A 72,089-nucleotide genomic window follows, 5' to 3' on the forward strand; every position below is an offset into this window, starting at 1 on the left:
GGCAGACAGTTCCCTTTTTTACATCCCCAACCCTCAAGCTCTTTTAAGTTCTTACATAGAAATAGGATCAATTAACCAAAAGCTATAAGAAAACTATTACTCTAATTATCATATAAATCTTGGAAATACTCCTTCAGTCACTAAAGTCAGTCAATTTAGTACCCCCAACCTCATGATTCTGTCCTGAGTCCCCTGAGACCCCTGTGGTGCATCCTGTCGCCTGGAGTGAAAATAACACAGTAGTGATTCCTGGCCCCCACCAGTTCCTCAGCCATATGGCCTGTTTCTAGCCACTTTTCTGAGCATCATTACTTCTCCCACATCTAAGGACTCCTCTCAAATTGACTCTAAAGGAAAAAAATTAAGCCGCCCCAAAACAACTACTACTGAGAGCTGCCACTAAATTCTACCTTCTAGGACTCATTCACAAAATTTGGCTCTGTCTCTGACTGGTGGGTAGATTTTTGAATTCCCTATTATCACAATCAGTGGCAAATTAGAGACCAGCTCCACCTCAAAAGAGAGGAAAAAAAACAAATATTCGTCTGATATCTTGAACTCTTTTTCCTGAAAAAAATCATTTAGGTGTGGGTCATTTAGAAAATGTAAAGAGGAATAAGTAGAAAGAAAGACAATGAGAGGTGTTAGGAAAATACTTAGGTGAGTGTAACTCTTTTCAAGAGCATTTATATAAGACTGGAAAGAGTGTAAGCTAACTATCCTTTGCTTCTAGAAACTTCTTAACTATCAGTCACCAAATAGTATAAGGTCCCTGAGGCACCTAAGTAACCTAAGCCATGAGATAGAAGATAGTACGAAAGATATAAAATGAAATATAAGAACTGATAAACCTCAATGAAGGGACTACATTCCTGGTGAGGAAGAGATTGAAGGAGTGCAAATGGGGGAAGGTGACTACAAAGATAAGTCTTTCATGATCTCATTAATGAATAAAGGAAATTTCTATCAGGAGAAAAAGTAGCTGCAAAACTGATTATCTACTGACAGGATATTTTCTTTAATCAAGAGCTGAATTACACGATGGACATCTCATTCTCTTTCATTATTTCAAAGGCTATCTATATTTTTAGGACCTCCGAAAGTTCTACGTCTACATCAGAGATATGATCTGAACTCGAAACCTATATCTCTAACGTCTACTGGACATCCCCAAAGGAATGTCAAAAGGTAACTCACATTCAGCAGGTCCAAATAGTGAGCATATTTATTTTACTATTGGCCCTTCTTACTCCTTTAGGCAGTCAATCAGTTAGTCACTCAATCATTTATCCAATATTTTTTCAGTAGCCACTATGTGTTTGGCATTTTTCTAGAAGTTGGGGACACAATAGAGAATAGAACTTTCACAAATGCCTTCCCACAAGGAGTTTATATTCTAGCGGGGAAGTACAGACTAGGAAAAAATAAAATAGATATTGATAAGTTCTAAAAACAAACAGAGCAGTAAATGGAGAGGGGTTTTAGACAGGGGAGCTACCTCTTAGAATATGATCCTGCTTCTCTGTCTTTTGTCTTCAGAGAATGTCATCAACACACACTCAACTGCCAATCCAAAGACAAAGGTTGATTTTTGATGTTACTATTATTCTATATCCATAATAACTCTCCAATTCATTCAATTATTTCCTTCCCACTGCTATGACATTAGGTCAACCTGACATTATCTCTCTTGCCAAAGTAATTATAACAGATGTCTAAAAGGCATCCCTAGTTCCAGTTGTGCACAGCTTGAATCCATTTTCCATAGTAGAGCCAGAGAGATCTTAGTCAAGCAATCGTTAGTGCTGCTCAGGTTCCCCATGGCTAAAATCCAAAGAGCTATTTTCCTCTCTCACCCTTCTCCATCACCATCCCTCTCTATTTCACATTGTACTCTCAAGCCATACACTGAACTACTGACAATCCCGGACCCCTTCATAATTTTTCTTGTCTCTACATGTGCTATTTCCTTTCTCTGGAATACTTTTTATTTTCTCCCTTCCTCTCTCTCTCCCTCCCTCTTTTATTTTCAACTGGATAGATTCTACTAGTTTTTCGGTTTAGACATCACCTTTCGAAGGAAGCCCTGAGACCCCCAGAACTGATTCCCAGGCCTTCCCGTAGCACACTGTGCATATGCATATCAGAAACCTTACAACATTAGTTTGAAAACCCAATCACTTAGGTGGTAGAATGACACTTTATGATATTAACTTGTATTTTCTTCTCCCTCTCTTTTATTCAAATAAGTAGTTGGTGCTGTAAATGTTGCTTCAGGGCGAGATGCATCAGAGTAGAAAGGACAAATAGTCCATGAATTCTCCTACTTCCAAAGGATGCAGAAGATTTTCAGGTGTAGGCAAAATGACTAGGTTTACAACATGAAGGAAAATGGATTTCCCTGCTATTAGAGACTGTTCTGTCATGGGGGCAGGGAAGGGTAGAGAACAGAGATCTGTGGGTCCAAGAGCAAAGGGGACCTGGGCTTGGTTCCCAGAGCAGAGTCCTGCTCTGGGGGGAGTCCTGCTCAGAGTCCAGGGAGGAGAATGACTATATGGTGCATCTCTGCAAATGGATCCATAGGCAGCTTTCAAAGATGTCCTAGCCTCAAAAGTAACATATGAGGGCCAGCCCGGTGGCATAGTGGTTAAGTGTACGTGCTCTGCTTCAGCAGCCCGGGGTTTGCAGCTTCGGATCCCGGGCACACATTCATGTACCGCTTATCAAGCCATGCTGTGGTGGCATCCCACATAAAGTAGAGGAAGATGGGCACGGATGTTAGCCCAGGGCCAGTCTTCCTCAGCAAAAAGAGGAGGATTGGCATCAGATGTTAGCTCAGGGCTAGTCCTCCTCACACACACAAAAAAAGATAACATATGAGAAGCAGAATATGGCTGGACTTGAGGCAGCCGTGTGGACCAGGGTGGTGTGTGACTCAGTGATATCCTGGAGCACTGGGGACTGAGGACTTCATGCTTTGGCAGTGCATGAGAGCCCACATTTTTTGGCACAATCGAGGTGGAGAGATCATCAAAAGGACCAAGCATGAGTGTGGAAGACATGCTTGGCTGCCTACTCAGTGTCTATCTACACTTCCACCTTATTAACAAGATCCAATTTTCTTCAGGAGGTCAATGTGCCTGACAAAAAAAAAAAAAATCTATGATTCCCAGCCTTCCCCATAGCTAAGAGCAGTCAATAAGATCTAAGCCTAAATCCTTGGAGGGACTTCCTGGAAAGCTCTTGAAACTGCGCCAATTTGCTTGGCATGCGGATCTTGCCTTTCGCCTTTCCTCAATTTCCTGAAAGTTAACTGGTGACACTGAAGACTGTCTTTGTCACTGTATTATCCCCAACCAAGTACACAACTGTAGACTGATCATTTAATAACTATTATTCAATGAGTTAATAAACATATAGAAGAACGTTGCTTTCTATAAATGTAAATGATTACTACGTTTGAGCTCCGAGGTTCCCAAAGCACCTAAAATAAAAGAACGGCATTTAGGTCACATATTCCTTAAGAGTAAGGACCTATATATTATCAATATTAGGTACATTAGGTACACAGAGCCTGATGTCATTTTTTTAAATATAATTACCTCTAAAGCATTGAAAAATAATAAATGACAATTGTGAATAACTACTCTGAATCACCTTTTATTCTAATAGTATAAGGACTTCCCCTTAGCTCTCAGTGTAACGATCCCCTAAAATTGTCTGCTGGTTTTCCTATGACAAATAAGATACAAGTTAGAATAGGCTAGTTTATGCAAGAGTAGTAAACAGCCTTCAAGTCTCAGGAATTGACCACTAAACATTTTTTTCTAGCTCACGCCAGGTCTACTGCCAGTCCAGGTGGTTCTCCAGGGCAGCTCTCCTCCCAGCATTGGTTCAGTACCCCAGGCTGCTTTAATCTTTGGCGCCTTTGTGTCAATACATGCCTCTCTAGTCACAATAGCAGGAAAAGAGTGTTCTTAAAAATCTCATATCAGCCATCGAACATTCCGACAGACAGTGAAACGTGCCATTGCCACCCACAACGCGTTGCTACAACTAGTCACAGAGGTTGCTCACACGTAGAGATGTGAGGCAGTATACTCCTCCCATGCTTCCAAAAGGAGAAGAGAACTGGACATGGTGATCATTTGCAGTCTCTACCATAAACAGGCAATTTTTAGAAGAAACATTCTCATATCCCTGAAGTCAGAGGTTCTCAAACATGTAGTTTCAGGATCTCTCTATACTCTTAAAAATTATTGAGGGCCTAAGAGCTTTTGTTGATATTGATTTTGTCTTTCAATATTTATCATATTTGAAATTAAAGCTGAGAAATTTTTAAAATATTTATTAATTCCTCTTCAGAGAAAAGTAATAAACTCATCATATGTTAACATAAATAACATGGTTTTTTAGTGAAAAATAACTATATTTCCAAATGGAACAAAAAAAATAGCTAGAGGAGTGACATGGTTTTATAATTTTGGAAATCTCTTTAGTATCTTTAGTAAATGGAAGATAGGTACATTCACATATCTGCTTCTGCATTCAATCTGTTGTGATATCACACTTGACATAACCTCTGGAAAATTTTTATTGTGTATCCGTAAGAGAATAAAAGTGGCAAAGGCAAATGACATCTTAGTATTATTATGAAAACAGTTCTGACCCTACCACACTTTGAGAAAGACTACATAAGATGGCTAATGTAATTGCTCAATGGCCCTGCAAACTGTCCAAAGGTAAAATGCTTGCCACCTACGTCTTCTATTTTTCTTTACTTTTGCTCTGAAAACTTTTATTAAACTCATTGTGCTTTGATTGAAAAGTATTCAGTGCCTCAATCAGGGGATAAATTTGCTGCTGGCTTTTCCAGAAACGAGCTGTGACGAACGTCTCCATTATGATCTTAAGTAATAGTATTGTTTTCTTCTTCTGGTGTGCCTTTTCAACTTTCTCAGTGGATCCATCTGTCATTTTCTGATCAGCAGCTGAATAGGCACATTTGCTTTCACGTCCTCTTAAATCCGCTTTCTCTATCCGTCAGGACCCTAAATCTCATAGTACGAGGGTCGTTACCCTTAGCACACTCTTGCTTCCTACCTGTGGGGTTTATCATCTTACCCTTTTTTGGATAGCCCTTTGGTTTAAATCCTTTTATCAACAGGACTCAGGGATTCTCTAAAATAGTATGAAGACATTCTTTCCCATTTTCTTTCTATTTAAAATGTTCAAATTAACAGTTATTAAATACCCACTATATTCAAAAGACTCTAAGTACATACAAAAGATTCTCCATTTATTCAAATAAATACAGTTTAAACTACAGATTCTGGGTAGTGATTTAAAAGTTATCAAAATTAACTATATTGGAGGAGAAAATAAGATATAAAAAGTCAGAGGACAAAAACAATAATGTTTTGAGTCCCTTCCCCTCTTTTGAGCCTCAGTTTCCCAATCTGTGACACAGGACTAACAGAGAGGTCTCAGGGGTCTGGGAATTCATTTCTCAGTCGGGCAAGAAGTGTACCCACTTCTTATCCCTCCCTCGGCCCCCAGAAAGCTGGGGGGATCGCGGGTGTCCTGGGGCTAGTCCCTCGGGGCTAGTGAGACAAAGCAAGACCCCTGCCTGGTACCAGGGCGCTAACCAGGGGCTCAGGGTCTGCTTCTCTCGCCCCCAGCAGGACATTCTCGGTACTGCAGGGACCAGAGGCCAGAGGGCGCTCGCGGAGACCCACCGGGAATGGTGGCCCTGTCCCGGTTTGAAGAGGGGGCCTGGAGACGGCGTCCCACCAGCGTGAGTGAGATTCAGAGGCTGGGGGTGTGGGGCCTCCCACCTTCCACGCCCTCTGCAGACAGTTGTCTTCAGCCGCTTCACCTGCGCCCTGGGATCCCCTGGTCTCCCTGTCTTGGTACCCATCGTCATTGTGGTTGTGTCGTCGTCAGGGGCAGGCGACCCGATGTAGTGGGCGATGTCGGCCAGCAGCGGGTAACAGGCCTGCATCTTGGCCCTCTGAGCTGCGCCGTGGGAGCTGCTCTTGGCATGGATGTCATGCTGTCCGTGATGTGACGCAAACTGCAGGCTAGAGCATGCTACCCTGCGAACGCGCACGCCCTCCAGGAAGCCCTCCAAGTAGCCGATGGCCTCCGAGTTGAAGGCCCTCAGCGTTCAGCAACTTCCCCTCCCACAGAGGGGTCTCCCACTCCAGAGATCTGAATTCAAACCCTGCTGTTCCACTCCTGGCTCTGGGGCCTTGTGCAAGTTCCTCAACTCTCTGAGCAGGAGAACATAACATAATACTCCACACACAGTAAGAGCTCAAAACAAGTTAGCTTATTATTATTACTACTACTACTATTTTTATATTTCCATTTATAAACTGCGTGACCCTCATCAAATAACTGCTATCAGTCCTGTTTTCTTCACCTATAAAACTGAGATAATCGCACCTGTTCTCCCAGTAAAGATGTGAGAATTAAATAACAAAGTACTCCGGACACACAAAGTGTTCCATGAACATTAGCTGGTTTTACTGTCATCCCAACTCTCTAGCTATGTGACTTCCACATGTTGCTTCACTTCTCTAAGCCTTAGCTTCTTCATTTGCAAAGTGGGGACAAATAGTATCTACTTCCTAGAACTGTGAGCAGTCAATGAGATGATATTTGACACACATTAACTGCCAAACATGTGTTAGTATCATTACATCGTTACATGATCCATTAGTATCATTACAAAACAAGCTTATTAGTATCATTATTCCTGTTGTTATTATTAGCCCTCCTTACCAGCTGTGAGACCTTGAACAAGTTCTTTAGCCTCTTTGAACCTCAGCATCCTCACGGGGGTAAGATAGAATATCAACACGACTTCCAGTTTTGCTGGGAAATGGCTGCATCCAAGGCTATAGGATAGGAGGTAACACTCTCAGCCTGGTGCCTGACCGGGAATGGCATGGACCATGTATGGGCCTTGGCTGACTCCTGGGGGAAGAGAGGGACTCACCAAGGAGGAGGAACCTGCATCTGTCTGTGTAAGGCTTCAGCAAGCTTGCACAATAGTCCTGGACCGGCAGCCCCAGCCAGTAGTCCTGCAGCAGCAGCGCAAACTACTGGATAGGGCGTCAGCTGGTGGGGGGCACAGTGCATGCCAAAGCAGCCTACTCTGCAACTGTGGGGGACACCATGTGACTTCAATCCCAGGGAGCAACGCTCATCCAACCTCTGCCTAAAAGACCCAGCACTCTCTGGAAGGACATGTATGATCCAAACCTCCTCTAAAAACCCTTCTATGGTCTATTTGGAGGAGATCCAGATCCCTTGGGCTGCATGGATGGATAGGATGTGGACTCAAGCGGCCTGAGTTCAAATCATGGCCCCTTCACTGATCAGCTCTGTGGAGAAACAGGTTTTTGCCTTGGCTCTGCTATCAATTAATTATTCCTTTAGACTTCATTCTTCTCAACCAAAAGAAGAATATTTTACCTTTCAGACTCATTGGCCTCTATCCGTTCTATTATACAAATCAGGGTCAGATTAACACACCTATGTATTAGCAAATCTCTGGACATGTGTTCCTTTTTCACCATCTTTACCACATACCTTGTGGAAACTCTACAAATATTAATGATTATTTCATTGTCAATCATCATCTGAAATTCAGAATAAACTCTAAACTCTAAATGGCTCCTTGAGAGAAAGAGAGAAGTAACGAGGGCATCCCACAAGTAGCTATTCTCTTTCACTCCTTACCAGTGGTAGAAGTAAACGGAACAGTTAAATTGTTAGTAAAATATTTAAAATATTAATAACCATGTAAAATATGGTTGAAACTTGAGAACCTGAGGTTTTCTAATTGCTGTCCCCAAATACAATGGCTTATTGAGAGATAGTTGCATGTGATAGAGGAAAAACTTAAATTTTTAAATGCATGAATGGTGAGTCTCTGATCTCAAATTTTTGGTTTCAACCAAACTGTTTCTATAATTAAATCATTTTAAAAAGCAGTTGAAGAGGAAGAAAAATTTTGGTAATGGAAACCTTAAAATCTAAGATTCTGCATGCATCCTTGGGTTCACTACCAAAGAATCAAAAAACTTCTTTAGCATTATAGGTAAGGAAAGCAACCATGAAAGAAACTAACCCAATAATGCAGTGGATCACTGTCTTTGCAATCAGAAAGATTCAAATTTGACTCCTACTTCTGTCATTTTCAGAGGTGTAACACTAGGCAAGTTATTCAACCTTGCTGAGCACTCCTGTCCTCATCTGTACGGAGTCCTCCTCATCTGGATGATTGAAACGACATAGTACTTGTACCTGGCACATTTTAGGAATTCAAAATAATTGCTTGAAAACATCTTCCTTTTGATTAAGTTACGAAGCTGATATGGTTTGAAATCTAAATTGCATCAATAGGCAATTAAAAAATATCCAAACTTACATTTGCATGTGATTCACTGTGATCACTATAGAGACAGCTGGATCATCCAAACGAGAAGTCGGCAAATCAAAGCTCAGACTTCCACTTTGCTAATGGAACTGATTTCACGTAAAGGAAAGGGGACCTTGAAACACTGTTTTACTAAAGGGTTAACCACAAGATTTAGAAACATGATTTTTAAAGGATAAAGCTAACATAAACTAAATATCATTTTTAACCAGCTTTACAAATTAAGTTATTGAGGAAAAAATCACAACTAAATGTCTGCAATATTAATATCAACAGTAATAATAGTACTTTTGCCTATAATATCATTTACTATAGTCTCAACAAAATAGTACTGTTTTACAGTCTTAAGTTCATGTCGGAGTAGCAAAGTGTACTGCTAATAATAATTTAAGACTGGAAGAAAGGATTAGACATGCAAATGAGAATACATTGCCTTTTGAGTCCTTTTGAAAGGTACAATGAATAAGGACTGCCAACTTTCATCAAAATGATTGCAAATGATTTCAGAGGAATTGAAGAAAAAAGTACATCTACAGCTTACTAAAGTGGCTCCTATGGGCAGGGGTAAATGTGTATAAGGCAGGCGTGACCAAAAGGAGTGTCCTCAAGTGGGTTATCAAAATGCTCGAGTTGTATCTTTACATTGGAGACAATCTCATATTTGAATGGAAAATAAATCCAAAGGAATGAACTTATTAAGTGGTTCAAGAAACAAATCTAACCTTTCAAATCTGTGCAAACTTGGAGAAGTCTGCACATGAAGAATAACAGGAAGTCTTCATATGAAAAATAAAATAGATTTGAATATTCCCCCCATACATAATTAACTCTACCTAATAAAATGCAACAATCAATGTCTTACTTTACATATGCGCACACACACACACAGCTAAAATAAAATCTTCCCTGTGATAATTTCCCCAAGTGAATATTTCCGTAATCACAACCTAACATATCTCTAAATCTACATTTACAGATACAGAAATTATTCTGGTAATATCTCTATCTGGTAATATTTATATGCTATTTTCAAGCTGTCACATACTTGCCTCTAAACACTTCCATATTCACATTTATGGGAGTAAAATCTGTATTAGCAATACAGATATTAGCAAAAAGGTAAATATTCCTTTGTCATTTTCCAGTCTTAAAGATATCTTACAAATGGAGACAATGCCCAGGAAAGCTTTTCTGAACTTATTATATTTTGTCCCTGAAGATGGCCCTTCCCCAAAGAAGTCATTTGAGGAGTGGTGACAAGCTGTGACTATGCTCGTTGTTTGACTTAAATCAAATCATTTCTGACACAGTTCAAATCCTTAGGAACCTATCTATAGCCAATTCAAACAAATAAACACAAGAATAAGAAAAGTAAAATGAAGTCCTGTTGTCATACATTTCACTTAATAGTTGCTTTCCCGATGTATCCGAGAGGAGTGTTTGAAAGGACAGTATGTATTTTCCTGTGATGTCAAAATGTCAATTCAAAATCCATCTGTTTTAGCAGAAAAATAATACTTTGTCATAAATGCGAGCAAACAGCCAGTATTCTACCTGGCACCCAGAGGAGATTGAAAACATCCTCTATTGTCCTAGCACAATATTAGTTATTATTTATAAGCCCTTATGGAAAAAAATAGTTTTCTGACGTTCATATAGTTTTCTTAAGAGAAATATTTCCTTTTCTCAACAGTGTTTAAAACATACCTAGGCAGCCAGAGCTATGGTTATTTACTTTGATATTGAATTTTTTTCTAAAGTTTGTCATTTTAAAAGAGAAATGCTAAATATTGATATGGTTTTGGTTGGTTGCACAGCTTCCACACCAAGAAGCATAGAGAAAATCAGGAATAAAATAAAACTTTTCTCCCACTGTGCTGTAAATACATTTCATTCAAACCCGGTGTGAATGTCCCTCAAGTCTACAGTCCATACAATTTTAAGACTGGCAGCATATCAAAACTAAGATTGCCAAATTTGTACCAATTTACTGCAATTTAAAATTGTGTAATCTCATATAAGAGAAGACAAGCTGAGACTCTCTTATTTATCTAGAGATATTTATGGCTGTCTCATTGGTCTTTATTGCTTCACTGTTGTAGGTATAGCAAACATTTTTTCAAAATATCATGTGGCTTTCTGGCTAACGTGGGGAAAAAACACCTATGGAGGCCAATTGTTGGTCTGGTGGGTATTCATCTTTCAAAAAAACCCATGAAATTTAATGAGCTAGCCAAAGAGACGAATTTGCTTTTACTAAATAAAAAGGGTGATGTTCTAGCTATAATATTTTATCTGAGCAATAAAAATATGACCAATGATTCTTTTAAGAGTAGGTATTGCAAATAAACATAAACATAATATATACAAAAAAGGCTGGGACAGTAGGGGATGGGGTAATGATTTCTTAAACTAGAGGATATTCTTGAATCTATTTTGAGTATCTTTGAGGATTGGAGAAAATTTTCCTCCCATCCTCTCCTCAAGGTTTAATAAAACACCTTGGATTATAGTTAAGCCTCTCTGGAAAACTCAGTCTCATTTACACATCTTTTTGCATAAAATGAGAGTATCGAATCATACCATTCATTCATTTACTTGCTCACCCCTCAAGCATTAATGAGTCCCACATGTCAGACCTGTGTTATACACTGGGGCTACATCAGTGAATCAGATATGGTCTCTGAACCACTGAAGCCTACAGCCTATAAAGAAAGACTGACGTTATCCACAACAACAACAAAAGTCTATTTCAATTATAAGTACTCTAAAGAAGCAGTACAGGTTGATACGGAAGCATTCAACAAGGCAACTTGACCCACGGTTGGAGGGGAGAGTCTTCCAAGCAGAGAGAATAACATCTGAAAAAGGCCTGAGGTGGGAAAGTGCAGGTCAAGTTTGAGAAACCGAAGAGAATGTGTGGTTGGAACAAAGTGAGCCACCGGGCAAACAGAGCAAGATGAGACTGCAGAGCTGGCAAGGAGCAAGATCCAGTGGGTCTCTGAGGGCATTGGATTTGGGACTTTATTCTGAGAACAAGAAGTGCTTAAAGATTGTAAGAAGGGGGATGACAGGACTTGATTATCCCTGAGGTTGATACCTACTCTACAACTCTATAGGAATGTATTTTTTTCCTACTATTTAAAATTGAAGTTAGCAGGGCTGGCATTATTATTATCTTCATCTTGCTACAGAGATTATAAATTGACATAGGCACAGAACTCAGGTTGATAAATTGTAACTTTATGATTACATTGTTACACTTAATTTAGCTCATTAGCCTCAATTCCTCGGTTCCCAATGATGACAGGATAACTCAGACTTTGCCATTCAAGTTAAGCAAAGTCACTTCTACTTCAAACCTTGATCTCTGTTTAGTACAACTCAGTCAATTGCAGTAACTCATTAGGATTCTTCCACCACTCCCCTCACCATCTGACTTCCCTTTCCTCTCTTACTGGAGGTAATCTATGTTCTCAAAGGCCATATGTATTGTTGGGCATCTGGCCCAGGACTCTTCATTCTCCACATTGTATGTAACTCATCTCATCTAGTCTCCTTCATAAGATGCTGATATTTTCTGCTCATGGCCTGGATCCTCCCTTTCCCCAGTCTAAGCATGTATCTATTCCTCATCTTGACCCAGGCTCTTTTTTGTAAGATCTCCTTCCCCATCTTAAGAGGACAGGACTTTGAGAGAGTCCATGAGGCCAGCTGTGAGAGCTCTTCCTCTCAGCCTTTGCTGCTCTGTCTCTCCAACAACATACTAGACACAGGCCTTCCCAGGGAGGTTTGTAGTCTCACCAACCTATACTCTGTGCGGCTGGGCACATGTCTCTTCTATTTCCAGGTTCCCCTAAACATATATGTGTTTTTATATGCTCCCCAGCCCCACTTCCTACTCCCACCACCCAGATCATAATTCCAGGAAGCCTCTGAGTTCTAGTCACATTCCCTCTGATCTTCTTCTCTCAACCACTGATCAAAACTGGCTCCATTTGAGTGGGCACAATACTTTCATGTCATTCATACATTCTTCCCTAGTCTGTGGTTTATTGTGTAAACTCTGTGCCCTGAGTCCTCCAGGTTTTGCTCTTGATATTCAGAGCCCATCTTTTGGAATTCAAACAAAACAAAAGAAAACTGTTCTCTCTGAATAAATTCTACCCATTCCAACTGAAAAGAGCTTTGACTTTCAGACTATTGACTGCAATAGATTTATAAAAATCTACCTGGGAGCTCAAAGGCCAAGAATTTCCCTCTTTATTCCCTTTAGATTATTTTGTGTGCTTCTTTCAGTGGGCGATATGCCTCAGCCTCTCAAACTAGCTCTATGGGGAGAAAGGTTCCAGGATGTAAAGGAAAAAGAACTATATAAAAGGTAAAGTACATCTGATATTCTTTCAAAATTTTAACCCAATACATAATAGATGAGGCACTAAAATAAGATAACAGGTTGGAAGATCTGGGATTAAAAACACAAACTTCTATGTTAATTTGCAGAGGAGTAGAAATAAAACATTTCAGATTTTGTTTCCAAAACTAAGCTTCTGATAAGCTTATCCTCATAATTTTACAACAAAGACAAAAATGTGGCTCCACTATTGACACAGTTAGGGAATCTAAAAGAAGTCTTACGTAAAACAAGGAGTATCCTGGAACATAGAATTTGCTCTCATAGATTCATAGAAGGTGATTAGAATATCTTTCCTCATAGTTCTGGAACTCAAAGTAAAGAGATCCCAATAATGACCAATGCACATTTTTCCCCAGATTTAAGGTATTTCCATTTAAAATAAAGTAATGCCAATGTGTTGGCTCAGTCTTTACTACTCAAAATGTGGTGCATGAACTATAAGCAAAGGCATCAACTTGGAGCTTGTTGGAAATACAAATTTTAAGTTCCCTCCCCAAACCTAATGAATCAGAATCTGCCTTTTAACAGAATGCACCCCCTGATGTGTCTATACAGAGTTTGAGAAGCCTTCAGTCTAAGGTGTTTCTCTGTTGGTTTCTCTTCTACAAAGAAAAAAATGGGACATTTTATTAAAGATGGATGTAACCAAGGTAGTAATTAAGGGCTCTTTTCTGAAAATAAAAGATAATTTTGTTATTTGCATAGCATTCAGTGCTGAAATGTGTAGCGTTACCTAACAAAGTACACACTTAGCCACTAATGAGCCAAGCACGATGTATGAGTGAGCCCAAATTTTCCATTCTTAATCTATTCTTTCCATGATAACATGAATTATATCAAGTCCACTGACAAGATAGAGTTTAGAGTCTCACTTGGCGCAACTGGATTACTCATTAGTACTCAGTCTGCTCTAAATTGTCCTACTGTGTCTGTGTCCTGAAATAAAGTTGGGATCTTTAAATATTTTTCTGAGAGAATTCCCCATGGTTTCACCTGTGTATATGTGTGTGTGTGTGATTGTGGTTGTAAAGCTATCACAAAACTGAGTAGTATAAAGTGATAAAAGAAAAAGCATCAAAGAAAGCGTAATTTTCAAGTCTTGAAAAAATTTCATTGGAACAACTCATACATTAAATACAATCATGTTGATAAATATGGCATACTTTAACACAATCATATTTTCAGTTGCTACATCAAAAATCTGAAATCATGTGTAGCATGTTTTTCAGTAGTCACAACAAAATATTACTGTGATCAATTCCCATTATGAACACTCCCTTATGTACCAATCCATGACCATGTCTCCAGGACCAAAGAGAAACTCGGACCTAAGCAATCATTCGGTAATTTCCAGTGCCAGGTATGGTCTTGGCCCTAGTGGATGCATATAAGTGTTTATTGATGATGATGTCTTATAAAGCTGCTACTATTTTCTATGAATTACCCAGATTGCCTTTTGGAATTGTGAATATTCTCTAAATAACTCTATGCTTCATTTTGATTCTTCAACCCTGGCAAGTATGTCTATCTTGGATAAGTTCTTCCAAACTGCCCTAGAATACCAAATTTTGAAGCCTTAATGTGCCATTCCTCTTTTGGCCTTCTAATTCTGTCTATTAAAAAGACAGAATGTTGATGAATTGTGAAGACTGAACCTCAAAATTCATTCTAAATTATTTCTCAGGCAGAAGGAGTGGCTTGTTCCAGGCCATCTGTAATCTCTTTGCTCTTGTGGCCCATGGCACACAATGGTGAGGCAGCTGCTTGAGTTGGAAATATAATAGAAGGCAGTTCTACCCCCATCACTATCCCTTTCATGAAATTTACTGATCAAGAAAGAATTGCAATAATATCTGCTGGCTATTCATGGTTTGGTGTGTTTCAAGTAACATGCTAGGTTCTTTTCATCTGTTATATTATTTAATCTTAAACACATCCTATGAGGTAGGTGCTATTATCATTATTCACATTTTACAGATGAAGAAACTAGGGAAAAAGCCAAATAGCTAGTAAGTATTATAAACAGGATTCAAGGCCAAGCTGTCCTGCTCCAAAGCCCATCCCTCCTCTAAGTCTTTTATTACCATGACATTTGCCTCATATGGTTCCCTGACCTAGGCTGTCCCACCCAAACTTAAATAACATTGTCCAGGTGAATATAACTAACATTTATATTCTTAAAATAGCAACCTACAAACACATATACACTCAGAATTTACAGGCTTAAAATGAGCTGTTTCTTTTTTTTTTTTTTTTTTTTTTGTTGAGGAAGATCAGCCCTGAGCTAACATCCATGCTAATCCTCCTCTTTTTGCTGAGGAAGACCGGCTCTGAGCTAACATCTATGGCTAATCCTCCTCCTTTTTCTTCCCCAAAGCCCCAGTAGATAGTTGTGTGTCAGAGTTGCACATCCTTCTAGTTGCTGTATGTGGGACGTGGCCTCAGCACGGCCGGAGAAGCGGTGCATAGGTGCACACCCGGGATCCGAACCCAGGCCGCCAGCAGCGGAGCGCGCGCACTTAACCGCTAAGCCACAGTGCCGGCCCTGGAGCTGTTTCTGAGTCATAAGTGCTACACATGAAGTGACACACATGATACAAAACTATAAAATGTAAATGAAATGAGAATTACTATTCCATTCCATTGGATAGTATCTAATCGTACAGACATCAATGCAAATAGCCAAATGTACATGAAAGTGAGAATTTGTATTCTCTAAAAAGAGCATACGTGTACACTCTAATTTGCACACACAAATGGACCTACAAATATGGACCTCCATTGTTAAGACAAACAAACAAAGAATCATTTTTACCTAAGAATCCTTGGGACCCACTGAATTCAGAAGCCTGCTTCAGCGATTTGTTCATTCCATGCGCATGGCCATCATTACAGGCTGAAAAGCTTATTAACTATAATCAAGAAGATCCTTTTGGAATTATCTTCCTTAGCCTACTTCCAAGGGAAATCATTTATAGGTTTCTTCAGGGCAATGGTTATCAACCAAGTGCTCAGGCTCATCTTCAAATATTCCAGACCAAATTTACTGTAATAATGATAACTGCTCTTTCAGTATCCTGATCTTTTTAACTGCTGTACATCTTTTCATCTATTTCCATTTCCCTTAGGTAGAGTGCAGACTAAGAAATCATCAGACCCATTTTCCAACACTATATATCATCAGAAACAATTTTGATAATCATATTATTAGTGTGCATAACCCCATCCTTCAGAACTCTGCTAAAAGAGTCACCTAAATGCCCTACTCTTGTTCACATGCTCTATTTATATCTACAAATGTCAAAAATTCTAAATGAAGTGTGTGAGTCTTGATTGATAAAGAGAGATGGCTCTTTTTTGTAGCAAGTAAAAAATAGTTAATACAATCCTAGCACCTGCTTAAAAGTGATCTTTAAGATTCTTTAAAATTGTTCTTTAATTAATTCAGGTGACGCACATTTGTATCCCAGTTCAGGAATAGTTTTTTAATGCATGATTATTTGGGAGAGAATATTAGATTTATTACTTTTGCTAATGAACACTTAGATAAAAGTGGTATTCTCAAGATAAGTATTCTCATGAGGTGAACTCTGATTACCATATATTAATTTTCATTTCAGTTTAGAATTATATAAAGAGTGAACCTGGTGGCTTTTACATATAGAAAGTGAGACCTCTCTAAAGTACACTCTGCCATAATTTTCAAGTGTCCCCCGTCACTTTCGTAATGTCACCTATCAGTAGAACCAGAATTCATTATCACGGAAGCAATTCCAGAGGTTTGAAGAAGCAGTGGATGAACCTTAAAGACACAGGATTTAATCTCAGTTTTTTAAAATACATGTGTTAGCCCTGTTTCAGTGGGATTGAGGGGACTGACTTTAAGAATGGTCAGTGAATTGGTTGAGATGCCTCTCCCCATGTATTCTACACCCAAGAGTTTCTTACTTATTTGCTCCTTTTTCACAGGAGAATGCAAATGCAACAGAGAATGCAATTCTTTATAACTCCAAGGAACCTCTGCATTTCCAATATTTGAGACAAGGCCACAACTTCTCAGTACCAAACAGTGCCTCCAGGGCTATAGATTCACATTCTCTGCAGGATATGTCCTTATCCTGAGGAATCTTGGGCAGATGGATCTATCAAGAAGCCAACATAATCAGAATTTTAAGAAAAAGTTGACTTGATTTTCTAACTAACTGGAATTAAGCAGGGAAAAAAAATTAAGTGTCTTCATGAAATCTAACAACTAGAGGTGCCCTGAACCATCATTTATTGTGATAATTTATGCCAGGATATTTGGTGCTTTGGTGGACCTAGGAAATATCAACTTACTGTACAACATTTGCTACAACAGAGAAATAGCACATCTACTTGATTAATTAGCCTGTTTACACTTAACAGTATTTTTTATCCTGTGTATCTTTTTTAAAGTATCGCTTCAAAGGGCTAATTTCTTAGTGAAAGATGATCAAAATTTGGATTAAATATTTTAACTCTTTTATTGTAATATAGCATACATACAAATTTATAAAAATGTAGAGCACAGTGAATAGCTACAAAGAAAATATACCAATGTAAACAATACTCAGTCAATAGAGTATCCTACAGTAAGTCCCTCCTTCCAGGTTCCCTCTCAATAACTATCTCCTCCCTTCTCTCCAAAGGCATTACAGTTTTAAAATATGTCAATGAATTCTTTGATAATCCTACCTTCAAAATGTGAAGACCAATTCCTCTCCCTTTAAGAGTGGAGTGGACTTAATGACTTGCTTCTAACAAATGGTATACAGCAGAAGTGGCAGTGTGTGACTTTGGAAACTAGACTACGGAAGGTATTATGTTTCCTCCTTACATGGGCTCTCAGATCACTCACTCTGGAGGAAGCCAACTGCTACGCTGTGAGAACACTCAGGCAGCCCTACTGAGAGGCTCACATGGAGAAGAATTGAGGCCTGTTGGCAAAGCTACTGAAGAACTAAGGTCTCAGCAAATCCATGTGTGAGCCATTTTTAAGTGTCTTCACCAGTCCCGGGCAAGTCTTCAGATGACCGAAGATCTGGTGTGTAGACCAAAACTTCACAAGAGACCTGAAGTCAGAACCACCCAGCTAAGCTGCTCCAAAATTCTTGACTCACAGACACTGAGATAATAAAGATTTATTGTTCTTTTAAGGCACTAAGTTTTTAAGTAATTTGTTTTGTAGCATTATAATTAATATAAAAATATAATATAAAATTAATAACTACTTTCCTGACTGCTAACAACATAGTTTAGTTTAGCGTGTTTTTTAATCTTCTATTAATGGAATCATTATTGTTCATTCTTGGGTGCTTAATTTATTTCACTCAATATTATGTTTATTAGTTTCACCCATATTATTACATGTAGCTGTGGTTTGTTTATTATCATTGTTGTATAATGTTCCCATGCATGAATATACCACAATTTATCTTTTCTACTGATGACATTTGGTCTGTTTTCAGTTTTTTACTATTATAAATAATATTTCAGTGAACATTCTTGTGCATGTCTTTTGGTACATAAGTAAGCACTTTTTATTGAATGTACACCTAAGATTAGAATGCTAGGTCATATGGTTGGCAGATAGTCAAATTTAGTTCTTAATAACAAATATATTTCCAAAGTGGTGGGAAAAATTTACACTTCCATTAGCAGTATATGAGAATTTCTGTTGCTCTATATCCTTGACAACAATTGGTATCATAAAGGATAAACATTTCATCACTTTTTCCAACTTAAAATTGATCTCAAAAGGGTATATGCAGACTGTAAGAAGATATATGCAATTCATATATCTGACAAAGGAATTGTATCATGAGTATACAAAGAATTCCTAGAAATCAATGTAGGAATGTAAATAAAAACAATTTGGGCAAATGGGCAAGACTTGAAAAGACATTTTTAAAAAGAGAGTATCAAATGGCGAAAAAGAATATGAAAAGATGTGCAACATCAATAGTAATCAGGAGGGAAATGCAAATTAAAATCACAATACTTTGAGGCCAGCCCTGTGGCCTAGTGGTTAAGTTTGGCACTCTCCACTTCAGTGGCCCAGGTTTGGTTCCCAGGCACGGACTTACACCACTCATCAGTGGCCATGTTGCAGCAGTGACTCATATGCAAAATAGAGGAAGATTGGCACAGATGCTAGCTCAGGGCAAATCTTCCTCAAGCGAGAAAGAGGAAGATTGGGAACAGATCTTAGCTCAGGGCGAATCTTCCTCAGCAAAAAAAAAAAAAAAAAAAAGTCAATAATTTACTTACTACTACATACTCACTAGATAGGCTAAAATTCAAAAGACAGATAAGACCAAGTTTTAGCAAGAATGTGGAACAAATGAATTCTTACACATTGCCGGTGAGTGTAAGGTGGTAAAACAAATTTGTTAAATTGCTTCTCAATTTATTTGATAGTTAAACACATACTTACCTTTGGTATTCTACTCCTAGATATTTACAGTACAGATATGAAAGCATATGTTCACAAGAAAAAAAATATGTATAGAATTGTTCATTGCAGATTTATTTATAATTGTCCAAAACTAGAAAAAAGAATTCCAAATGTCTATCACAAGAGAATGGATAAATAAATTGGCTTATTCATGCAGTGGCATATTACTCAACTATAAACATGGCCAATTTATTGATATGCACAACATAGATGAATCTCAATACATTATGTGGAGTGAAAGAAGCCAGACACAAAATGAGCATGATTTCATTTATGTGATATTCAAAAATATACAAAATTAATCAATGGTAATTGTATTAGTTTGCCAGGGCTGCCAAATACCACAGATTTAGATGATTATACAACATAAATTTATTTTTTCACATTTCTGGAGGCTAGAAGTCCAAGATCAAGATGCTGGAAGGTTTGGTTTCTTCTGAGACCTCTCTCCTTGGCTTGCAGGCAGCCACCTGCTCACTGTGTCCTCACATGCTGGTCCCTCTGTCTGTGTTGTCTGTGTCCTAATGTCTTCTTATAAGGATACTAGCCATATTGAATTAAGGACCACGCATATGACCTCATTTTACCTTAATTGCCTGTTTAAAGGCCCTATCTCCAAACACAGTCACATTGTCAGGTCCTGGAGGTTAGACCTTCAACATATGAATTTTGAAGGAACACAGTTTGGCCCATAACAATAATAATATAGTAATAGAAGTCAGAATAGCAGTTATCTCATTTTAAGAGGGTAGGGAGAGGCATGGGGGAATCTTCCATGGGACTGGAAATGTTCTATATCGTGTTCCGGGTGGGGGTTATATGAGTGTGTACATATATAAAAATTAATTGAGGTGTACACTTTAGATTAACATACTTTAAACACTTCACACAATGAAGGTGTTATTCATACAATACCAACAAAAAACTAAAGATATTTTCAGTAACATGATGAATAACATTACTAAGATTATAGTTATAGTGCTTTGAAATTCTAGGTTCAATGAACAATCCATACCTATTCGTTAGTTTTAACACTACCAGATATTATTCATATGAGAAATATTATTGAGAATCTACTGTGTTCCCAAAGTGTTGGGAAAGTAACAAGTGTTCCGAAAGTAAGAAGAAAGAGAAATATGACATAAAACCTTTTTTCCCTAAATCATGTATTTATTTGTTTACATAATAAGATAACTTAATACCACCAGGCTTAAAAGAGATAATGTCATGTTTTAACCATGGTTTGGAATCTATATAATTAATGGTGCCCATGCAAGTTCTTGTTCTAGTGGTAAATGAAAGGATCCCCAAATCTGAACTTTGCCTGCAGTTAATTATCCTTTATCAAGTTTCAAAAGATGGCATCCAATAGGTACTGGTAAATTATAACATAACAAATAAAAGACATATAATAAAGCCTTCTCAAAATCTTTCTCACACATGCATTTCTGTTTCAAAGGCAGAGGACAAGTCCCACAGACTCTCAGTCATGTTTAGCATCATAGCAAATAGGAAAGGCAGACTAGCTGAAGTACAAAATGCATTAGCCCACTACTTCTTATATAAAACGTACATGTCCAGAAAAAATAATATACTAATGTGACTGCAAACTCCAGGATATCAAGACCCACACTTTAGGCAGACTCTATTTCTGCTCAGGAGTCATTACTTCATGAAAAGGAGAAAAAGGATTTATCGTTAACAGAAAAACAGATGATTAATCATTATAAATAATCCCCCAAATACATAATTTCTTATTTTCTTCTACTCATTGATGGTTCTTATGCACCCAATAATGCAAAACAGCTAGAGGCAAGCTCTCAAGCTCTTCACACGCGTGCACACACACACACACACACATACACGAAAACTAAGGAAAAGAAGGAATGAATAGCAGCACCCAGAATGAGTATCAATCCTTTTAGTTAAAATACTCATGTCAGAAAAATAAACATTAGAAAATAATTTTCTGGAACTGCTGTTTCAAATTTCAGCCCATATTGGAATTTAATCAAAAACTGCCATTACAGACTTTCATCCAACACACATTTATTGAGCACTTATTATATTCTAACTAGTGTTCTAGACACTGTGGATACGGCAGTGAACAAAACAAAGTTCCTGCACTCATGGAGCTTCCATGCAAATGTGATAAAGAATATGACGTGATATGATGTATGATATGATATAGGATATATATGCATACACATATAACATTAGGCAGCACTTGAAAGAAAGGTCGAAAAATTATTACTGTTTTTTTTGGCTGTGTATGTCTTTTCTTATGGAGGTATGATTGACATACAACATTATATTAGTTTCAGGTGTACAACATAATGATTTGATATTTGCATATACTGCGAAATGATCACCACAATAAGTCCAGTTAACATCTATCACCATACATAGATAGAGAATTTTTTTTCTTGTGATGAGAACTTTTATGATTTACTCTTTTAGCAACTTTCAAATATGCAGTATAGTATTATTAACCATAGTTTCCATGCTGTACATTATATCCACAGGACTTATTTATTTTATAACTAGAAGTTTATATACCTTTTGACTCCTTTCACCCATTTAGCCCACCCCTCACCCCCCACCTCTGGGAACCACCAATCTGTTTTCTGTATCCATGAGCTTGTTTGTGGTTTTTTTTCTTTTTGATTCCACATATAAGTGAGATTATACAGTATTTGTCTTTCTCTGTCTGACTTATTTCACTTAGCATCATGCCCTCCAGGTCCATCTATGTTGTCACAAATGGCAAGATTTCATTCTTTTTTATGGCTGAATAATATTTCATTGTGTATATATACCACATTTTTTTAAATCCATTCATCCAACAATGGACATACAGGTTGCCTCAATATCTTGGCTATTGTAAATAATGTTGCAATAAACATGGGGATGCATATATCTTTTCAGTGTAATGTTTTTGTTGAAAAAATATTTTTAAAAATAAAGCAGGGTAGGGAAATAGAGAAAAATTATGGGAAAGGAAGCAATTTTTGGTGGCATTGAGAAGGTCAGAGAAGTTTTCTTTGAGAAGGTGAAATCTGAGTTGAGACATGGAAAAAAAAAAAAAATGAGGAATTAAGCTGAGCTATGACAAGACCTTGGGGAAGAGGATTTCCAGCTGAGAGAATAGCAAGTGAAGAGGCTCAGAACAGTAAATGTGCTTATCACTTTTGAGGAACTGCCAAAAAGGCATGTGACTGGAGGAGAGGTTATAAGTGGGGAAACAATGAAGGCAGTAAGATAGTCAAAGGCCAGATTATGAAGGACCTTTCAGGTCATACTAAGGACTTTGGAATTTATTCTCACTGTGATGGGAGGCCATTAGGTGGATTTCTGACAAAATCTGACTATTGTTTTTAAAACATTGCTCTGTTTTTTTAGTGAGTGGAGTAGAAGGAAGAGTGAGAGTTGAAGCCCCAAGAAGAGTCAGGAGGTTATAGAGAAAAGAGGTGCTGATGGCTTTATGAGAGCAGTAGTGGTGGTGGAGGGAGGAAGAGGCAGGATATGTAATGAGTATGGAGTCAAACAGATTTGAAGTGTAAAGAAAAGAGAGTACCTAAGGATGACACAAAAGTTTTTGCGCTAAACTGCTGGGTGAATTTTTACTGATAGGAAGGAGTAGAAGGGAAAATAGTGGGCAGGGGATGGAAATCAAGAGGTTGATTTGAGACATGCTAAGTCATAAGGGCCTATTAGACATCCAAGTAGAGGTGCTGGGGCCCACCCAGTGTTGTAGTGGTTGAGTTCACGCACTCCACTTCACTTCGGTGGCCCAGGGTTTGCAGGTTCAGATCCTGGGCGTGGACCTACACACCACTCATCAAGCCATGCTATGGCGGCATCCCACATACAAAAAAAAAATAGAGGAAGACTGATAACAGATGTTAGCTCAGAGCCAACCCTCCTCACCAAAAAGAAACAAGTAAAGGTGCTGAGTAGGAAATTGGATGCACAAAAAAATAAGAGCTAAAAGGAGTGCCCCAAACTGGAAACTTTATATATATATATAAATCACTGGTCTAATTTGCTGGTTATTGTTATTATATAATGTAATATATTATATAACATAGGGTATATAATATAGTCACTGGTGTTTGATTAAATTTAAAGTCCCAGAACCAGGTGAAATCGCCTACAGATTGAGTCTAGCATGTAGATTCCTTTTAGCGAATCACCTCTCCTCCATTTTAGGCCATGCATTTGGGGTGGTATTGAACCCAAACTGAAATTCCTTGGCTTAAGCAAATCAGAAATTCCATCTGCTTGGCTAAACAATGGCTTCAGGTTTGGTTCAAGTCCAATTTTGACCATGAGAAAAGATGAGCTTCAGGGAAAAAGTTTTTCCTGGTGTCCCATGAAAGCTGTCAGAAAAGAGGTAGTCTGTAGAGGGAAGCCTGGATTAGGATGAAGTTGACTCTGCAGAAGGTAAAGAACAGAAATGGAAAGAAACTAGCTACTCAGGGTGGTCTTTGATTAACTATCAGCTGAAGCTCACATATCTCTGAACTTATAATTTAAGAAAACCAGTAAGCATCTTAACTCAAGCAGATGTTTTGGTTGTTTTTATTGATTTTAATAAGCATCTGAGACCAAAAATAGAGATAAAGGTAAAAAGAAAGCAAGGATGAAAGGGAGCAAAGAGAAATGAAAGGAGGGGTCTGATGAACCTGGAGGAAGGAAGGAAGGAAGGAAGGGGGAGGGAGGGAGGGAGGGAAGGAGGAAAGGAAGGAGAGAGGGGCAGGAAAAGGAAGGAGAAATTTCTTCACTCTGAGTAGTACAAAAGAAAAATGAACCAGAGAAATTTATTTTTCACTCCCTACGAGAGCTTTTCCACCCATTTTCTTACAAAATCTACAAATATACCAGATTTTGAGTAGGACTGAACCTTCAGAGATTTGGTTCTCTCAGGTAGTTAAGATACTTGCCAGAAAGAACCTTACACCTTTCCATTTTACGAATAAAAATTGACCCCAGGGAAAGTTGGGTGCTTGGTCAATGTGACATCATCTTACTGTGATCAGGTACCGCACTGCTAGAAAGATAATACTCTTGCTCCTGAAATTTGCTTCCTCGAGGCACTCTGAATAGAGTGATCAAGGAATCCTGATGCTTCTGAGAGCCCCATAGCCCATGTGAGGGAAGATTTGTCATCATTGTGTTCTGAAATCTCAATGGATAAGACCTGGATTTTGTTGTGTTTGTTTTTTAGGTCAGTGTAGTCAGCTGTTATTTTCAAGAGATCAATAATAATACCATTTAAAATATTTTTAAAATCCATTTTCAACTAAAACATAACAATGAACATTTCCTAGTGCCTGAATTTTCAAAAAAAACTCTGAACAAAATGAAGCCATTTCAATGAATATGGCATTAACTCTGCTTTGAAGGAATGGGGAAGGGATTTCAGGGTTCCCTTCCCCTCGACGCTCTGTGCTATTCACCTGGACTTGGCCTGAGTGCTTGGCAGATGCAGGGAGAATAATTGAGGATTATGTTTATCCTTTCTGTTGACTTCTGGAAAAAACCCCAGGCAAAAGTCAACAGCCGTTAATTCAAATAAGTATAATTTCCTTGACAATGCTATTGAACATCTTTCTTTTTTAAAGATGTAAAGTCTCTTTCTAATCCATCATGTTTTTACCACATCTAAGCTTTGTCACATAACTTACATGTTGGGAAGTTGTTCAAATAACATCATAAGTACTTCCTGCATTTTTAATAAAGATGTAGCTATGAAAGAATATTTCTCAACAGCCCAATTTTGAGTTGCTTCACACACACCAGAAACACCTGCCAGCTACCTCTACAGACATCTTGCTTCCTAACATTGTATGTTTTAAATATTCATATGTATTATTCATTAGATATTCCTAATTGATATTTGTTATTCAGACAAACTGCCAAGCTCTGGATCTTCCCATCCTTAAAAAGCACATAATCTGGTTTTTACGAGATTAAAATCAAATTAAAATATTTTATTTATGTATTTATTTGTTTATTACTTTGTTAGTTTGTGCAAGCAATGTTCATTTGTACTTGTGATTGGCAACTTGTAGCTTCCATCTCCTAAAAGGGCAAAAAAGTTTCTGGACACCAAAGCTGTCAGAATCAAATTCAAAGTGCTTAGCACAAAGTTCTTGCATCTCAGCTGCCTGCTGTGTGAAAGAGCAGAGTACTGAAAGCAAGCCGAGAAAGAGAGGGAGCGAGAGAGAAAGAAAATAAAATATAAATGAGATAATTACTACAGCAGCCGCTTAACTGCATTTGAGTAGTTACATTTTGCTAGAACTCTTCCAAACACTATTTCAAGTCATAATTCCTTTGTCTTATATTCCAGTCATTTTTAATAAAAATGTCATGTTTTTATCTTCTCCTTTTTTTTTTTTTTTTTTTTTTTTGGTCAACAGAACATTGCTTTCCATGGTATGGATATTGCTGAGAAACTTGATCATTGGCCTTCATTGCAATGTTTTGATGTACAGCAGATGGCTGCACTCTCAGCACACTGGTGAAGTCTCTGATGGCATAACTCAACACGCCTTGACCAGGATTCCTTGAGAAACCCCAGATTGGTAAACCCAGTCCCACAGAGAAATGTCTCCTTACAGCACCATCATTAAATTCCAAATCACAACGGAGAAAACTATCCACAGCTCTGCTCTCTAGGAGTGCTTCATTAACTGCTTTAGTGTAAATATTCACTCATTGTATACTTTATATATATATATATACACACACATATATACATGATTTATTCCTAGTTGCTGAATTTTAAAAAGTCATCTTGAAATGTCCCTAAATAGATATACATGCAAGTGACTAAATCAACCTGTTTTCTCTTCATTGTTGTTTTGTCATAGCTGGGTGTTTTTCTATTTTAAAGTAGATTTTTTTTTTAAAGGTGTCAATACCCAGTGGTCTATCACAGCACATCAAAAGTTATTTTTCCATAAACACAGAGGAAAATACCTTGGAGGGTAAAAACAGCACCATTTTATAATCATGGTTTGACACTGATTCTGTTGAATTTATATAATTGCCGAACCTTATTGCTAGGCGTCCTCCGTTACCTAAAGGGATCCTCATTAACCTGAGCCATCAGACAGGCAAACACAGTAGCGGACAATGTAATTTAGCCCTTTGCCATGTTCTTCTCGTCATTGCTGAAGGCACTGCGTCCTGACACGGGATAAAAGAAGACAAAATGGAAGCTGAATTTCAAGCGAAGAAAAATAATAAAGTATTGTGACAATAAGCCTTCCTTTATGAAGTTCACATGAACAAAACTAAATGCCCTGCATTAGTTTAAAAGGAAATCCATATTAAAAAGGATGATATTTAATTTTAGGCTACACATTGAAGTGATGAAAGGCATTTTCTTCAGAAGGAGTTGTTAAAAAATGTACTTGAAAGACATTGATACTGAAGCACTATGGAGAATTTAGCCAATTAGCTTGACTTATTTTTGTTTATTCCTTCAAAAATGTTGACATTATATTTTATTCTGTGTCTAAAATATCATAATACCTATTTTTAAAACAAAATGATACATCTTTGTTTTCTCTGTACCATGAAGGTTATTATTTTTCTAGAGGATTTGGACAACATGGCTATAGATTTGACAGATTTAGAGGATGTTGTATCTAATTCCTAGAAGGAAATGCCATATGAGGAACAGGACGGGGATCCTTACGTTTGTTCCCAGATCTGACTTTGGTGTGGAAAGGCCTGGACTGAGTAACATATTTTCCTTTAGAAGTTTCCTCTATCTCAGGTAAAATCAGAATAATTATCCAGTTTACAGGTGACTTTAATGCTGTATTATTTTTTAAATGGGCAAATACTCTTAAGGAAAAAGTATATTACACACACATATAAATGTGGCAAAATGTGAATCAATATTTAGGGCTCCTTCCTACACCACTCACCTTTATCCACAAAAAATTTTGAGACTGCTTATAATATTAACATACACAAAACCAGATGCAGGATTTTAAAAAATTTAACACTGAAATCAGACAGCTTAAGTTCAAATCCCATCTCTGACAGTTACTGTATGGTGATCTTGAGCAAATTACTGAGCTTCTCTGCACCTTCATTTCCTTACATAAAAAAATCTATCTCCTTCATAACTTGTTTTAATGATGAGAATTGTTATAATATATGTGAAATTACTAGGAATAGTGCCCAGCTTGTGATAAACACTACCCAGCAATTTTAGCTATGACGATCATTGTACTAATGCATATGGAACAAGTTAGCTATACCACTAGAAAGTAAACTTAAGTGATCAGGCAATCAAAACAAAAAAAGTAAAATTAAAAAAAATAAAAGAAATAATATTTTATACTTATCTTTACTCTTTTAAAAAAAAACAGTATGGAAACTTCTATTTATTGTTTTTATGACACTTAAATCTACAAATGCTCTAAAATCCATTAAACTGTATCATTTCATGCATTCCTTACTGTTCGTCTTCAAACAAGCTCCCTCCCCACCCCCATCCCCCAAAATGAAAGAAAATGAATCTCTAAGAAGCTTAATCATCATTATCTAAACGGTTTGTATGTCTGAGAAGGGTTGACAAGGGAAGACCAGTCACAAACCATCTTATGCTTAGAAGTGCAAGAGCTAGAGTCAATGCATCTGCTTTATTTTTGAAGAAATACTTTTCAAATCCTGTATAGAGGCTTGTGCAAAAGATGTCTTGGTGGGAGTACAAAACTGAACTATACCATTTGGAGGATAAATACAAATATAAAAGCTGACATTTAGACAGGAATATGGGTATCAGGATACGATGTACCCTGAGATAATGTGCCTCTAAACAAGTATCAATTTTCAAAGTTAAAAATCTAATCCCATAGAAAGCATATTTAGACATTTCAAATTGTACTTCAGCAGAGTGCCTTTCAGAGCTTTGCTTAATTTTCTAATCATAGTGCTACATGTGTGCTTATTGGTTTATTAAGACTTCTCCGGGCAGCTCTTCTCAGTATGCTTATGAACTTTGTGTGATTATTATTATTTGAGACCAGAGCGTAGACCTGCAAGAAACATGGAAAGATAAGACCAATATTTTCTTCCAAACAAGGTTTAAAAAAGAACTTATTTCGGAGATTTTTCAAACATTTTAGCACCTAGATTTAAATTCATATTGGATTTTTATGTTCACCTATTGGAATTAGAATGTTCAGTTATTTGTTTGGTTGGCTTTGAAAGTGAGAAATTTATTAGCTCACTTATTATTTTCTTAGTTATATAAATGATGTCTTTTTTTCTTTTTCTAACAAATATGTTTACTACATCTAAATAGAGGACAGTTGCTTATTTTTCTTAATAATTTTTTATTTATATTCATCACTACCATGTATATTTTCACTAATCTCTCAGTCCCAAGAAAATATATACCTACACCTTTTTACTCCCAGTTAATTTGCTCCAAAGGGATGTCTCACATACTGAAAATCCACCTGGTGTTGTGGAGACCAAATTTCCCTAAAAGACACGATGCCAGATGTACAGCAATACGACCTCTACTATATAAACTATCAAGGGATGCCAAACTCAGATGCTCTGGAATCACAAGTAGAAGCTTGACTTTATTAGCAAAACACTTTTAAATTATACTAGCTATCTCCTCCTTTATGCTAGAATGCAGTTTCAACATCATCTTCCAGTCCAAATTCACAATAATACCAAAAAGCTTAGACTAATATCCTGCCCTTCATTTGAGTAGCTCAAAAGACTTTTACATTCATAGCTATCTCATGTCTTTATAAATTTTATTCTGGGGAAACTATTTTCCTCAAGGACAATGTAGTAAAGAGGATACTCCTAACAAACTTAAATGTATATTGTTTCTATCCTTTATTGTCCCTGTCATACTTTTTAATGTCTATTCACTTTAAGCTAGTCAGATATAAAAAATTTCTGATATAAAAAAGTAATTATGGAAATGAAAACATATTTCTACTCAAAAAATTGAAGAGAAATATTTATAGCAGCCTTATTCATAATAGCCAAAAAGTAGAAACTACCCAAACATCCATCAACTAATGAATGGATAAACAATAAAGTACTGATACATGCTACAGCATGGGTGAACATCGGAAACATTATACAGGAAAGAAGCCAGGCACAAAAGATCATAGACTGTAGGGTTCCATTTATATGAAATGTCCAAAATAAGCAAATGAATAGAAATAGATAATAGTGGTCGCCTAGGGATGGTTTTGAAGGGGAGAGTAGCTGGAAAATAGGGAGTGATTGCTAATAGATATGGGATTCCTTTTTAGAAAATGTTCTAAAATTGATTGTGGGGATGCTTGCATAAGTCTATGATTATACTAAAAAACTTCGAATTGTATAATTTAAATTGGTGAATTGTGTATGTGGATTATGTCTCAACAAAGCTGTTTTTAAAAAAGTAATAGCAAACTTCAACAATACTTCTGCTATATTGTCAACCTGTCTTCCCTCCATTTAGAGGACATTTTTTCAGTATGAAGCCTTCTAACCAAATTTTGAAGTCAGTGATCCTCTTGCCCCTTCCCCTTTAGAGATGACCCAAAGGGATAAAAGAAATTGCTCGTGATTACACAGCTAGGTGGCAACAACTAGAACTCAAATATTCCCTCCTCTCATCAGGAGTATTCTCTGACAATCCTTTTGTTATACTGTGACCAGCTTCTTTCTAAAACATGCATTACTTATTTTTGAAATACTTTGTCTCAATATATCAATTAACTATCTTCTTCCTTGGCTCTTTTCTTTTAAAATGGAATAGTCTCACTCTATATGGTAGAGTGGTAGTTAGGACTTGCACATTTGAAATCCAGCCATTTTTAAAATTTAGATAACTTTAAAAATTTTAATATCTTTATAGTGATTGAAGGATGCCTAGAAATGATTTAATTTTTGAAAATATTTAATAGTTTCTTTCTTTCTTTCTTTCTTTGCTTTCTTAGGAGTAGTCCTTCAGATAATGAATGCTTTAAAAAAATTTTTTCCAGGTATCAATTTGAAAGTAATCATTCATTGTCATTTTGACTAAAGCTATGGTTTTTCATATTTGGTACTTGAATCACTAAAAGCAGTTCCTCCAGGGTCATCTTTTTGACTTTATAATCAAGGTTCCAAAACATAATACCCATGTGGGAATTTGCAGATCTTTCATTGGTCATATCCTGATGGATCGTCCATTGAAATATGGGATCGGTCCTCTACTCTTAAGAAACTCTAAGTTTTCACTTTCCTTAATTCTTCTGGGAACAGCTTTTCTTCTGCCCTTTCCCTCTGTCCAGTTCATCTCTTTGTTTTAATCACCTTACTTTTCTTATTTCCATTCCATCCATTTCCTGAACAATCTCCCTTGGTAGACTTTCTTCCCATGTGATCAATTCATCTTAGCCTTTACCTAGAGGTGTCACAATTTTCTGTCTGAGATATTGAGGAATAACTGTATCCCACATTTAGAAATAAAATAACTGAGACACAAAGATGATTAACAAAGTTATCATGACTAATTAATGATAAGTTTAATCATAGAGCCCAGTTCTTCTTACTCCAGATCTACTGTGGACCTCCGAGTTACATTGACTAATACACACTTAAGAAATTGGCTCAAATTTCACCAGATCAGATAGAAACACTGAAAAACAATTGAATAGACCGCCATAGGCTTTAATCTTTTATAATACTGCATGCCACGTACAATATTCTTTCTCTGCGAGACCTATTGGTAATTAGGGTACATGCATTTTAAACACTTACTGTAGGCTTGTCCACTAACCCTGCTATATTTTGCAAAATCGTCTCAGGTAGGAGATATGTCTTCTCCCTTTGACATCCATAGTATGTTATCTATCACGGCACCTATCATTTTTCTGCCTCATATTCTATGTATGTTTTGTCTCTTGCACTAAAAAAATTTTCTTGAGGGCAGAATTCGCATCTGAGTCTTCTTTCTCCAATAAATGATACGAAGCAATTCATTTTCACCCAATAATGCTCAGTATTTCTTGCAGGCGGATATGTTCCTATCCATTTCAAAGCCTACGAAATTATTGCAGAGCTATGAAGTAGGTTTCAAAGTTGTCATTATTTTTTGAGCTATGAGCTCCTGAATTATTTTCCCTCTTAACTAAACTAGATAAGAATAATTGTTATATTACTACATTCAATCATTTTTCAATGCCTTCTATATCAAACTTGTTCTTTAGAGATCCCATTGAACAAAACGAATCCATGTATTTCTCCCAAATGATAGATGGAGAGTGTCACAGTGAAAAGTGGACAATCTGTCTGATAGGAGCTCCACCAGTCACTTCAACGAAATCCAGATCCCTGAAGTACTCAGAAATCCACGAGAAAAAAATTACTTTTCCAACCTAATACTAACCTTTCCTTAAAGACAGATTTTTTGCTTTAGGAACTCCATAGACATTTCACACCAAGTAGTTCCATTGAAAATGTGTGAGTCGAGACTGTGTAAGAGCCTGACTCCCGGTATGGAAAGAGCGAATATATATTTAAAGCAAATAATTCAACAAAGCTCATTGTTCATAATTTATATTTTTTCACAGAAATATATTTAAATGAAGGATTATTAACTATTCTAATTTTTCCGAAAAAATTTGATTAGATAAAACAAAGTACAGTAAGGGGTGTGTATTACATTGATTAACAGACTGAACTCGAATATCAAACCTACATTTGACTTCATGTCCCATTACTTACCAACTATGTGACATTGGGAAAGTTATACCTCTCTCTGCTATAGTTTTCTCATCTGAAAAATAGAATGAATAATTGTACCTACCTCATAAGTGTATGTGGCTTAAAAGAGTTACTGCTTATAAAGGCTTTAGTAGAGTATTGGTACATAGTTAAAAGTTCTAAATATTTTTATAATTGAAATATCATGCATCAGCATGGATAATTAAAGTTTTGAAGTTTTCTTCATTTCAACTTCATTTTGAAGTTTCAAAAACACAAATTTATGATTTACTGAAGTAATCTCAAATAATGTTACTATTTTAGAAAATAATATTTCTTTACAAGCAACACATTAAAGTTTTAATTTTTAGGCAACATGACTCACTCAAAAAAAAACCCGAAGTTTTGGGCCAGCCCCATGGCTTACCGGTTAAGTGTGCGCGCTCCGCTGCTGGCGGCCCGGGTTCAGATCCCGGGCGCGCATGGATGCACCGCTTCTCTGGCCATGCTGAGGCCGTGTCCCACATACAGCAACTAGAAGGATGTGCACCTATGACATACAACTATCTGCTGGGGCTTTGGGGGTAAAACAATAAATAAAAAAAAAAAAAAAAAACCCGAAGTTTTGATATTATCATAGGAAAGGGGGTTACTTCCATAACCTTGGGCAAAGAACAATCCCCTATTGGGAATTGTTGATGAACATTATCTTCATCTATTTTACTCTACTAAAGTAAGTGGGTAGAGAGAAATGGGGCTAAGGAGTAGGTACAGAAAAGAAAGAGACACTCTCCCAGCTAGCCAGGTTAGCAAATGGAACTTTATATTGATATGGTCAGTAAAGCAAAGCTGTATTGCCCTTTCATCTGAACTAACTTTGAATATACGCAAAAACATGTATTTTAACTACCAGAAGATACAGATGGCTAATAGCACTTGGAAGGCTAAGCAGTTTTTTAGAAGGTGGCAGGGACCCAATTGTCAAAATCAAGTTCAGAAGCAAAACTCAGTATTTCGAGGGTGAAGGTAGAAGGTAGAATGGAGACTGTCAAGAATCCAGTCCTTCAGGGGCACTGCATGAGGTCCAAGGCTGAAATGTAGGCATAGAGGAAAACACAGAAATCAGGTAAGAACTGGGTCTTGGGATAATACTCTGCAAGGCCATTTGATGGTAAGTCTCAAAAATTAAATTCCTCCTTAAATTCCTCCTGTCCAAGGTAAGGAGTAGTTTGAAGAAAGCAACCAAGCCACTCCTAGGGGTGGAAGCCAAATGGCTCCAATTTGAGAAGACAGACTTCAATGCCTGATGACTCGCATCCTGGAAGGAAAGCCATCTTTGCAGAATACTGAGCAATGGAAAGAATACTAGCAGCATCTAGTGGCCAACCTGTGTAAGTGCCCCCGGGCCTAGGTCCTAAGGTAGAAAAAGTGAGATCCTCAACATGGTGAAATAGTGACCGACTTTAATGGATTTCTCATTTCTGGAAGAATAACAGTAGAAACAAAGACAATTGTCCAGACTACCATGTTCAAAGCATCATGCGGAACACAAATAAGCATAAGATGTCCAAATAGTTTGGTAGAACTGTATTCCTCCTGCACAGTTTACCCAGATAGACCAAAATCAGTAAAGCATGGCTGAATATATTGATCTTTTCATATTTTTGATCAATCAATATATAGAGCATGAAAGTAATGAAGAATTAATTTCAAGAGAGTAACATATGACATATTCCCTATGCCCAAAATAGATATGGTTATAGAGCCTACCTAGATTCTACTTCTATGTCACTACTGGTATTTAACCACCTTCTTGCAGGAGCAGTTCTATATTATAATAATAAATGGAAGAATTTTTTTACTGTTTGCTATTTACCCAACTGTCTAAACCATTTACCCTTATATCTATGGTGATCAAAATATAGTTTATTCTAAATATTTCTGAAGAGCTGTTGAAATAAATCATTTGGAAGAATTGTTCTATTGAGGAGACAACTCTATTGACAACTTTGCCAAACGTCTGTGCATAATAGGATGTCAGTGTATTTTTTTCAAAGTAATCCACATTTAAAAGAATTGTTAAAATGATCTTAACGGGATGGAAGCAGCTTCTAGAAAAAAATGTCTGATAACTGAAAAAAAATCAATTAAGGTCCCTTTTACAGGTAGAAAAGAAATGGACATTACCTGAATTCTCATTCACTCAACTGCTTTCAAAATATTAAGAATTTAGTTAAATCTTGCCTCTAACTGCTATATCAGAATTTAGCTTTTATAACAAAGAATCATTCCTTTTCTGAATGCAGCATAGTTGCAAGTTTCTCTTTAAAGCCTTTTAGAAGGCAGTTCTTTTTATTCACAGCTCACTTCTCTTCTTTTCTTAATTAGTAGCTTGAATGTGATTTTCCTTTTTTTAAATTGGGCAGGCTGTGTAGCTAAATGGTGTTTTTGACATTCCTGCACTGGGGACAGATTCAAAACGATGGCAGAGGACAATAGAGACTGACTACATGCTTCATGCACCCAAATCGAGGGAAATGCTGGTAATTACAGGAATTCGGCAACACTTTGTCTCTTGGCATCTGTACTTGGAAAAACAATGAAATAATCATGGACAAATATGATGTGAAACGTGTTTATGGAGTGGCATGTTTTATTAACACTGAGCACTGCAGAGAGATAAGCACCACTTGTTAATTTTAAAATTTCTATGAACTGTGACAATTAAGCTTAATAATTATTTAAAGACTATAATAAAGATGAGTCCATTTTGTACTGCATTTTAGAGGAAAAAATAAGTAGGGTCTAAAGTTCAGTTTGGATAGTGTACCACCTGTGCAATTTTGTACTTTTCCTACCTGATATGATTTGAAACTGGAAACATCTCCTGACACATTAGTCCCAAACTTAAGGATTTCCTCAGTTCACATTTTGCTTCTTCGCTAATTTTCTCTTGTTTTTGTTGTTGTGGAAACTATTAGTTGGGGGTCTTTTGTGCCTAAGATGTTAATTTTATACAGTGTTGCTGAACACCGTTGGTGGCCATCAGGAAACAGTAGGTCTAATTGAATAAAGCATTGAATATATTAACTGTTTCTTCCAGAAGTCATTTTTCCCATTACAGATTCTTCTAAATAACAACAAAAAGGGACGCTGATTGTTTTTAGTCCTTTAATGGAAAACTAGGAGAGGGAGGCTTGTTAGAGCCCTGGGCAGAGCACAGCAATGTCTTCCACTGCATTAGCCCAATGATATCAGATTCAGACTGGATATCAAAACCACTAGAACTTGCACTGAGGATTAAAAACATGAACAGATAAGACATTGAATTATTGACCAATAATACAGATTTATGTTCAGGAAAAATTTAATATATTTTAGCTTGATTTCCTATGGGGGAGACAAGACATTTCTATTAATTAGTGTATCCTCTATTTTTTCCCTTCCATATTCTTATGTATCGTTTGCAACTCATTGTCATTTCCTGAGTAATTTTAGAAGATAAACTTGCATATTTTACTTTGTAGCATGAGAATAAAACACAATGAATAGCTATTCTCTGACTATAAACCAGGGAATGCCAAGCTTCATTCATCTCTGTTCTTTCCTCACAGAGGAAGTTTATTATGGCATTTATACTGAAAAAAAAGTATTCATTATATTTGGTATAGAAAAGGGATGTGGCCAATAATTATTTCTGAGCCAGAGTTCTGTCAGCAGGAATGGAGTATGATTGCCTCCCCCGCTCATAACAAAAAACTCAGATGAGTTGATTTACAAGACTCTGTCTATTGCTTGTATTCTTCCTGCATTCACAGCAAGATTATTCCAAAACGTTGGTACATATTCTATAGTTGCAAAGAGGCAATTTCTCATTAGACCTGTAACTTGATAGAGAACCACATTACAAAAGTATATGGAAAAGTAGATTGTGCCAGTAGCATATTCTCAATGCCTCTCTTTTTTATTTGCACCCACATTAGTTGAAGAGGAACAGAGCTGGCTTTGAGCAAAAAGATGAAGTAGGAAATCTAAGCCCGGCTTCTTTCTGTGGTCTCTCATCCTCCTGAGTTGTGAATTCTCCCCAACCTCCAAGGCCTCACCTCACCCCCCTACACAAGTACACATCTACTGCAAACTCTCTCTCCTCTGTTTCAAGTCAAAGGCTTACAGCAATTCTTGACTCCCAGCACAAATGATTCTAAGTCAAACAGCTGACTTTCACTGAGATATTTGCATTTTAATCCAAATTTCTGTTTTGAGATACAAAAACAATCCCCAGTTAGAGAGGGGGAAAGGTAAAAGATATTGTTCAAGAGCAAAAGGTAAAGCTGAAAGTGGGAACAAGATAGATTTTTGGAAGAAAGTCAAGCAGGTCTTTCTGTTTTCCCGAAGATTTCTACCAACCACTTCTCAAAATAAGTTCTGAAGGCAAGTTTGATTCAGTTGTACCAGAGGAATGAAAGGAAAATCTGTATAGAAGTAATCAACACAGGGAGGCCCACACACTTATTCTCATGTTTCCACAAACCTGATGCAGCTGTTCTCATTAAAAAAGAAGAGAAAAGGAAGGAAGGAAGGAATAGAGAGAGAGAGGAAAGGAGGGAGGGAGGGAGACGGGAAGGAAGGGGAAAAACATGCCCCACTCGGGGCTTTGTGCCTAAGGAAGCAACATGCAAGCATCATCTGTTTCTTCCAATCCTCTTGGACCCTAATTCTCACATCTTACTCAGAACTTAGGTTCTGAAGTCTGTTTGTATGGTAAAAATCATGTAGAATCAACCATTGCCAATTTTTCTCAACGATACCTTTTCAGTAAGTTCAACACTGACCCAAGGTTGTTTTTTTCCCTCCAGTCTTGGAAGCAGATTACTGTCTCCTAGTTGAGTACTAGATGGAGTGTGGGAGGTATTTTGTGTGAAAAATATTTGCTTTGATCCTTCTCAGTGTCGTGATATGGCTGCACTGTGAGAAGCACGCAACAACTGAATCTGAGAGAAACCAGAATCTCATCTCAGATTATGCTGTGCACAACATAGCTGAGTGGAGTGGCTAGAGCAATTGTTCACATTTATAGCCATGGAATCTAGAAGCTGCCCTGCTAAGAATTGGTTTATCAACCCCAATCTAGCCTGATGATTTAACTTTTTCCCCAACACGAGCACCCATAGGATCTTGACCCAGAGACTCTGCTTCTTAAAGTCAGTTCTAAACCTCAGTCCTCGAAGACTGATAGTTCTGGGAAAGGAGCCACTGGTTATTAAAGAATCTTCAAGAATCTCTGAGATAAAAAGCAGCATGACAGAATAAATGAGACTGGCACGAAGAGAGGGGCATGAAGAAAGCTCTGGCTTTAGGTTTTAGCTAAAGCATTGAGGACAAATGCATGGGGATCTGGAGTATGGTGATGGTCAAATGTAGGACTTTTTGTTTTAAAATGTGCTCGCATCTCTGTGTGTGAATATATGATGATTAAATAGTGGGTGGGGGTACTAGGAGGAACTGTGAACATTAACATAGTTTTGAGACACTGGCGAAATGATAGAGAAAAGAAACTACAAATTTGATTTCACCATGAAAAAGAAATACTAGTTATAGAAATTCACATAAGTTTCACAGCATTAATGGCTTTTTGCTGTGTAGAATGAAAAGTATTATACTTATCAAAAAGTATGCTAGATTACTGTTGCTTTGCTTGACCTTAAGCATTCTCGCATACTTAGTATGTGCTCTTCTGCATGCTCTGCTCACTATTGTTTTTAGTCCAAATAACTTGAAATATAATTTATGTTTGCCATTACAAAAGATTATTTGGGAAGAATGTAAATTTATGTTTCAGCATTACTGATAGTATTAATATGAATGCCTTATCAAATAACCGCTAGAAGCCTCTTCAGAATAAACAGTAAGTATTTATGCCAAACCAAATTTTCTTTTTATAAGAAAATATAAAACTTATGCACATACGTGTTACGGTTCAGAGACTGTCAGCTTATCACATTTATTGTGAAAAAATAGTGCAGATATTATTTGGAGTAGTACTGGCATGCCCCCTAAATGCCATTAGCTCTCATGATGGGACTTTGTAGTGAATGCAAATATTCCTGTCCAGAGAGCTGCTTTCTTCCATGTAGTGATTCAGGGACCCAGGATCCCTCTATCTTCTAGTTCTTCTATGTCCTACAACTTTATAGTCCTCTGTATCCAGCTGGTAGAAAAAGAAAGATATGGAAACGTCATATCTATTTTCTAAAAGCCTTGCCTTAGAAGTGACACGCATGACTTCCACAGTTATTCCATTGCGTTTTGCTTTACTACTACCCCCTAAGAATTTGCTGCCAGCATAATTTCTCCCAGGTTTCTTAGTTCATAAAAGTTATCCTTTTGTCCTGTTTCCAGTTAGGAAATGAAGAACACAGGCGATGATGAACACTGAGCAGGATAGTGAGGAAAAGGTAAATGGATGTCACATTGATTCTAGGAATTAAATCAATCGTGATCTAACATCAATGCAATTGTGGGGAGAAGGGTGAGTGAGGAGCCACTAGTCCTACATCTTTACTCCATTGGCATTGCTGCCATTAGCTTGTTGGGTCAACTTGGGAAAATAGTTGCACTCTTTGGGCCTGCGTTTCTGTAGTTATAAAATAAGGGAATTGCATTAAGGATAACCTCATAAACCCATAATTTTAGATTAAATTACCACATAAGCCTGCATTAATTAATAACCTACATGGTCTTGTCACAGGTACACATATGGTTTCATTTATTATTCTTGAAATACTAAAACTAACCCAGAGACTTTATTATTAGTAGTTTTACTACCACTACAACTATTATCACTACAATTTGAATTAAACTGACCTCTTTTTTGAGTGCTTACTATGTTGTATACATTCCGCTAAGTGAAATATATTTATATCAAGCTCAATCAGCCAGAAGTAGCACAACTGAGAAACAAACCCCAAACCAACTCTGAAACTCTAACTCCTCATGGCTGTATTATACTAGATTCAGAGACCACTGTAGGGAACTACTGGATAAGATGAATTATCATTGGGTGGTTCTATCATATCTGTATATCTGTAAACTCAGACCAAAGAGTGAAAAATCACTGTGGCCCATAATTCCACCAAGCGCCCTTCTTCAGTTTGAGCACTCTGTGTCTCAGTTTCCTTATTTGAAAAATGAAGTTTATATAGCTTACCCATAGCTCCCTCAAATGCCTTAAGTACCAATTAGCCACTGCTCCAAAGCAATAAAAAAATCCAACTTCTGAGAATTAACTATATGAACATAAGGTAATGAAGCCAACTCAATTATCCATGGTAAGAGATGACAAGGAAAAGTAAGACTAAATTAAATATACAGGTGTCCCCAAACCACATTTTTGCCATTCACCTAAGCTCTTAACTAGCGCTAATAAGCTGCAAAATAGATAGATTTGAATTTTATCATTTTCTTTCTCCACTTCCTTCTCTTGTCTGGTTTAAGTGCTAATGGGCAGTCAACCACCCTTTAAAAGGCAGGAAAAGCACAGGTTGGACAGTGCAATCAATAGACTGGATAATTAGCCTCTGAGTAATTGAGAGTTAACTGTCTTATATTAACTTCACCCCATTACTTCCAGAATATGAACAAGCCAAAGCAAGTTGGACACGGATATGAGAGAGCAGAAGAAAAAAGAAGGGTGGTAAATGAAAAGAGTTCTTTACCTTGGGGTAATCATATGATGTGAACTCTAATGACATGAAACCAGATGACAACGGCATCCTAGCAGAGCAACTCCAAACATGACAAGATGGTCCACAAGAGCTGTAAGAGAGATGTTTCCCCTCAGCACCAAATTATTTTTCTCTTTTCTTTCTACAACAAAAGACTCACTCTAGGCTTTGGCTGTGTTCCCAAAAGACTGGGTAATTAAGCAGGTAAGATTTCCAAGGAGAAATAAATATTTTTCAGTTACTAGACACTGTCATTGGGCTTTGATTCAAATGTGCATAATTTTTGATCAGGAAACATAATGAAAGGAATGTTTCACAAATTAATATAAAGCCCAAAGGCATACCTGGCACTCTCTTACATGAAATCATTGTCTTTCATAAGCCAGGAATGTCGACCGAGTACCTACCTTGGAAAATACTTTTCTCCTTGTAGTGTTAGCACTGGTTTTATGGAAGGAAAAATCTCAACGTGAAGAAAAATGCTCACAAAATAAGACCCAAGCTTATTTTTTCTAGGTTTGAAGGCATTTTACAATATAATGATATCGGTTTCAGCATCATAATGAAAAGTGTCTCTTCTTCAGAGGTTGAGAAACTAAAGAGAAGGGTTAAATGACAGGCATAATTTCACAGAGCGACTAATTCAAATTAGAGGTTTGAATATAGAGTGCTGGGCTCTAGGCCCAGAACCCCAAACTACTATTCTCTAAAAATAATGTGAAACTCTGAAAAGTAAAATGGCTTAAGAAGCTGAGAAAATTCCCCCCAAATATAATTTTAACTATGCAAGTGAGAATGAGTCAAGCACAGGTTGAATGACAATTTTAGGGTGTCAGAAAGTCACTGAGTCATCACCGGGAAAGTTGAACAAATGTTTTCCCTTATAGTGGCAATAGGTTTAGGGTGATCATTCTCCACTCTCTTGTCTGTTCTCCCAATAACAAAGAGAAAGAAAACGATTTAATCATGCAATGGGAGACATACTTAGTGAGATCACAGTTTATATAAATTTGTCTTAGGAAGTTTGAAATAATGTGATAAAAATATATTTATGAATCTCATTTAAGCAAAATATAAAATAATATGAATATTAAAAAATTAAACACATCAAGAGTTGCTTAACTTCTAAGATGACAGTGAGCTGACTGAGTTATAAATTCATTTAAATTGGTATATATTCCTATTATCTAAGCAACACATTTTTATGTGCTTAGACACTTTTGTAAGTTATTTTGAGTGCATATTATGCCATTATTTTAATGTTCACCATCAGTGTAATTTAAAATCTTTTTATAGTCTTTATTTTTCAAATGATTAAGTGGCCATACTAGTGCGGAGGGCTAGGGCGAAAAAAATCGGGAAATCAATAATATGGTAGTAAAATTTAGAGGCAATAAAATACTAAGATAAAGCCTGTGCCTGTTAACAACTCATTGCCCATTGGCTCCAAATACATCTTTCATTGCCTGCTCAACAAAAAAAGAGAAGGACCCTTTAAGTATTTTTGTCTTTGCTAGATGGCGTGATATTAAGCTTTGTCAAGAGGGTACTGGAGGGACGTTGCATGAGAAAAGGGCTTTCCTTCCTAGTTCTGGTGTGCTCCTGGACAGGCTCCTGCCCCACAGGCAGTTTCTCCAGTGGCACACACCTGCACCGGCAGCGCAGGACCCCCCGCACCTGGCTCCTGTCCTGTACGTGTGCGGTAGTAGCTGCACCCAGAGGCCAGCAGCTTCCCCAGTCATCCACCTCAGGCAATTGGGTACTTGAGGGCTTTCTGGAGAGAGACCTCACAGTAAAGAGCTTTCCCCAGCACCCTCAGAAATGGATTTCCGGCAAGTTCTAGAGGGCAGATTTCTAGCAAGTTCTACTAGTGCAGCAACACAAAGATTTCTCTTCTATCCAGTGAGCCACAGCCGTGCCATCTCCGTCAAGGTCTACATCTCAGCCTCGGACAGGCAACTCTTCCTTGGGTGCTCTATCTCATCCCTAGGGGTAGGGACTGCTCTTTGTATCTACTAATGCTATATTCTTTAGAAGTTTCTTATTACTAGCAACCTTTAGTAACTACAATCCCCCGTTATAGTTAATAATTCTTTATTATAACTTTCCTTGTTCAAATCACTGCAGATTCTGTCTTCTGAATGGACTTTGACTGATACAAACTATGACTGAACCACTGTGATTCTCCATAATGTTAATATTGGAGAGATCACTGTGAATAATTTAGAGAAAATGCTAAGAAAATAAAAAGAATTTTTTAAATATGCTAGAAACTTGAATATTTATGCATTTGAAGGAGGCATCCACTATTTACATTTATTCTTCTAAGAAAATTTTCTTGAACTATGATAACTTTGAATTGTGCTAGGTCTTCAGGAACTCATCCCTTATATGTGACTGTCCTACATACACACACACAAGCTTTCTAAAATGTTGTTGATATTTTAATGCCAGCCAAAGGCTCACTAAGTGTTGAGTCTGCAATTTATGCAAAAATATAACACTTTATAACTGCAAATACGAAACCACATGCTGACCAAAATTACAGAATGTTTAAAAATATTGTGAAATTGAAATGAGGTATGACTTTGTTCTCAAAGCAATAATTCTTTTATGCATCTCCTACCAGTACTTTCATCATGCTGATCCTGTCTGCTCAGTCAAGTATCTTTTTCTTTGTACTGAAAAGGAGCCACAGGGGGAATAATCTACTAGGCAGAACGGATCAGCATCCAGCTTGCAGACCATTGTGAATATTTATAGAGCATTTGAGTATTATTAGCTGAATCTTTTTCTCAAAGCACTGTTTTGTTTAATATGTGACCAGAATAATATCTGAGACAAGAAAATTCTCTGTGTGTTTGTGGTGTGTGTGTGTACACACACACATATGCCCACATGCTCACATTTATGTAACTTGCCCACTGGAATTTTTCCTGTGGTATTTTCAATCTCCTTCTCAGACCCAGTTCTGACTTTCATCTCTCATTTCAGATATCTTGCAAAATCTAGGACTAGAACTTCTTTCTCTGGAGGCATGAGAAATGGAAGCAGATTTCACTTTACAAAAGTGATGCAGGCTCATTCAAGAGAAATCAAGAAATACAGATAAGCAAATGTCTCTAAGTAAAACCCATAATTCCTCTAACTCATCCAGAGTCAATTTCTGTTACCACCTTGTATACACAACACATGTACACACATTCACATACACAAGTCACATTCTTCAGGATCTTTTTCTAAATATGCAATATGTGTATTTACTGTTTTTCTAATAGATTTTTCCAACTAGTCCACTTGTATTGTACGTTACATTTCAGTACTACAAAATTTCAGTACTGAAAAGAGTACAAGGTAAAAATAAATGACTAAAAGAGGAAGATGAAATACAAAAGAATTCTAAAAATGTCTGAAAAAACTTTGGAACTAGGAATATTTATTTTCTAACAAAGCATTGTGTTGAGCAAACAAATTGCTTTTGGTTAAGTCCCCTTCTAGTGAAGGGAAACTGCATTGTTTGTAATAATTAGAAATACTGAAATGCAACCAAGAATACATGAAATACATCCAGATATATCAGAAATAGCGGTCAGGTCAAAAGTTTAAGGTTCAAAAGACCAAGATCTAGAGTAGGAAACATCAAAGCAGATCAGGCCAGTTGGCTGTCACTGAATTTTATATCTTATTTCAATGTCAAGAAAGAAAGAGTCGCTATAGCTGTCTCAAAGTCAGTTATGAAAAATTACTTTCTCTCTTTCACACAGATTGGTCATAATGAATTTCACAAAGCAAGTAACTTAGTGAATTAAAAGTTTGCCATAGGATCAATATGTACTTTCTAAGGCAGTGTGTGTATGTGTGTGTGTGTGCGTGTGTGTGTGTGTCTAACTTGTAGGAAAACTGTCTGAAATATCTTAAGTAAAGGCTGTTCTTTGTTGTACAATCTTATCTAGAAAAGTGACTTCACTAATGTGTAAATTCCAGCATAGATTTTTTTTCTTCTGCCAAGAAAACTAAAAGGATCAGATTTGTGTCACCATTTTCTAAGAATAAGATGACATTCTACATTATTCCAACTTGAGGATAAAGAATTTCCTAGCATGTAACGATTTATTTTTGATGTTGAACAAGTCACTTGTGGAAATACATAAGTTGATTTAGTAAACGTTTTCAAAATATTATGTTGCTATCAGTAAATAGAATCCTCTATCAAAATTAAATTATAGACTTAGTAGTAAATAAATTTGCTTTACTAAAACTTTAGCCAGAAATAGAAAACACAATATTTTTATACTCTCCACTCACAAGAAATTTCCAATATGATTCCTAAAGGATTTCAATATAAAAGAATTTTCATTCTTTTAGTATTAATGTACTATCACATGTTTTATTTCCAATTTAAGAAGATGACCTAAAGAATCACATATCGGGAAGTTCAGTTCTTTAAAGATGAATCTGGAAAACTTCCCAGATGATATATCTACATAATAAATTATATATAACTCAGAGGTTTAGATGATCGAAGAGGCAAGGAAGAATCAGTAATTAAACTTATTCTCCATGGACAGACGGTTCACCTAGGGAAATTTCTATGTAGGTTTTCTATTGCCTGGCATGCCTACTGCCTGGCTGCTTTAGAAGGCATGAGGTCATTACAATTAATCTTACAATATCCCGATATTTCAACTCAGCAGCTCCTAATATCCTACGAAAATACCCATATCATGATTTAGTAAATCTTCAGTCATTAGAAAAGTGGAGTTTTACTTTGGCAATTGAATGCCTACTACATAAAAAAAACCTGTTTTAAGAGAGATTCAAACATGCATGAAATAAGATCTCTTCTGCCCTTTAGGAATTAAAATGTAGTTAGGAGGAGAAGACGTAAATATGAAAATTACAAACAGAAGCTTGTTTTACGAGCTAGCATTCAAACAGTAAACCCATATCTACGTATATTAAGTAAACTATGGTTTCAACTCTAACCGTAAATGTATTCTTGAATTACTATATCGAAAATTCTTCATATTTATTGAAACTTATCAGTGTCCAAGTAAAATATTTTGTTAGTTTAAGTAGAAAAAGGTTATCAGTAATTTCAGACTGCTTTCCTCTTATAACACAAAATGTTGATTGTGAGAAAAGCAAAACCTCAGAGATAATATCTACTCAATCTAAATTATAAACTATTGTTGGGATAAAAGTATTAAATAAGATGAACACAACAGATCATCACACACTCAATTATGAATAATTGAAATCTTGAATCCTGTAAACAAATGTGGAAACTTGGGCAATGAGGTCAAATCTCTGATGTAGAAACTCAAGAGGATAACCTCAGTAAATAATCATACAATATATTCAGAATTATAAAGTATATACAAGATAGAGGACTTACAAATCTTCCAGAGATATTTTGGATGGTGGGAAGATAACCTCACTTTTATATTTCACAAACACAAACAAAAACCGTAAGAGTCACAGTGATCTCAAACAGCCCATTGATGGTAAAAATATAGCTGATTTCGGGTTAAATATTTAGAGTAGATATTCCTCTATTTCTCCAATATGCAGTAACTTAATCTTCTATCAGGGTAGACAACAGTCGAAGAAAAGAAGTTGCACACCAATATTGGTTTTAAAAGTGGAAACAATAGTTTAGAAGTACCTTTAAAATTTGGTTTGTAATTATGAAAAGTTAGATTTCAAACTGCCTTGAGTTTGGGAAATTGCTATTTGATTTTTAAGTGTCCTGTGAGTTTACCTTCACTGCTTCTCAAAGAAAAGTACCAGACTTTTCCCACTTCAGAAGTCTGACTTTCCCGTGATACATTTTGAATTGAACCATGGTTGACAGTTTTATTACAAATATGTTGCACTTGTAATTGTTATACCAAAGAAAGTGATTGAAAAAATTTGCAAAGTTATAAAATAGGACTTTAGTTCTGTAGAGAATGAGGAAATAAATGTTAGCTTTAAAAATAATATCCTCAGAGATGTGTATATCAAGACAAAAAGATTCAAATTTGATTTATTATTCACTTTGGGTATAGCACTTTCTGATCTGGAAAAAAAAAAAAACTGTCTGAAATTATTCCCCTTTACATAACTGGTGACAAATCACTACATATAGATCTCTTTCCAAAAGGCTCACTGTCCATGGCATAAAAATTTCTTGAAAGGGTTCCATGTGTTGCTATTTTAACGTCTCCCACCACACTATACAAATGCCAGTCTGACCACTCTGCCTTTGGGCTTTCAGAAAGCGGCTTTCTTTAAAGGTTACAGGTGATGTTATGTCTTCTAAGAATGTCAGCTCTCTTGATAGTTCTCCACGGTGTCAACATGGTTGATACTAAAATTTAGGTAAACGGGTTTAATTTGAGAGGGGATTCTATTCTTGGGTCCATTTTTATGTTTTCTAATTGTTTCATATATTAGTTTTATTTTAAACAAAAGCCATTTTGCTTCATTTGCATAGCTTTTAGCTTTAATTCCTTTATTTTTACTTTTTATCAGGTGAAATGATACCTTAGACCCTTATATCTTTAGACCTTTAGACCCCAGAGGAGAGATGTTTTGTTTAGAAACAGTACTCAGTCCCACCTGGGTAATGGACACTTTGTCACACTCTTCATTAGAAATCCTCATGTACAAAAGAGCAAAACTGTAAAGTTTCTATGACAACACACTTGTGGTTAGAATGGATTTTATTTTGTAACATTTAAAAAATTATTTTGGTGTTATTTCAATTTTAAAAAACTGAAAAAATATGTTATAAGCTTTAGTGTATTCTTACACAACTCAAAAATTAATTCACTTAAGAAAAATAAGCGTGACAAGCCTTTAGACGATCAGCTGCGCTAATTACTATGCCTTTTTGAATTAAAAGAAAAGTTGCATAGAAATTCAGTTTGCAATAAAACAGAATTCTAATACAAATACGCAACATTTTATTTTATCTTGGTGTTTGGAAAGGTTTCCTTTCAATACCTGAGTAAAAGTTCACAGACTAAGCTAATCAGTGGTCTAAACTGCATTAAATAAGCATTATTATATTTTCCCTCCTGAGCTCAAATTTGGAGATTACTCAATTATAAATTAGGTATTTTTCTTTATTTTTTCTATTAGAGAAAACAATGTGAATTGTTACTACTTTGTATATTTTTAATAAGAATTGGGATGACAGTTTGGTAATGCTTTTGACAATAATTTAATGCCAAGCAAAAATATACATTAAAAACTCAAAACGGGGGCTGGCCCGGTGGCATAGCGGTGAAGTTTGCGTGGCATTCCACTTCTGTGGCCCAGGTTTCACAGGTACGGATCCTGGGCGCAGACCTACTCACCGCTCATCAAGCCATGCTGAGGCGGCATCCCATACGGAAGAACTACAGTTCTACAACTATGATACACAACTATGTGCTGGGGCTTTGGGGAGGAAAAAAGAAAAAAAAAAAAAGAAAAAGAGGATGATTGGCAAAAGATGTTAGCACAGGGCCAATCTTCCTCAAAAAAAAAAAACTTCAAAATATAGGATACAAAGATGCAGAGAAAATATATATGGTAAAAGTTGATGATGTTGCTAAAAATACATACCTGGCAGAAGTAGTATTAACATTGCAAAAAAATCAAATGATCCTATGCCAAGCTTCACCCCAGGGAAAATTGCAGGCAAATTAATAAAATATCAAGGTTTTGAAGATTCATAAGACCACAAGTGAACTAAAAGCATCATTTAATCTTATTATACCATCACATGAGCTCTGTGCCCAATTACCCATCTGGTTCATAAGACTCAGGAATAAAGTTGAATTGCTCCTCCCCAATCCTACTGTAGGGTAGTCATTCACTGCCCACCTCACATTCTGGGCTTACCACTGTCCCTCATGCTGGAGAATTCTTAAGGCATTTTGGAATGGATTCCTGAGCACTGTGAAGTCATTTATCTCTGCTATTGGGCAAAGTTGAAGAAGCAACATGAGTTCTCAGAGTTGCTTTTTACATAATAGCCTATGTTAGTATAGGACTGTTGTCAGACCACATCCCCAACAGTTATGACCTTCCATCTTAAAATTTGTGCAGACAGCTCTGCTAACCTCCCTCAGATGTGAGATGCGATAACCACGGCACACTGCCATCTCACATGATACCATCAATTCTAAGTTTACCATCAATATATACAATGTTCTCTAAATGGCACATTTCTGATTATGAATTTGTTTTATGTTCCACTCCTGAGTGCCAGGGTTCCACCTTAGTTTATTGTCACCCACCTGTATTGCAGGTGTATAGTCATCTAGTTGGCAGCCATATAGTGACTTTTTTTTCCACCCTAAATTTCCCACCTTCGGCTGTCTATGACCAAGCTCCAAATCATGTTGCTATTTTTATTGCTTCACCAAACTTGCAGCATCTTCAATAAGAGTTCACGAATTTAGGTGTTTAGGTTTTAATGTTAAAGGTAGCATATACTCCTATTGCAAGTACATGCCATCTCAACATTCCCTACACACTAAAAGAAAGAAAGGAAGACAGAAAGAAGGAGGGAAAGAGATAAGGAAGAAGGAAAAAAGGAAGGAAGGAAAGAGGCAAAGACAGAAGGAAGAAGGAAGGAAGGAAAGAAAGAAAATGAAGGAAAATTTCTGCCGTTAACTGGTTGATTATGAGGAGAACACTTAACCTACCTGGGTGTCAACTTTTTTTCAGTTGTAGCATATAAATCACTACTTTGTACAATTTTAGTTTTGCAACCATACCTTTAATTAAATTTGGGGTCAAACTCCAATATATTAAACAAAAGCTTTGCTGTTCAGTCCTCTGCTGTCTGGACCCCTCAGAACATAGTAGAATTATCCCTGGAATAAGAAAATAATAACTGTATTTAATCAGAGCTTACCACACGTCAGGCATTCTGCTATGATAGTTACATACAGCATCCATTTTTGTAGCAAAACGAGCTCTTAGCATGGACAGGGAGCAATACGGAGTGTTGGTTTAGCAGCTAAGGTGCAGAGTCAGTCTGCTGGGGTTGGAATGTCAAGGCTAACACTTGCTTAACTATACCATTTGGACAAGTTATTTAATTTGTCTATGCATCAGTTTATTCATCTGTAAGATAGAAATAATATTACTTTCCTTATGGGCTTGGTACTTTCCTTATGGGCTTGGTAGTGTGGGGTTTAAATAAGATAAAATATCCAAGCACAGCATAAGCACTCAATGCACATCAACCATTCTTATTATCTCTAATTTATAGATTAGGAAAGTGGGGCTCAGAGAATTTAAGTAACAATCCTAAATCACATAGCAATCAAGGTCATAGCTAAAAATCAAGCGTCTGCAGCCCCTAAACCATGCTCCCATTCACTACACTTGATAATTTCTCAGATCCTCACTGGCAGAATGTGCACGATTCTGTGACGTATTCACCCAAAGTCAAGTCATCACACTATTCTTAGCTTCTTAATTGGTTTCTATTTCTGACAAACTGATACTTAATAATCTTAAAATACAAAACCTAGGTACTTTGGTAATGCTACTGGTTTTTTTTTAAATTATTGTTATGCACAGACAAAAATAGAAACCTTTAAAAAGTGAGATTACACTACCCTATTGTTCTGCAACTTGTTTGTTTTATGTGTCTTGGGCACCTTTTCATGTCAGAATTTACAGAACTACACTTATTTTTTTTTTAACAGGTTCATAGTGTTATATCACATGATGCCCCATAATCACTTTCAATTATTCTTGGTCATTAGATTTTTTTCCAGATTTTGGGGGGTTTTTGTTTTGTTTGTTACCAAAACCATATTGAAATGAATATTCATTTACAAAAATCTTTGTGCACTGGCATGACTATATTTATAAGAATTTGTAACATTGATAACATTGATATCACTATGTCAAAAGGTATATGCTTTTTATATTATGCTAGATACTGCCAAATTGTCCTTCAGTAAGTTATACCAATTCACATGCTCATCAACAGTGTATGAGAGTATCTATTTCTTCTCTCTCTCGACATTTTTTAAAATAACAACATAATTTAAGAAAAGATAATTCAAACCATATCTGCAAATACATTACGCTGGTTGGTTTCTTACTTATTGTTTATTTGTACTCTACTATATTTTTTTTAAAAGATTTGAGGTAGCTTATAACATTAACTTACATATAAATGAGACTGTTCAATTTAAAATATAAATATTAATCCATACCAAAAAAAAGAAGGGCAAATATATCAGAAAATTTGGAAAGATTTACTCCTGAATGGCTGGGACTATTCTAGACAACAGAGATATGGTAGAGAGTAAGATAGACAAGTTTCTGGTCTCATATAGCTTTTACTTCAGTAGAATAAATACAAATAAACAACTTAAAATATAAATAAACATGATTTCAGCTGGGGAGAGAGGCTACAAATAAAATAAAACATGTAACCATGGATAGGGTTACTTTAAAGTAGATCAATCTTAAACAGAAAGATCATATGATTATGTATCTATACCAGAGAATGATTCAAGTGAAAGCAATCAGCGGGTTTTTAATCACTAATTGGAGGAGAGAAAAACTCTATTCCATGTCCATAGAGAGATGAGCTGCTGGGCAGATCCACGACTTTGGTAATAAGGAAAAACAGGCAGAGGGATATAGGTGGTTTATGGCAAATCAATCATTACACTTAAAAAAAATGCTCTCACCTCCAGATGATACGTTTGTCCTGTCATTTTCCACAATTGATGGGAATTACTGATTCCTAATCATTTACCGTATGCGGTGGGGAGACGGAGAGAACTAAATCTCATATCCAATGAAGGTCAACAGAAAGCCAAAAGAGTAGAAAATATTTCACTTCCATAACTGGCTTATACAAAGAATTCCCCTATCTTTCAATGAAATTGTTTTCAGGCTTCTCAGAAGACCTCCAAGTTTTCATTCCAAAGTAAAGATATGAAAGTTAAGTATGATTTCCTGAAAGTCAGTGATGAGGCGAGACAACCAGGGTATTTATGAGTCTCTTATACTGTCATGCTCGAAACTGTAGAATGTTAAGCAGACTACTGATTCACTAGAGAAATACTCCCAGTCATCTCAGGTTTGTTTACAACAATAGACAAAGGAGAGACATAGCTCATAGATCAGCGTGTCATAAAATAGAGACAGCTCACTGCCAAGGGCAAATTTAGAACTCTGAATGAGGAAAAGATACTGTGCCCACACAGCACCCAGACACAGAAATCCAAGTGAGATAATAACGGTGTCAAAATTATAACTGCCATGTGTAGTACAAGAAAGCTCATAAAAAGAAACTTAATTCTACGGTTGTAACTAGAAATTAATGGAAAAATCTCAGCAAAATCTTCAGAGTGAAAACACAGCCCAAGGGGATCCACCTGAAATGGTTTACCAAATTAATGATTAATTATCAAAGGACCCATGCAAGTAACAACAGAGAAGATTTTTTAATTATGTATGTATAATTCTATGATGATAAATTTGAAAACATCAATGAGATGTACTCCTTTCTGGGAAGATGGTTACAAAATCTAGTACAAGTTGAAGTAGAAAACCTGAAGAAACCAAAAGCCATAGAAAAAAATATAATTGTAAAAAAAAATGACAAAATATATCAAAAGAAAGGTTTACAGCAACTTCTTTCATATTCTCAAGGAAAAGATAATTGGTATATACACCATTAAAGAATATAAGCAAGAGTGACTTTGGATAGAAGGATCTTAAGAGAGTTTATTGATGGTCTGATGCAACTCCCTCATAAGAATCAATGTCCTAATTCAAACCCATCGGTGAAGGAACACCTTTCCCTAAGACTTTGTTAGCAGCAATATTGCCTTTTTCCTGGTTCCTTCTCAAATCCTTTCTAATCAGAATGGACATTAACCAAAGGGTTAGCGGGAGGAGAAGTTTTTGATGTTATGTTTCTTCAGAGTCTCTAGCCTTGCTCTTTGATGTGTCAGGATATATACCAATAGTATCAAGTCCCTGATTCTAATTTTGAAGAGCCTTATTTACTTAAATGTTACCTGTGGGAGGAATTTGGGAAATAACATTCTAAAGCAATTAGTTTGGTACAACTCAAAGAACAAAGGAACAACAGGAAAGACATAATGCAAATGTGTGGCTTCTCAACACCACACTGCCTTGAGAAAAGCATGGTCAGATACCTAGCAGACAATGGCACAAGGAGAAGTTTTAAAATGTTCTGCCGTTCTATATTCACTTACAGTCTTATTTTAATATTAAGCTTCAATTTGATTAATATTACACATTTGACACATAAAGGTTACGTAGAGAAAATTCACTTATGAATACAGATACGAATATTTCTAAATAGAATACAAGCAAATTGAATTCAACAGTGCATCTATCATGACCAACTTAGTTTTTATTCAGGAATATAAAGATTTTATATTCGTAGGAAATCTCTTTAACAGCAATGTTCAAATAAGAGAACACGTTTGATAATCTTGGTAGACTCCAAAAAGACATGTGATATTATTCAATTCTTCTTCCTGATACATATTTTAAGAAATGAACAATTCACCATTATGTATCTTAAAATAAAACCAAAATTATTTTTGGTAATGAAATTCTAAAGGTTTCAGGAATGAGACTAGCATTCTGCATTTCTCAATATTAATATTTTTCTAAATGTTCTAACTAATACATAAAGATGTGAAACAGAGAAAAATATAGCAATAAGAAAGGAGGAGGACTGGCCCCGTGGCTTAGCGGTTAAGTGCACGCGCTCCATTACTGGCGGCCCGGGTTCGCATCCCGGGTGCACACCGACGCACCGCTTCTCCGGCCATGCTGAGGCCGTGTCGCACATACAGCAACTACAAGGATGTGCAGCTATGACATACAACTATCTACTGGGGCTTTGGGGGAAAAAAAAAAGAAGAGGAGGATTGGCAATAGATGTTAGCTCAGAGCAGGTCCTCCTCAGCAAAAAGAGGAAGATTAGCACAGATGTTAGCTCAGGGCTGATCTTCCTCACAAAAAAAAAAAAAAGAAAGAAAGGAAGAAGCAACATTCTCACTGGCATTCTTTACTGAGAGAACCCCAAAAGAATCTACTATAAAATTTATAATTAGTAATGGAATTAAGTAGCCTAGCCTTTTATAAAAAAATAATGAGCAAATAATTTAAATTAACTACTATAAACTACAATGAAAACAATTCCATTCATATGGCGAGCAAAATCTAGGCAGGATCTTCATGAAAAACATAAAATGTTAAGATTTGAGTAAATCATGAGCCATTCCATTTTTATAAATCAGAAAATTGATTTATGTAAAAGTGCAGAGTTTCCAAACTCACATATAGATTTAATGCCACTGTCTTCAAAATTCAGATGGACTGTTTTTGAAGTTAGTACAACTGTTCTCAAGTTTATACGCAAGAATTAATAGGTCTAACCGCTAATATATTTTTGACAAGAAAAATTAATGGAGGAAAATTTTTTGTGCTAATTATAGTATATTACAAATCTATAATAATAAGATACTGTGATATTGGCAAGAAAATTTACAGAAATGACTAACACCTGTTACCGCACCAGGTCCGTTTTTGCCTGCCACCCAGAAAGCCAATCACCTAGACGACGAGATTGCAGAGAGAGAGGGTTTAATCACAAGGCAGCCAAGTGAGGAAAACGGGAGAACAAGTCTCAAATCCGCCTCCCCGAAAATAGGGACTCAGGGCTATTTATGGGAACGGACAAGGTGGTCTGAAATGATTGGAGGTGAGGAGAGATGAGGTAATTGATGATCTGCGCAAGCGTAGTCAGACTTCATGTCTCTTTGTAGAACACATGTTCACAGAATGGAGGCATTAGCGTGCCCTGAGGGTGGAGTTCCAACCTCTTGCCGTCAAAAGAGCCCAGTTGATGGGTTGGTGGTCTCAGTCTGGCCTGAAGTGGACAAGGGGTTCAGTTCCTGGAAAAAAATAGCTCAAACACCCATTACCATGGTAACCCAGGCTGCAGGGAGATGTCATCTATAGGAACCTAGTGGGAGTCAGACTGCGTATTGCCCAAACAGCACAATTAACAATGAGTAAGTTTATCATGCAGATTTAAGTCCTCGCCTTCCATTCTGATAAGTTTCTAGGTAAGGCCATACCCCCTTCTTTCTGGTGCAGGGAAGAAGATACATTTACAGATGGAGATTTTCTTTATAAATGTAAATATCTCTCATAAAGGGTAACTAGAACTAAGAATAGGCTTAGCACGACCCACCCAGGTACCCAGAGATATCTATGGTGATGGCCTGTTCTGGCGGCAGGCCTCCCATTCCAAACTCCTTTGGTTAGTTAGTGGGGGTGGGGGCCTATTCTGATCCCCCATGGTTACTAACTGTTTAATCATCAATGGCTAACTCTTTGCCGGTTTCAAACCCACAAAGATAGCCCTGAAAGAGACCTTTGTATACAAAAGAATTTAATATGTGATATGAAGGATCATGGATATCAATAACAAAGGGGTAAATTATTCAATAGATAGTGTGAAGAAATTAATTATTAGAAAGCCATACTTACACTCCATAGCATACTTCAATACAAATCTCAGATGAATTTGAGTTAAAGAAAAAAAGTATATCAGAAAAATAAAGACATTATTATACAACTGATTTCAGAACAGGGAAGAACTTAAAGAACAGTAAATAACTCAGAATAAAAAAGAAACATATTTATGTGTATGTGTGTGTGTACGAAATTTTTAACAGCATGCATGTCAAAAAAATGAAAAGGAAATTAAAAAGCAAAATAAAATTTAGAAAAATTTGTCACACTTAGTAACCTTTATATGATTTAAAGACATCAAAGCAATGTCATTGCCACAGGGCTCTTCACATATACGAAATAGAGCAAAAATACAAGTCAGCTTTTTTGCCATTATGCTTAGAAGCATAGGAAGCAGGACAGAAATAAAAATCTCATGATGATTAGGCTCAGCTGTGTCACTCTGATGTGGTCAGTTTCATATTTATAAGCCTCCTGTGAAGAAAGGAGGCATAGGATTATATGCCTTCCCCTTCTTTTTTCAGAAGAACACTTAAAAAGGCAACAAAAAAGCAAAATGGAAGGAAATAAAAAATTCAAACATAAGAATTATTATTTTTGTTGATGATATTATTTTGGTTATTATTCTGTTTCAGGCTAAGTAAGGAAAGCAAGACAATGGGGTGACTCACCAAAAAAGAAAAAAAAATGGAGAAGTGATGAACTTTGAATTTCCAAGCAATGAATAAAAAATATACTGGAGGGGGGTGTAATTTTCCTTCTACCCTTCTAGGTTCTTGGCTGAGACTCCCCTGTAATAAAAGACAGATTAACAAGAGAAAAGTAAACAGAAGTTTAATACCATGTATAGCTCCTGTATACATGGGAGAGACCCAGGAGAACTAAGTAACTCCCTGAAATGGCCCAAGCCACCACCTCAAATACCATCTCCAATTGAAGACAAAAGATGTTGGTGGGAACCAGAGAGGGAGGCTAGTTATGGGAGGTTAACAGACAGAGCACAATAAACACTGGTAAGATTGTTATCCAGATTTAAGTCATTGCCTTCTACATAGATAAGTTTTTAGAGATTTATTCATCCTTCTTTTCTGTTTGTAAGGGAAACATCCCTACAAATGGAGATTTTCCTTATAAATGTAAATTTCTCCTACAAAAGGGTAACTTCTACTCAGTTTTCAGAGCTTCTCCTGCATCTGCTGTTTCTTAAAAATTACCAGCTCAAGATAATCCTTATGCCTAAGAAACATATTTTGGGATGGCAAATTCTACTCCCCTTCAATATTAAGGATAGATGACTAACAGCAAAAAAGATCATTTAAGGCTACATATAATTTTTAAGAGTTGGGTTTCCTGTATTCCATTCCCACCACCCATGATGTCATCTCTCAGGTCGTATAAGCACTACCCACAAGCTAAGACACTTCCTTCCTTACCGTCCTCGTCTCTTTTTTCTTTCATCAGTGCACCATCTCCTGCCTCTTATTCCTTCAAGTCCTTGCTCAAACTGGCTATCTTATGTAATAAAATGATTTCCTCCAAAGTGCAATTAGACACAATAGGGCCACCCGCCCCCCTTCAGAGGATAAAATATGACTGTTGCTTTGTCACCCGCATATCCTGAAAATGTGGTCACCAAAAATACCTTCGATAAATAAAAATCCTCTTAAACATATATGTATGGATGTGTGTGTGGACATGTGCACTTTAGTTGTGCACAGAGACACAACACAGGAAATAATTCACTTTGGGATAATGCATGCCACAATCATAGGCAACTTTAAATTTCTGTGGTTAAACGAAGTTTCAAAAACTCTGTCCAAGTCTGATCTAAAGGGCTTACTGATCTAGGCCCTTTGAGAAGTAAAACTTTTCAAAAATACAAAGTAGAAAATTGTGATCACTAAGCCAGAGTTACCACTGTGATGTTCTCTGTGTATGGCTTATTCAGAGCCCTACAAAAAAGAACACAAGGTAAGCTGGTAGCCTCTGAAGCTCCAGCCCCATGCTTCTTCAAGGCTGCAATCCTGTGAGCTATTCTTGCAATGGTCTTTGATATGAAATAGTGAAAACACTGGATTATCCTAAGAATACCATTTTAAAAGGAGGAATTTCTGGGATTGCTTTTTTTCTACTGTTGACCCAGAAAGACCTACGAATCCACGGGCGAGGAAATTGAGAATGTGACAAGACCATCAGAGATTGCTCAGTTACAGTGAAGGAGCTGGAGCCGCCATGTTCCACGGCAGGGATAAATCACAGTCCATGTTTCCGTAAGGCAGGGATCCGTTAGGAAAGGAGAGTTGAACATGGGAAAAATTCTAGAGCCAGTTCACTATTCCAGCACTCCTGGGTTGCTTTTTCACTAATGACCAGGAAAAGAATTATATTCCACCACCAAGTACTAATAAGCATCCAGAAAAGATGTAATTGTCCATCAACACCATTTTTGAAATATAGATGTTCTGATCAAAGGTCTAGCCTACATTAGCTCAATTAACTTACACATGTGTTCTCTTCTAGTGCTATGGGCAATGTGATGTCTTAGTCACCAGCCCTGAAAGTTTTCCAATTTAATCTCACTCAGTTATAATCACTGCCTTGGGTTATTCATTCTAATGCACTTTGCATACAGTACACAATGCTCCCAGTCACCTGGTCCCCACTCACCCATAATATGCTGGTTTCATTACTCCAACAATCATCTCCTGGACTTTTCTTTAATAGTCACTGCAAGCAAAGTAAGAACTGAGTATTGCTTTCTGTCCGCCCTTGGGCTGTGACCACAGAATGTTCCTCCACATCTCTGGGAGGCAACCCAGCTGCTTGAACCGATTTTCAAGTCAGCCCTTTGCCCCATGTCGTCTATTTTGATTCCACCAGCTTATGCCGAGGGTAGAGAACACATGCCCTTGAGTGAACACCCAATGCCTATTTGAGTCCATTTTCCTACCCTGTTTAGCCAAGCGTGGATCTTGCCTCTAAACACTCATTGCCTTTCCTTCTGCCACCACAGCTGGTTGCTGTCCTAGAGTTTTATCTCCCCCACTGACTAAAGTAGAGGATTGATTTCTGCGCTGAGAGGAAAGAATTTAATTGGTGAATAACAGTCACTTTTGTTCCCTTGCATTCAGCGAATTTATAAGCTATCGGTATTTCAAAAAACAGGGCCTTCAGGCAGGAGTAGCATTTGAATCTGAGCATCAGCCATTTATCTACCCCAAGCACTTAGCGCCCAGTGAAGCTCAGTTGTTACTTAGAAAGCCTTATTAGGCATCAGGGGACCCTAACACGTTCTCTCTCTCACACACATAAGCAGTCTGGCAACTTTCTAAAGAACAAAGACTCAATACAGCAGCTCTCCACTTTCCTTTCAAGCTCTGTTCCTGCTCGCTTAATTTTTGTGTATCCCAAATTAAATTATTTAAGGCATTTTCCCCACTAAAATTACGACTAAACTAATGTTATAGAAAACAGAAATATTAATCAGTCTTTCTCAGAAATACAAGAATTGAATTAAATGTCAATACTTTTAGAAGAATAACTATATTGTGGCCTATTGTGTCCCAAGATTCAAACAGCGAGCCCAGCCCCTACGCTAAGGCGAACAGAGGGAGCCCCTAAAGGACTTGCCTTCCTGCGTGAATATCCACAAGTTACTCACCAGGTCACCCTACGTGTCTGCCCCAGCCACAGGGCCACTTCAGTTCTGTGCTAGAAAACCAAACAATATCCAACGGCCCTGCACGCTGGTATTGAGTGAAGCTAGCTGTGAATACTAACACATGGAAATAAATACGATGTCACAGGACATGGATCCACTGAATGAAGTAATAAAAGAATTTATTTTGTACATGGGGTAGAGGGAGGAGAAAACTCACACTGAAAATAGAATAGGAGAGTAAGCAATAGCACAGGTATGAGATAAACTGAATGGAAATCTGTGAAACCACAAGTGGAAATCAGCGAGGAATTAATATCTTTAGAGACCTAAAGGTCTCATTCTAGCCCTCACTTCCACCCTCACCCCCGTCCATACATAACTCACAAGTAATACTAAATTATAAATTTGGTATAAAGAATTATCTAGAGGTGGATTTTTTCCCCATAATGACTACTTGTATTATTTTCTTAAATTTCAATTAATAATTTTTCTCCAAAATATTCTTCTGCTGGTGTGCAAAGCACATGCTAAAAATGCCAATAAGCTATTTGCTATTCCCACACCGAGAGAAACATAATTAAGAATATGTGAGGATAAGAAGGAAGTCACACAGAAGTGGTAACATTTATTTTGGTTCACCCACATTTTTTCTTTTTGAGATGTGTTAAGGATGAAGCGGTAAGCTAATTTTTTTTGGAGGACACTAGGGCTATTCTTAAAAGACAGATAAGAGACTTTTGTAAATAACTAATAATTAGTCGACTATAACTTATAACTGTGCTCTAAGAGTCAAGCAACGTGTTACAGAAAAACAGAAAATAGATTCTTCTTTCATCTGGGAAAGGAAGAAAGGTATTAGAGAAAGCTTGGGAAACGAGGTTGCATTTGAACTATGTCTTCTGTGTTGAGAGGAATTTTGACAACCGAGTGGGGAGAGTGGGAGGCCTGGGCCAGCGTTAAATGCAAATAGGGTTACTAAAGGCAGAAAATGGAGAGAGCAGGAAGCTTATAAACTATACCTGTTTGCTATTAATGTTATTAAAGTGACAATTAAATTCCTTTCTCCTAATTTTTTTGCTTGTAACATAAACTTCTGATCTGTGGTTTATTCTTCTGAAAGGACCTTTTCACCACAGACTAGCCAGTGGGGCAAACGATATGGATGATATTTTTCTAATGGAGATGAGAAAACTGAACCAAAGTAAAATCATAGCAGCATTAAGCAACTTCGAGTATTCTGACACAAGCTCCAGACTTTTTCTACTTAAAATGGAAATTCTCCTTAAAATTTTGCCAGACTCACAGATAATTTTATCTCTCATTACATGGAAGCCACAACAAGAACTATCATTCTAAATGTTAGGACTTAATTCTGGGCAAAAGAGTGGACAGAATAGTAAGGAAAGAACAGACTTTTTATGAAGATGTGGTTTGAGGTCTGCCAATTTAGAAAAAATGTAATTATGGGCAAACTTTGTGAATCTCAGTTTTACCATGTATATAATGAAATAAGTTGATCTATGTGGGATAAGAAAAATAATTTTCCCTCTACTCTCTAGGTTCTTGGCTGAGAACCCCCTGTAATAAAAGACAGGTTAATAGAAGAAAAACAAACAGAAGTTTAATAACATGTATACTTCTTGTATAAATGGGAGATACCCAGGAAAACTGAGTAACTCCCTGAAATGACCCAAGCCACCAACTTAAATACTGTCTCCAGCTGAAGACAAAAGAAGATGTTGGGTTGGGGGAGGCCAGTTATGGGAGGTACCAGGAAAAGCGCAGTAAACAGGGTAAGGTTGTTATGCAGATTTAAATCTTGCCTTCTACATTGATAAGAGTTTGTAGAGATTGAGGCATCTTTTCCTTCCTGAGAAGAGGGAGACACCCTTCCAAATGGAGATTTCCCTTATAAATGTAAATTTCTCTTCCAAAAGGGTAACTTCTACTCAGTTTTCAGAGCTTTTCCTGCCTGCTGTTTCTTAAAAATAATTGACCTAAAATAACCCTTATGCCAAAGAGGCATATTTGGGCGTAGTATATTCTACTCCTCTTCATCTACTTTTAATATATATACTTCAGTGTCAATGCAAATAACCAATAACCATTCTATAGATAAGAGATAAGGTGAGTTTTCCTTGAATCAGGCTGAGGACTATATTCCCGGGAGGCAGTCTCCACAGAGGAAGAAAGCATTCTGGAGAAGCATGGTTTTCAGTACAGTTTTATACCTTTTTAGAACAAAGAACATACATCAAACATGCCCAGGATTCATATTCATCAAAGTTTCAAAGAGATACTCAGTTGCAGATTAGCAGGTCAACATGACCCTGATGTCCAGAAAAGGGAACTTATCTTTAGGAGTACTGATACTGAGGTTACGGATACTGGTGACATAGGAAAGGAAGCATGCATCCTTATCTTCAAAGAGTGCATTCTTTTACTTTGAGATAATGTTTAATGCATTCCTTACTTTAATGGTTAAAGCAGATGTACAATGTATGTTTGATAAGCATAGGTGAGGCTTCTTTAGCTCAAGCTGAATAAGGTTTAAACCAGAATAGCTACCCCATATACCTCAATATGTGACAATTTCTTGTCAGTAGCATTTCTGGTCCAGTAGATATTCAATAAATTGTTGGCATTATTACTAATGAATATGGAAAGTTACTAAGCCACCTAGTTCATAAAAAATAACTAAGGGTTTGGTATAGCCTAGACTTCAGAAAACCATTTCAAAACATTCAAAGAAAATATACATATATCATCATAGGCATAGATTCTAAAAGGAAATAAACATTAAGAGAAATAGAAGATTGCAAAAAATTAAATTCTAACCCTGCAATCTTAACTCAATTTGGTCCATTTGCCCACGCTATTTCCTTTGGCTGAAATTTCCTTTTTTATGTATTCAAATTATATTATTTAACAAATCAGACGGGAATTGTTTCTGTACGTCTAATCTAATTTTTGCTCTCTTGCCTCACATGTGGGCATATTTTCCTTTATTCATTCTTGCATTGTCCCTAATGGTGCTCAGGGCAGGTTACCCCAGGAAGCACCACTCTGGTATGCAGATTATTTCAAGCTGAAGACAATAAAGACTCAGAAAACTCAGGAAGAACATTTGAGTTTCCCCTCCCAAACTGCCTAAAGAATTTAAAACAAAAGATCTGTTTCAGGAAGGAGTTACTATCATGATGGCTGTAATAATAATGTAAAATAGATGTTACAATAGGAAAGGCCCTAAGCCCCTCTTATCAAAAATTCTGTCTCTCCCTGGCCACATTGTCTATAGGTGGCCCTGAAAAGAGTTGTCAGACAAACATTTGCATTTCTATCTCCATATGAATTGTCTTCTTTCCCTCTGAAATCCCAGACCACTACCCATCCCCAACACCTTCCTTGCCTTTAGCTACAATACTTAAGCAAGCAGCTTAGACAGAAGAATGAGCTGCTCATTTCTGAGTTTCTCCCATGTATACGTGTTATTAAACTTGGTATTATTTTCTCCTGCTAACCTGTCTTGTTAATTATTTGGCCAGCCATAAGAACCTTAAGGGAAAGGGCAGAGGGGGATTCTCCCTCTTCCCCTACATCCCTCTTTCCTCTTTTTTTTTTCTGTTTTATTACTAGAAACACCAGTGGTTAGCTGAATCATTGGAGAAAGCACAGAATGCAGCCAAAAAATATTGCACCCTGTGCCTGACAGGCATCTCATTACAGGTGTCACCAGGTCACAGAAAGATGGGTAAGGGTAAGGAGAGTGAATCATAAATGACATATTTGAGTTTCTTCATTCCAACTAATGCTAACACTAAGACCTGTGATTCATGAAGCTACATCTTCAGCACTCTCATCTCCCTGAGAACAAAGACCAGAATATCCATTATTAAAGCAAGAAGTTCATTTCCATTTTGCACTTTAGCTCTCTTAATCGCTATAAAAAAGAAATACATAAAGAATTATGCAGGTAGGTACTCTGCTTTTCTGAATGGCACCTTTTACATGAATTATCTCAGGACAAAAATATAATAAGTTAAATCAAAATGCATTAAAATAACTGTAGTGATTAATAAAATGGCACTTAAAGTATAGATTTAAGGTGTCACCTATCAGTAAAGTCTATTAAAAAAGTCTATTATTATGCCCTAAAGGTTAGATCATGACATATTCTAGAAGCATGACTCTTCTGGAAACATAAAATTCCCAACAAAGTATGTATTCTCTGCCTTCAGTTCTGGAAAGTATAAATTTAGAGTGGTTTAACAGAAATACACCAACTGATTGCAATATTCATAACGATGCAAAGGAATCATTTTCTAAAAGAGGGCACATATCATGAAAATACTGATTTTATTCTTTCTTAAAATTAAAGTGTATGTGCATATATGTGTGTTTTTAAGGGGTATTACTGCGAACTGAGAAAATGAATATACAGAGGGGAATAAAGAAAACAACAACAAGCAAATGTTAAAGTTTGTAGAATAGATCTGAATTTGAAAAGAGAAAAAGGTAAAGAAAAAAGGATCTGTTCTTTTAGAAAATCATTGACCCCCTTACCCTCTCCACATATGCTCTGATTAGCTAAATAGCATTCTTTATCTCATCCAAAGCCTTCAACCTTGAAAAAACACTCATCTCTATGCAAAGCAATTAGGAAAAAAGTGTGCCCTGCACAAAGTAGGTTCTCAATAATGATGCTTTGCCCATCCAGAGCAACACGGAAAGGAGACAGGCATTAATGAGTCAGGTCTGCTGAAAGTAGCACATATTTTAGAAATAAAAGGCCTTACTAGTGTTGGGGCTCTGGAGGGGCCACCCCACAGTATCCCACGATGCCACATTAATTATTTTGGATTAAAGTTACTTGAGAAGCAGCCAATGTATAAAAAAAAAAGATTTTGATCTTCCTCTTTCTGCTCCCCTTGAAAGGAGGAAATAAATCTCCCATGTGAAAGGTACCCTCCCTGCACCAGCAGGTAGACATTCTTATCACCAGAGCTAAGGACTTCAGGGCTGAGAAGCCTGTATAAACAAATCCTGTTACTTTTACTAATTTACTACCTCAAGCCCAAACTCTGTTTAAATTCCTCTCTTATTATGTACTCCAAACCTGTTTCTTTGTCCTGTCTTTCCTCATAAATTTATTGTTTCTTTATATAAAAAGATATAAAAGCAGCCTGCTTTGCCCATCTCAGAGAGCATCATTTTTATGATCTCCAATACGTATGTATTAAATTGGGTTTTTCTCCTGTTAATCTGATCTCATGTCAATTTTACTATTAGTCCAGCCATAAGAACACAAGAAGGGTAGAAGAGGGGATTTCCCCCTCCCCAATACTAGAAAGGGCATAATTCCATCTCTGAAGGTCATGGAGTCCTTTGAGTTCACTTCCTTTCTGGATATTGTATCCTGAAATTAGAATAGTCCTCCTAAGCCTGGTTAGCATCTGCTGAACCAGCTCAGCATAAAGAAACCTACTTTAACATGATTGAAATTCTAATTATTTCTACATGGTCATTACTTCTGGGGAAATAATTATTGTAGAGCATATACTCATTTAAATATGTCCATTTAAATTTTTTTTTTTTTTTTTTTTTTTTTTTTGCTCTCAAGCATATGCATAATGCTGGGACAACTTACCAAGAAAAACTGAAAAATTCCAAATTCCTCCAAAAAAATAACAATAAAGCTAGAATAGTAGTATCTGAAATAGAGTGAGACTCCCAAATGAAGGCTTAGTACTATAATTTATGTTAAATTTTGTAATCCTAAACCATAGTTTAAGTTGAAATTTTAAGACATTCAATGCAGTATTTTCCAAAAATGACCACAATAAGATTTCTGGTCCCACATGCTCTTTCAGATCTTTGCTAGTCTCCTACTAAGAGGTGTGTTCTATTTCCCCTCCCCTTGAAATTGAGTAGGACTCTGTGATTACCTTGACAAACAGAATACAAGAAGAGATGCTGTGTGACTTCTGAGACTGGGTCAAAAAAGGCAATTCAGCTTTTGCTAGCTTTTCCTCTCTTTCTCTAGGCATGAGCCTTGGGAGCCCTCTGCCAGTTTGTAAGAAGTCCAGCTACCCTGAAGCCACTAAGCTGGCAAGATCACGTAGAGAGACGAGAGACAGGGAGAAGCCCAGAGAAACCTTCAAATAACTCCAGCCCCCAGCCTTTAAGTCTTCCAGTTGAGGCCCTAGACATTGTGGAGCAGAGAAAAGCCAGCCCACTACGCTCTGAAAAAGTTCCTGACCCACAGAAGCTGTGAACATAAATGGTGTTTTGTGCTACTAAGTTTTGGAGTGTTTTATTATACAACTATAGTAACTGGAACACCCACATACAATAAAGATAGAGTGACCTTGTGGAAAGTGTTCCATTTAGTGAATCTAACTTTTCGCCTCATTTTCACTGTCCTTTAGGAATGGTGTAACGCTTCCATATCAGTATTAGATTCCTTAAGAAGAGAATTTCATGTGCCATCAAATACACAAATACATTAACGATATAATGGCTATTAAATACTTTGAACTGTCATTAAGATCAAATAAAAATCTTTCCAAATGAGTCCCAAAGATCTGTCCTTCGTCCACATTTCCTGAGACACTCCTCTCCCACCCCTCCCCTCCCACACACACATACTATCTCTAATATGTCCAAAGGATAAAATATATAACAAGCTAGATATGTCTCTCTCTTGTTCTTCATCTCTTCCACCATTCCACATCTTGTCCCTGAGAGTCAAAGTCCAAACAAGAGAAATTACTAACTAGAGGGGATTATCAGAAGAAACTGATAACCTTCAATGACAAATCTCTGCACAGAGAGAAAGAGTAGTTTTTATTGAAAGATTTGCTCGTTACCTAACTTTCAATAAAAAGTGAAGGCTGACATCTAATTAAATGTGCAAATTTTTGATATTTGCATGCACTTGCCACCGTCATCATAGTAACAGATTTTTTTAGGGTCTATTAAGCACAGAAACTTCTTAAAAGAAATTCAGGGAATAAGAAAAATGATAGGCTTAATTTCTCTTTCTGAAAGAAAGTTATTCAGAAAATAACCCCATTGACAATAGCATCAAAAAGAATAAAATACTTAGGAATAAACTTAACCAATGATGTGAAAGATCTATACACTGGAAACTAAAAGACATTGATGAAAGAAATTGAAGAAGACACAAATGAATGGAAAGATATTTCATGCTCATGGATTGGAAGAATTAATATTGCTAAAATGCCCATACTGTCCAAAGCAATCTACAGATTCAATGCAATCCCTATCAAAATTCTAATGAAACTTTTCACAGAAATAGAAAAAACATCCCAAAATTTGTAAGGAACCACAAAAGACCCTGAAGAGCCAAAGCAACCTTGAGAAAGAACAAAGCTGGAAGCACCATATTTCCTGAGTTCAAACTATATTATAAAGCCCTAGTAATCAAGACAGTATGGTACTGGCATAAACACAGATATATAGACAAATGGAACAGAATCAAGAGCCCAGAAATAAACCCACACATATATGGTCAATTAATTTACTACAAAGGAACCAAGAACATACAATGGGGAAAGGGTAGTCTCTTCAATAAATGGTGTTGGGAAAACTGGATTGCCACATGCAAAAGAATGAAACTGGACCCCCATCTTACACCACAAAAGTTAACTCAGAATGGATTAAAAACTTGAACATAAGACCTGAAACTGTCACGATCCTAGAAGAAAATATAGGATTAAGCTCCTTGGACATTGGCCTTGGTGATGATTTTTTGGATTTGACACCAAAAGCAAAAGTAATAAAAGCAAAAATAAGTGGGACTACATCAAACTAAAAAGCCTCTGCATAGCAGAGGAGTGTACCAGGGAAACCTGGTACACTCTTTGGGGAATATAAACTGGTACAGCAACCATGGAAAATAGTATGGAGATTGTTCAAAAAATTAAAAATAGAACTACCATATGATCTAGCAATCCCACTTCTGGCTATATAGCCAAAGGAAATTAATCCATTATCTTAAAGAGATATCTGCACTCCCATGTTCATTGCAGCATTATTCACAATAGCCAAGGTATGAAAACCATTTAAGTGTCTGTCAACAGATGGATGGATCAAGAAAAGGTAGCATACATATACCATGGAATATTATTCAGCCTTAAAAAAGAAGGAAATCCTGTCATTTGCAACAATATGGATGAAAATGGAGGACATTATGCTAAGTGAAATAAGCCAGAGACAGACAAATACTGCATGGTATCACTCATATGTGGAATCTAAAAAGAAAAGTCAAACTCATAGAAACAAAGTAGAAGAGTGGTTGCCAGGGGATGGGGGTAGGGGAAATAGAGAGAGGTTGGTAGAGGGGTACAAACTTTCAGTTATCAGATGAATAAGGTCTGAGGATCTGTTGTATAATATGGTGACTATAGTTGATAACACTATTGTATAATTGAAATTTGCTAAGAGAGTAGAATTTAAATGTTCTCTCACACACAAAAAGGGTAAATATGTGAGATGATGGATGTGTTAATTAACCCATGGGGGGAATCTTTTCACAATGTATATGTATATCAAATCATTACACTGTACGCGTTAAATATCTTACAATTTTATTTGTCAGTTATACCTCAATAAAGCTGAAAAAATGTTTAAAAAAATAAAAACAATAGGCTCTTTCACAGTTATTCAGCAAGTATTTATAGAGCAACTAAAACATGCAATGAGAAGTTCTAGGCATTTTGGGGTATGAAGAACCCGTTCAGGAATGTATAGTATAGGAGAGAAGGCCTACCTATGATAAGGTAGAAAGTGATGAAACAAAAATAGATATGGATTTTCAGATATGTGAGGGATTGCTTCCATATGTGGGAGAATGGAGTCATGAAGGAATTCAAAGAATGGACAGTTTGAATAATTGAGGAAGAAAGTTCTATGTAGAGGAAAATGTATAAAACATGTCTAAAAGCTCAGAATTTGGAAAACATCATCAGAATCAAGAGTGCAGGAAAGAGAGGAGGGAAATAGGATTGGAAAAGTAAGTAGAGGCTATATTAAGGTGGGAGATTGGAGTCTGTGGATGACAGAAAAGTTTGAATTGATTATTTAAGCAATAGGGGACAACAAAGATTTTTGAGCAAGGGAATGACATAATTTGGGCTGTACTTCAGGAAGGAATAATGATGCCTTTTACTTATATGGCACTTTATCATTAAAAAGCATCTCAATGAATCTTATCTCATGTCCCCATCACAAAACTCTGTGAGGCATGTAGAGAAGAGATTATTATCAAAATAATTCACCCAAAATCACAACGTTATTTGGTGGCACAGAGCAAACTCAGAGCCAAGCCGTTACAAAAGTACAGCAGGCTTTCCACTAAAACACACAGTGAGGGGGCCGGCCCCATGGCTTAGTGGTTAAGTGCGCGCTCCACTACTGGCGGCCCAGGTTCGGATCCCGGGTTCAGATCCCGGGTGTGCACAGAGGCACTGCTTGTCCAGCCATGCTGAGGCCGCGTCCCACATAGAGCAACTAGAAGAATGTGCAACTATGGCATACAACTATTTACTGGGGCTTTGGGGAGGAAAAAGGGAAAAAAAGGAGGAGGATTGGCAATAGATGTTAGCTCAGGGCCGGTCTTCCTCAGCAAAAAGAGGAGAATTGGCATGGATGTTAGCTCAGGGCTGATCTTCCTCACAAAAAAAATAAATAAATAAAAAATAAAACGCACAGCGAGCTAGCTGGTGGAGTGTGAGAAGGAGGGTAAAAAGACAAGTGAGGGAGGTTCTGAATTAATCCCAGTGAGAGATGATGAGAGTGGGGACAAGACGAGACGTGTCCTATTGATACAGGAAGCAAAACTATCCAGGTGGAAGATGTTAAACCACATCTCACTGAAAAGCAGAGATTGTAAAACCGTTCAATTTTGTTCCATATGGATTGCCCTCAGTAAATCATCCTATAATTTTCCAGTTTAAAAAGGAGAATTTATGGACCTCTTAGTAACTAATTTATCAGCATAGAAAATTAAGTGGGAAATATACACATTCCTCCTAAAACAAGATAAAATCTTAACGTTTTCTTATTTTATTAAGTTTATTTTAACACTCGGGAATGAAAAATGTCATGTTCTACCATGATTGTGGAATGACAGCAAAGCTCAGTATTATAAAGAGGTTTTAAAATACTTGAAATATTCTAAAAGAGAAAAATTCTCCTTTCTATTCATCTCAATCTCCATAAGGAAAATGACTACCGAATAAAAAGATAAAGTGCTTCATTCTTTTTCTTTCTCCTAAATCTTAAAACAATTCATAAAAGTTCCACCAACACTTTGGACTTGTATATACAGACATAATTAAAAAGCCTAGAAATGCATGCTAAGCTAACCTTCAAGAATTTGAAATTGCTAAAAATCAATAAGAAATTAACGTGGTAAACTCTAGTTGGTCTTGAAGATCTTTGCAAATTCACAAAATGCTTCCAAATCATGGCAGTTCGTCCCCAGGGCTCCAAGGAAACAAGATAGTTTTGTCATATTTCTGTTTCCCCATGAATGGTAATGGTAATTATTCCCCCTTCCTCCCTAATATCTTGTCCTGTGCCTTATTACAAAGGGGAAAAATAATAATTTATAAACACGAAATCACACCAAAAAGAAACAAAGCCAAATGGATGTACCTTGGCACCAAGAACCCCCAGGGCAGAATAAATGCCCAGAATTTCCACACAAAGGCTTGTGGGCAAAATTTCAAGAGCTATTTGAACAGAAAATGAACTAAAACAATTAAAATGTTGATGCATTTTAACTGACACAGAATCGCCTCCTCTCCTTAACTACCCTGCCAAAGCTACCCTCGGAAGCAAATGTCAGGAGGCACGTTTCATAGGTAAATCGACAATCAAACAACAACAGCTGCATGTGTCTGGCACATTGGAGATTCTGAGAACATTTACCAAACAGACAACCTAGACACTGCATTTGTTAAGCAAGGACAGGATGTTCATGAGAAGATATTCTACCAAAGTCCAGGAAGAAAGGGAAAAGAATATTTACTCCCAGGAATAAATGAGTCACACTGTCACTCATATGAGCTTCATCCTGTGACACTCAGAGCTCTCAATGCTTTCATCTTCAATCTTTCCCAGATGCAACTTTATCAGTAGGAAATATCCAACACTGGATATGCTGAGTGGGCCCTTCTGCCTGTAACAAGACCACCAACTGTACTGAAGGAGGTGCTGCAAATAATGAGGGAGACAAGTGCCATCAGCTTTTCTCCCCATATTGTAATAGTCTCATAGTCACTTCATCACTCAGATATCATTAAAAAAAAGACTCATTGAACACTGCTGAAAATACTCTTCTGCCTACAGAAAAGTATGCTGATTGGAACTCAATTGGCTTAACCTTTTTAGTGTTTTGATCTTAAGGGTCTTTATTCATCTCAGCCATTTCCATTAGGAAAGATATTCTTGTATGATCTCCATTCATCAACTAATTTGCTTGACTTGAAAGTCACTAAATCTCTGTGCAAGTTCTATTCTCAAGATGTTAACAGGATTGTGAAATCTATAATGCAAACTGCTGAAAAAAATTTTAAAAACCTTCATTTTTAAGGCCGCAGGTCATGTACATTTTGTTTAATTTTTTCATTCCATTAACTTTCGATACATTCATCACATTCTTTCCCAAGTACGTATCAAATATCGACCTAGGCCCCATGTGTTCGAGAAAGTCAAGAAAGAATTGCAACATTTCCTCCTGAATCTCCTATGCATGATGTTGGTTATTTTCATTTATGCTTTGACCTTGATATACTTACTGTCTTGACATACTAACAATAAACATGATCTTTTCAAAGAGACATAAATGTGCAGATCAAGAGACCAACAACATTAAATAACAAGGCATAAATGTGCGTGTTGAAAAAAATATCCATAATGATGCCACCAGTGATAAGGAGTTGCTGCAAGTATATTAAATGAAATGACCACCTGTAGTGTTTATGTCCCATGAAGTTCTCCCATGTTGGCAGGACGCAGATACCTATCAATATTGATTCTGTATCACATCCCCCATTGTTTCACCAGAGGGTTTCCATACAAACGTATGGTATAGATTCAGTCCCAGCTCTTCCCAACCATACCATTTTCCTCTCTCTCCTCACCTATTTTCATAGGTGGAGGGCTGATAGTGGCTGACCTCAGGAGCAGCTCCTGAACATCAAACTTTAGGGAGAAGAAATCTCTAATGTTTGATGTGGTGTAGGTAAGTCAGATCTCATGACTTCCCTGCTGAAAACACTTTAGTGGATTCTTATAGTTTGCAGAATAAAGTCCCAGCTCGTTCCAATGGCTCACAAGCCCTGAATGGTGTGACCTCTATGCCCCTCTTTGACCTCAGCTTTATCTATACTCCTACCTTTTCATTATGCTTCAGCCACACCAGCCTTCCTCCTGCACCTCCAGCAGGTCTTGTCTCATCAAGACGCAAGCTCCATGAGGACAGAGGCTTTGATTCTTCTTTGAATCCCAAGCTCTTGACATAGAACTTGAACACATGTTAGGTATTTGTCTTAATATGTGTTAATGGGATCAGGAGATCTGGATTCCAATCTCATTATTTGGAAAGTCACTTAATTTCTCAGTTTCAATTACCTCATTTATAATTGAAGATAATCACAGCCTCTCTACCTTTGCTTCATTGTGAAATGGAAATTGGATAATCTACATGAAAGTACTATGGAAACTGCGCTCCCACTGCCCGGGGTTTGCCGGTTAGGATCCCTGGTGCACACCGGCACACGGCTTGGCAAGCCATGCTGTGCTGGCATCTCATGTGAAGTGGAGGAGGATGGGCATGGATGTTGGCCCGGGGCCAGTCTTCCTCAGCAAAAAAAGACGAGGATTGGCAGATGTTGGCTCAGGGCAGATCTTCCTCACAAAAAAAAGAAAAAGAAAAAAAAAAACAATGTAACACAGTAGGATAAGTACTAGACTAAAAGTCAAAAACCTAAATGCAGCTTCCTTCAAGTCCTTATTGTGAGGGTCTGGGCAAATGCATTCTTCACTGAGCATCCAATTCTTCTTTGCAAAATGGTGGTGATATCATTTTAAGAGGATTACATGACTTCTAGACAATTGAAAAAGTCATGTGTGAGTATGGACAAAAGATTATTTATAAAATAGCAGAATCAGATCAAGACAGCCCTAACATTCCCTTCAGCTTGACTACATCTTAGACAGGGGTCTTCCTAACTATATGACCTGATTTTCCTTTTCTCCGAGCGTTTTCTTCAGAAAACTTGCGATTGTATATTCTTTCTCTGCCCCTTCCAGATATAAATCTTCTCTGAGACTCTTGTAATGAAAGAATGTTTTCCTCTAGGACCTGGGAACCATCCCGTTGAGATGTAATCATCAAGAAATATAGTAACCCTATCTCTGAGTCTTCGTGGGAAGATAGGAACCTAACTTTGGTAAGCAACAATTAGCAAACACAGATGGTCTAATCACATTGACCAATGTCTTCCAGTACTCTTCCGCTAATTCATCCCAGCGCTTAAAAACTCTTCCCCCTTTGGTTCAGCAGAATTGAGTTCAATCTCTCCGCAATTGCAATAACATTGATCCCTATTACAATAGTCTCGAATAAAGTCTTCCTTGCCAGTTTAATTTGTCTGGTGCAATTTTCCTTTGACAAATTATAGGAGTGAAAACCATGACACATTTGGATTGGGCTGAGCTCATCCCAAACTCCTCCAAGATAATCTGGATCAGACTAACCCCTGACTACTTCTCAAATTTTTGTATCCTCTTCTTTTATTTTTTAAGGACTATTTTTTAGAGCAGTTTTAGATTCACAGCAAAATGGAGAGGAAGGTATAGAGATTTCCCTTATACTTCCTGCCCCTACACATGTATAGCCTCTTCCATTATCAACATCCCCCACCAGAGCTGTGCATTTGTTACAACTGATGAACATACATTGATGCATTATTATCACCCAGAGTCCATAGTTTACGTTAGGGTTCACTCTTGGTGTTGTACACTCTATGGGTTTG

General features: G+C 36.9%; 1 long non-coding RNA gene across 3 annotated transcripts; it reads right to left on the reverse strand.

The window, feature by feature from the left end:
* Positions 1-24,004: 24,004 nt before the first annotated feature.
* Positions 24,005-52,326, reverse strand: LOC147917313 (uncharacterized). 3 transcript variants are annotated; one of them, XR_015551994.1, is made up of 6 exons: positions 50,516-52,326; positions 48,572-48,670; positions 39,804-39,903; positions 32,516-32,664; positions 32,110-32,161; positions 24,005-26,547 (listed from the first exon to the last, which is right to left on the reverse strand). It is a non-coding gene; the product is annotated as an uncharacterized LOC147917313 (long non-coding RNA). The 3 variants fall into 3 exon arrangements; XR_015551995.1 differs by lacking the exon at positions 24,005-26,547 and adding an exon at positions 27,874-28,415; XR_015551996.1 differs by lacking the exons at positions 24,005-26,547; positions 32,110-32,161; positions 32,516-32,664 and adding an exon at positions 32,711-38,296.
* Positions 52,327-72,089: the final 19,763 nt, after the last annotated feature.

The sequence above is a fragment of the Ceratotherium simum genome, chromosome 4 (genome assembly GCF_057802395.1).
Source record: "Ceratotherium simum simum isolate JZ-2026a chromosome 4, ASM5780239v1, whole genome shotgun sequence".
Classification (NCBI taxonomy): domain Eukaryota; kingdom Metazoa; phylum Chordata; class Mammalia; order Perissodactyla; family Rhinocerotidae; genus Ceratotherium; species Ceratotherium simum.